This window comes from Patella vulgata, chromosome 8 (genome assembly GCF_932274485.2).
Source record: "Patella vulgata chromosome 8, xgPatVulg1.2, whole genome shotgun sequence".
NCBI classification, from domain to species: Eukaryota; Metazoa; Mollusca; class Gastropoda; family Patellidae; genus Patella; species Patella vulgata.
Window position 1 is genome coordinate 17,912,874 of NC_065886.2, and position 64,914 is coordinate 17,977,787.

A 64,914-nucleotide genomic window follows, 5' to 3' on the forward strand; every position below is an offset into this window, starting at 1 on the left:
ATTACCTACTCCGCTCCGAACTCATAGAATAATACAGGGGTAGCATGATTGGGGCTTAGCCGCTACTGCGCTAAGATAGGCTAAGACAGGTCACCCTTCCAAAACCCAATCCCTAACCTACTTAAAGCATAATATTTTGATTGTACGTCCACTGAACCCCTTGAATACCTCTATGATATTATTAACGACTCGAAAATAATCTTAACACATATAGGCAGATCTGTTTAAAATGTTTAACACCCCCGATGTTACTTTTTAGTCAAATCGAATATTTAATTTTTTTCCCGACCGGCGATAAACTCCAAATGGCATTTTCTTTATCATCCTACCCGATTTAAGCCTATCTAAATCTATTTAATTGTGCACATATAACAGGATGCGCAACTATAGCCTTCTTCACATACAAATAGGAGCCTTTCTTAAACCCCCCCCTCCCTTTTTTTTGCTATGTAGACAATCTTGGTATGCTATTTTCTTTTCTTTGTGTACTTACAAAATATCTTAGTCATGATTTTGACGATACTATTACAACTCGCTCAGTTCTTGTCATGATAGCTTGTCATTCTATTAATACTGCTTCATTAAAATTGTATAGACACATACGACATGCAGATTAAAGAACCAAATACAGCTCTATTCAGACGCCATTTAAACGTTGAGTAGGTTCAACTTGATTTGTATGATTCGCGCAATCCTTCTCTTGCAAAGCTGTCCATTGTTTGATAAGTACATTCATTATTGGTAAACAAAAACATTTTTGAAATTTTGAAAAGGTGGAATAGTATCAATTACAATGTGAAGACAATTTAATCATTCTAGACATCAATCCATCATTTTATGAAGGTGTTAATCTGTACCACGGGCCATTCTGATCTGGACCATTGTCCAACCAATATGGTCATCACTGCGATTGTCCCTGTCATGGTGGCTGTGACAGGTTTATGTTTTACAGGCCATTTGTGGCCCTCGGGGACAGCTCGTCTAGGTAATAAAGTTCAACCGGTTTTTGTTCTAACCCGTGGCAGTAAACTTGAAATAAAGTTTGAATAAAGCTTCATGTGTTTACATTTCATTTTCATAGTAGCCATTTAGAATCATCAAAGACTAAAGCGTCCAATTGCGAAACTAATAATCGCTTTTCATGATATTTCCATGGAAACGATCACAAATGTAGGCCTATGACAGACCTATCGCTAAATGGCACGGAGTGTCACAGAAATCAAATGTTTTTTTTGTCCCATTTCTCTGCACCGATTGGGCATATACTGTGCTATGTGGGAATTTTTGCCCAGACAGCGGACCTTAGGTCTACTCTTATTTCGAATTCCAATTGTCACGAGTTCTTTTACGTGCACGCCAACATCTACACGGGACCTCGATTTTTTGTCCAACGACTAGACGCTGGAAAATGACGGGGAACTTTCTCGGCCCTGACCTCCTGGTTAGTCAGCCACTGAGCCACCGTACGAGAGCTTCTTGGGGAGGGGGGGGGGTAGATGCACGTTGTATCATAAGGTCTGTCATTGAGTCAACTGGCGTCTTTCGATTCGCGCAGGCGAATTATTGAAATGAAATTGAAACGTATGTTAGTCCCGAAATGACCTAGTTTGTGTCGAGTGGTCATTAAACCTCATTTCTCTCTCTCTCTCGTTTCTTTTTTTTTTTATTACGGCTCTATATTTTTGATGATGTTTTGCAAACTTGTTAGAGAAGGGACAAGAACCATCCTTTATAAACATTAAAATGGTTGCCCCACGCGACACAATCATACAAACTAATGTTAATGTCAAACAATTACAGTCATTCAATTCGATTTTAATTTTATTTCAACAAGTGGCATACATTCGTTATTTAAACCCAGAAACAATTCGCACGTCATCAAATTTTCTAGCAATAAAAATGGCGACAGGCTTTAATACGTGAAACGATAAACACCGCGAAGTCGATAGCGCAACAAATAGTTTTAAATAGATTAAAATGAGTTTAACTGCTGTTATTTGATATTTTAACACCGATTTGGCAACACCTTGTCGAATGTCAATGATATTCCCCCATGGATTTTGTTAGGATTTAAATTTCCGGCACATAACGGCAAATAACTCCGCGGTTGGTCTTCACGTATCAAGATTTGCAAAACATAAATAAATCTCTGGGCAGCCATTAGGGACCTGTAATAAAATACAATACCCTCCCCACCGATTTATGACATCGTCTATACCCCTGGTCATAATGGGCCAGGCTAGCTTTAATAGTCAATCACATTCTCCCTTAAAAGACCAGCGTGGCTGGCCCTCTTTTGTTCATTAGAAGTTAATCTTTTTTCTGGGAGTGGGATGGGTCGTAATTCGGCTATGAATTCAGACATATTGCATTTTGTGGATTTGTCGGTAAAATATCTATTACAAAGAACCTTGCGCCCCCTGCCAAGATTTTAAAATGGATGTTCAGATCAATCACTCCTTTTACTGTCTAGTTATAAAAGATTTTTTTCCAAGGTTGCTTGATCCAACAAAACATTCCGCCGAAAGAAATATTCCATTTTTCTTTCCATGGCAAACTTTGTAGGTTGTAGATAAAATGAAAAAACTTAAATCATGAACAATTTAAAACCGGGGGAATTGCAAAGTGTAAAAAATGTGCGTTTAAAAAAAAAAAAAAAATCTCGTAACACTGCAACTTAAAGTAACATTTCTAGTAATCGTTTTTAAAGTTTCGAACAACGTCTGTCTGCAAACTCAGTTCATTCCCATGAACAGGTTATTCCACATACAGAACTGACTTCCAAAACAAAAGAAAAGAAAGGACTAAAGATACAAGGGGGTTTATCAGTTTATTTACCAAAACCATCACGAGTAAAAAAATATTTTGAAAAAGAAAATTCCACTAAAACAAGTGCTTTTTTTATTATTTGATCACCTGTGAAAAAATCACTCGAGTCAATTCAATCAATTAGCAATCAAGTCGTAAAATTTATTTATCTCGACATCGCGAATAAAAAAACACACGATATAGAACTAGACTACACCCTTCACACTTTTCTTAACGGATATAAACAATACTATCAAAGAAAATACTCGAAATTTCGGTTTTGTTTCCTTAATTAAATCAATAAAAGGTATAATGGCCCAAAAACAAAAGGTCAGGTACTGGTCACCTTTAGGTAAATATCAACAAACAATCAAGTGGTCACGTGCAAGGCTACCGCCCTTTCACATGGACGACATCTTTTGAAAGTGAGTAAATGTAGATGTACTATTTTATTTCAAACGAATAACAGTTGTCAACATTTTAGGTGAACCATTCTTAATATAAAAACAGAGTAAAGGGCTAATTAAAATACAAAAACCCTATGGTCAAAGAATCGTTTTGTTTCTTTCCTTCTCGTGGCGAATATGAAACGTGTTATCACAAGACCGGTATGGTTATTCTTTCTAGAAATCAGATATTCATTTTAACAATTTGCTTTCTTAATTCTCAATCGTTGCATTTACAAAGAAATTGGCAACTTTTACATACCCTCTTACCCACCCCACTCACCCTTGATAATTAAATCATACCACCACCAGGGATGATGTGGACTCCAGAGAAATGGGCATAGAAAATAATTTAATCTGACAAAGTGTGATTCAGTGGCAGAGTGGTCTAACGCGTGTACTGCACAGATCATAAACCCCGTTATCTATGCAAGTCACGATAACAAATACTTAAATAATATTTTCTCGATGCATGTAATAAATCTATTCCTAAATGATAAATGTAATACTTAAGTGTAACAATAGTTGACAAGTGTTGATTAACTACTAAATGTAAGGTCGTTAATTTTAACAGGCATTTACTATGGAAGTTGTAATATATCTACCTTTATCTACCTGTAACATTGTAGTGATACATTTAACACGTATACTGTTAGATAATACAGCTCAGGTAAACTGTATTAGTATTATTAGTACATCACAGGCACCGCCTATTTTCTACATACATAACATAGCCAAACCCTTCATTTGTCTGACTTAGGGTGCTGAACTTTGATTTATATGAGTAAAATTGTTGTTTCGTATACTGTTAGCGCTTTATGTGAAATAACGGGGAGAAATGTGTCTTCCCTGTATCACACAGCGACTAAATTCTTTTACACGGCATATCCAAGGCATATATATTGCAAATATTTGGGTGTTCATTCCGTTGTAATGCTTTTAAGATTTATCTTGATTCAACACATAGAGCAATATTTACCATAAAAAGAGAAAATAAAGAAGATAACTGATTTTATTCGATAAACAAAGCACTTTATTCAATGTTAGTGTTTGTTATTACATTTGTCCACCAAAACACGGAGCTCACGTTGCCTTTCAGTTTTGTTTCCAGCGAAATGGATAACAATTTCTATATAAAAAATTGTTTCTATATTTTCCCCGCCAACTGGAATATTTTATCTGATAAGAAACCAAACATTTCAATTTTGTTTACGCCGAAATGGGTCTTAATTTGTACATAAAACATTGCAGTTATTTTTTTTCTTTTCGCCAACTAGAATATTTTATCTGATAAAAATGAATCATTTTAATAAGATGTAACGATTTATATTTCCGGTATACATCTTTCTGTCACATCTCATCCAAGAATTGCCAAATTTCCAGGTTTATTCAAATTTACGTGTACAATAGGTCAATTAATTGTAACTTCTAGGTACTGGAGAGGTATCATAATCCAAATCATTGAATGAAATTTCAATTGCATTTGATCTAGAGGAGTTTAAATCAGATTCGTCGTTGACAACAGGCGGGCAAATTTTTTGATTTCATTTACGTATACCATGTGTTTTATTGGGTTAATGGCCAGATGACAACACCGAGACCACCATAGACATAAGGTGAATACGAAGTATATTGACCATTTCTTTGAACATCTTACACCCATTGTAGCAGTGCATTAACAATTTGTTGGCTTGATTAAATCAGAAAAGTAAAATAAACATATAAGAAAACTCCCCCATTGTGAAGGTTCACAAGTTCAGGTGAAAAATAAAAGGGAGATTTTTTAAGCGATATAAACGCCATTAAATAGAGTGAGTTACTTTACAGTACTGACCAAAAAGCACTTGTTATGTTTTACGGAAGGGGTAAATGGGTTTGTCTATTTTCATCTAAAAACAAGCTCTTTTACTACTTTTAGTATATCTATATATACTTATAGTCTATCGTGTTTTGTCTACGTTTACTATGTTGCTTATCGTGTATTAGTTGCAGGATGCCGAGCTCCCAACCGTGAATTATCCTGCCCTTGAAAAGTGTATTTCTTATTAATTGAAGATATGTGGACCAAAAACGTAACTGCTTTAAGAAATGAAATGGGCCTTTAACGTCCTACTTTTCTGCACCAACTTGGATAATAAATACGGGCATACGCCATTTAGTGTACTGGGGGAATTTGCCCGGACAGCGGCGCGTAGGCCTAACATTATTTCGAATTCCATCCTTCCAAAGTTTAAGTGGGACTTCAGTACCATTCAAACGACTAGACGCTGTTTCTTGCCAGGCCCTCGGTCCTGTGTCACTCACACGGGTAAACCACGCCGGAAAATCCCGAGGAACTTTCTTTGGTGTCTAACCCGGGATCTCCTACATTAGGTTAGTGACTCACCGATTTTTTTCTCTAAAGATGATAATGTTCCCTCGGTGAGAAATGAGAACTCTACTTACGCTGTTCTCTTTGTATACACATCATTCGTTGATACCTAGGCTAATTTACCTGAGCTGTTTTCTCTAAATCTGAAAATCTCAATATGTCAGTATAATAAGACGGTGATTAAATCAAACTTATAAATTACTGTAATTTACTATACCCAATACATTCAGTTATAGAAAACAAGCGTCGATAATACCATTCTTAATACCGCGATATCAGACCCCTCGGGTGCTTCTCCCGATACCTTGACAGTTGGTCGAGATTTTAATTGAATTTACCTGCCTCTTAGATTATCATTAGATCTGGATTAAAAATAATTATTTTCGATCAACAGGTGATCAAAATGTTGTCTTGATACAGAGGAACGGAGGTCTGGGTCATCACAGCTACACTAATGGCCAGGTTACTTTGTAAATTATATGGAATTTACTTCAACTTTCTGCAATTAGCTTTGAATGCGTTTGAAAGGTTTTCAAGAATCGTCTAGTTAAATACGTCTCACTGACTTCACACGTGACTGCCTCCATTTGCAGATATTAATGGCGAGCGTGGACACACGCTGAATGGGGGAACGACTGGGTTTCCATAGCCTCGAGACAATCAGATAAAATAGTGAAAATTATAATGCTCAACTTCTCGGCAAACAAGCACTGAAACCTAATTGGCGGCCATTGTCCGGGTTCTGATGGCTATATTACACTGACCAGTCAGTCGGCCGGTTGATATTACATAGCTAGTTGGATATTAATCCGAACTGACCAACCATTGTCGATGACCCGGCCATTGAGAAACTGTATAGGTTAGATGAGGCGATTAGTTGCTGAGCAAATAGATCTTATTAAGGCAATACTATTTGTAGACCGGAATTAATCGCAGTTAGTGATGTTTTGTTCAAGATGCACTTTGACTCTGTACAAGATCCGTCTCTGTTATCATTAGACTGTCTTTTGCGAATGAAAGCTTGTCACGGATTATGTAATCAATACCGTTTCCATGCCTTTCAACAAGATCTAAGTCGCAGTCGGCTACCTTTTCTTGTAAAAATAAAATTGAGATTTAGTAGGAGAGTATTGTATACCGGAATCAGAATTTATCACACTTTCCCAACGAAATACGCGATTTGGTGTATGTCCTGGATAAACAACCCAATCAACAAAAATAATTGCATCTTAACATCGAAATTGACTGAGCTTGGATTGCTAAGTCCGTCAGATACGGGATGGTGGTGGTGTGTGTGGGGGTGTGGGTGTAGGGGGGTCATAGCGTGCCTTGCTTTTTGGTTTACCCTTTGGCGTTTGAAAAATTGATTATCGTGTACCAGGTTTTTTGTGCGGTCCCTCCCACTCCCAAGGAACTTTATTCTAGAAAGTTTGGGTAATTTTACTACGTAGATTAACAAAACAGATTTGAGATTATAGGGATAATGAGGAGAAAAGTAGAACGAATGGGTCTTTTCGACATCTTCGACAATTATAAAGGCGCTAATCGCAAGTAGTGGTAAATACAATTTAATTACGTCAATTATTGTGTCAAAATCGCCGTGTTTTCAATGGACAACTGCATTGATGTGTGTTGGTGTTGTTTTCAACCAAGATCTGTCTGCGGTACGGTTTGGTGTGACCTAATCTGAAACACGTTCAAACATGATAGACTGAAAAAAGAAAGCTGCGAAAACGAAACACAGATGATAAGTTTCGAAACCAAAGCCTGTTAGAGGTCGAGGTTAGACTGGTGGCTGTCTGTAGTGTGACAAATTTCCGGGTAACCTGCGAAAACGAAATACGATGGATTAAATAGCCTTTCTGGTGCCCTGTTTAAGTCTGTGACTGGATGTGGCGTGACAAATTTCCGACCAATCAGCCGAAACACCCCTTGTCCAAAAACAGCTAAATCCAATTGTATCTTTGGAATAGCCGTTGGAGACGTTGTTATCGTGTGCAAACTGAGAAAAGCTTAGCTTAGATTATGTCTCGTGATCGAAAACCCCTTCTGACTAGCAGGAAATTGTTTCTGCCACTCACTGCGACTTATATTTTACCTGTAAGACAGATTGCAATAATATAGGTGATTCTATAAATGTCTTAGAGATAAATGAGAAAACATATTGCCATGGCAACATATATAAATAGTGTCAATGTGTCATAAACTAGTATAATTCATATTACCGGTTGCTATACAAACATTATAAATACAGATGGCACATTGCTATGGTTACCATAATTGTTTACGGTTTTAGATAAAATAGAACAGATACAAACAAAAACCAGCATGCGATTTCCTTACTCTAACTCCCCTTAATTCAATTCTTCATTATTGTTCAACTCCGGCAACACCTTTTCAAACTTAATGTGTTTGAAAGCTGAAACGGCACAGTCCGGGAAACATTTCCCTTTAAAACACACTCAATGACCTATGTCAGTTTTTATTATCCGGGTTGGTGCAGACATGTAGGACGTTCGATCCTGGTTCATTTCAATTTGTGTGTAATGGGTTTCAGGAAGGTGGGGTGGGTCTTTCAAATGCAAGCCAATGCTTACATGGGAACTCGGATTTTCGCGTCGACGTTCCTTCCTTTCCAGGCCGCGTGTCCTGCACCACTGATATGGGAAATGAACTTTCTCAGTCAACACGGACGACAAACCCTAGATCTGGTTATCGAATCAGTGCATAACTCACTAAGTAACCCCCCCCCCCCCCCCCACACACACACACACACACCCATACACACACACAAACACCTCATTCCCATTGCAGAAGCTACCACTTATGAATGACCAGCCTAGCTAAGACGTTGAAGCAATAACAATAAATCCCAGAATTGGTATAATTCAATAGTATATTGATGTCTTTCTGTCATGAGTAAAATATAGAAAGTTGAGATATACACGATCTGCTGCAACTTGATCTGTCTTGAATAAGACAATATTTTATTGAAGGAACCAAGAAACATCATTGTCTTTATCTCAATCGAATCAAATTACGTATTCCAGTTGCTTTGATCTTGTTTTACGGTATTTAATTTCCCAGAGATCTCAGGATGACGAATCTTGATACATCACGATACTGATTACACGTCCACACTTCCCGGTACCTCGAAAACAGATAATATACTTAATCTTTCTTATGAGCCTCCGTCTTCATTAGCCCAGTCGGGCCAGAACAGTAAGACTTAAACCCCATTTCATTTCATATCTTATGAAAGTAATACTACTTGGTTATTAATTATTTCTATATATTCCATTTTTTCATTTTAACTTTTCTCTGCTGGACCTGGTCTCATATGATCTTTTATGTGCGGTTTTAATATTTGGAAATATTAGATTCGCAGTATTCCCTTATTTTTCTCTGTTGGTGATAATGTTCCATTAGTGTTAAATGAGAATTTTGCTCACGCTGCTTTCTTTGTAGAGTTACTATATTGAAGAGTTTGGAGACATTCGGAGTGGAAGAATTACTGAAGTAAGAAAAGGGACAGATAAATAGTCCATCGTTAATGAAGCGACCAACAGGCAACCATTAGCAGAGTCTGGACCAGGGGTCCTATTGCTGTTCAGGTGGCGAAACATGGGCGTTCTAAGAAATCGTGTTATTCGAATAAAGAGTATAAGAACCTTATATTTGTATTTTGTTTAAAAAAGAGAGGAAAACATTGGGGATGGGCGTACGCACAGATGGAACATAAAAAAGTAGTACATCTAAATTATTGGAGAGCTTGGAAAATAAATGTGATTCAGTTGAATTGTAAAAGTAGCTGGAGCCTACATTGAAGTATCCAGGAACAAGAAACGTCATACAGCTAAGCTATTAAGGGGGTGGTAAGGAAATCCAAATAAAGTCGCATAAACGAGATACCAGTGATAATACCTGCAAGGTAGGAAAGACAAGAAGTCGTAAAACCAAACGATTACTTGCAACCAAGATAACTGTGATGGTTAGGGATTTTAATTTTAATCCAGCGTCTTGAAAACCAGAATTAGCTAAGTCACTTTATGATAACGAATAATTATCGTAGCTGCGTATTTTAGAAATTATTCTATGTAGCATGTACGTGAAATGCTTAAAGTATCATACAGACCACGTCACTGTAAGTTCGTAGTATTCTACTAAATCTGATAAACCTCCGATGATATACGAGTAATGAATGACATGAAAACCTTGGTTACAAGAAACCTGACAATTATAAAGATCTTACGTAAAAAAATAACAAGAAAAAAGCACCAAACGTCACCCGATACCATTTTCACTTCTGCAAACAATTGACGTAATCTCACGAGGAAATCCACATCCTACTTCTGACACCCGAGATAAAGATAAAACTAATGACGACCATATTTTCACCTTGTAAACAAGTTTTGAATAGATTTTTCATTAAGTCAAAGGGCATAAGACATATTGCATTGAATCTTTTCCCATCGAGCGCCCTGAAATAATGTCAGATGTTCAGGAAGATAAATGTACTTTGCTAAGCAAATTGCAGAAATGTGCAGATTTATGAAACCTTTGGTTTGACTAAGTTCGTGCAGACTATCAAAGTAGTTTCTGCAATATGTGCAGACAACTTTCGTTCATACCTTTTTTCACTGTCACATTCACGGTGAAAGTGGCCCTAATATGTTGTATATATACATCTAATCTCAAATTCCTATTACCTTCAATTTAAATCACTTCAAATTCTAAAAATCAAAGTATTAACATACCTAAAACTTAAAGCAGCAGATTTGTTTCCTTTGGGTGGGGGTGGGGGTAGATTGGGTGTTCGGGGACTATCCTAATGTCAAAATGACGACAGCATTTGAAAAATATGCCATCTTTATCAATTAACAGGATTGACAAAATTGTTGCAAATTTGGCAACGACTTAGTTGAACTTGAAAATCACAGATTTATAGTCAAATCAAGTCCAAATACAAAATACATTTACCACCGGTCTCCCTTTAAATTGATATTATATTGTTGCAAATTTGGCAACGCCTTAGTTGAACTTGAAAATCACAGATTTATAGTCAAATCAAGTCCAAACACAAAATACATTTACCACCGGTCTCCCTTTAAATTGATATTATATGAGATTTTGTTGAAAATTGTTAATAAACGTTGAATATTTCAGACAAGCACCATTCTAATTTATTATATTGTGATTTTCGGCTGTGGAAAATTAGAACCATTCGAAATTCGGTTACTTGCAAAGTCGACATCCTCGCTTCACAATCTTAAGGATGCAGTCGTTCGTTCGTCTTATGTATATCAAGCAAGGTTCTCAGCTTAAGAGACATATTTTTTCACCTTTCCTCAGGTATATATTTATGTAAAGACTGATTGTTTATCATATCGTATTTCGACTTTCCAAGCTATATTTTAGTATTGTGTTGAAGGATAGACTGTGTATTGAAGGAGATGTAATATAATATTATAATGATATAATAGCTGAGAGTCGACAGATATGTAGCCTGATAGCAACGCCATCATTAAAGTTGTTAGTGTTCAAATTTATATCTTTCTTCTTCTCATACATCACATTATAACGAGCTTCCGTTCAATTGTCACCATCACTCGACTTCCAACTCAGGAGTCTCACCTCCATCTTTAATTTCATGAATTATGAATTTACCTGTGCATCTCACGTGACCATAAAACACAGCATTGGAGATTATGTTTCTGAGGAACAGATGGCAGCATCCAGACATAAAGTTGATTAGCTTTTATTCCAAGAAAATTAGAAATCTCAAATTATACACCTCGAACTTTTATAACCTGGCATTAATATGCAAGTCCATTAATGAGGTAGTCCTTTTCCTTTTCCAATGCTATATTTTCCTTTTGATTCATTTGAATAATCGATCCAAATCAGCAAATGAGTTCAGAAGTTGTAGAAGAACGTTATTTCATTATTATATACAACATATTGTAATATATTCTCGGTGATAGATAAATGCAAAAAATCCATTAAAAAGTCTATGGATTGACTAAAAGAGGTTAGGTATAAAAATATAGACAATCTTCTAATAGCACCCAATCGCAGATTCTGGAGTAACAAAATAACTATCAATATTTATGAGGTAATGCTTCATTTTATATTATAATATAATTTGCATTTATTTCATAGAAAATTGTGAATATCTTTAGTATATTCTTTTAAAATTTCTTTTCACAGAAATATTGTTCACCAAACACTTAGTCATAATATTCGTTACTTTTCTATACGTGCCGGAGATTGGTTGGTGTACTTTATCTAAGACAAATGAGACTTACCAGTGGACCTACGAATCTTTACTAAAAATGTCTCCATTAATCAAGATTTTCAATAAACGGTAGAGTCGCCAGGGCCGGTGCTATCATGATTGCTGCTACATACGGCGGTTACCTCAAAGGGGCGCAGTACTGACCTTATAAAATAGTATAAAATAGACCCATCCTTGTAAATCCAGTTATGACCCTTTTTTATAATTTTATTTTGTACATTCGTTTTTTAATCAAAAAGCTGGCTAAATCTAAATGAAGGATTCGTGTGGTCAATTTGAAAAGGGTAGGGTTTTCTCGCATAGATTTCAATCAAACTCTTGATATAGGTAGAAGATCAATTATTATAAATAAATCTAATAATAATACAATAATATATGTACAGCCCACACGTGTTACTATTATTGTATCGGATATGTATTGTTATATTTCCATAATATATACATTATACGCTCATCTCCTTATTTCTACATTTAGTCATACACGATACGACATATCCCCCACTTATGCATATCAATCCGCGTGAATTTTTGTCTTTTGATTATACACAAGAACAGTAGAATTGGTATTAATATTCTATTTCGTTTTTAAACAAAATACAATCCTTGAATTATTTTTATTCTTTAGAAAATCTGCATAATCTCCCTTGTCTGAGCCCCACCATTCACTAAAGCGGATCAACAGTATTATTACTGTTTGAATGCTACAACGAAATAGACACCGGAACCCTGTCAATCAATGGTCTGTGAACTATTGTACATCGTAAGGAACACGACAGTCAGTATTAAAGGTGCATAGAACAGAATATGTATTACAGAAATTGTTTCTATTGACCACGAATACTAGGGTGGATCTAAGCGTTAAGCCTTAATACAGAAGTATAATCCAAACTGGGGTAATTCAAGCTGGATGGTGACGGTGACTGTTTTCACATCCAAAATCTATTTGTTTCTGATGTCATGTGAAAAAGTCACTGTCCTCGGTCCTTATCTACGAAGAATGGGAAGAGAATGTGACTTTTCCGCTCGAACCTTGAAAATCATGCATGAGTTTACGGTACATCTGCTGCAAATTGATTAAAGGTTACCCAATAATAAAGTCGTCTTTGGACACTTTAAATGTTAATATAACAAAATTATCTGTCGGAATTTTATTTTGTTGGGTTTATATGAAATATTTAAAAATTGTATCTGGACTGACCCAGGGGTCGTTTCTATGTCCTGCCCTTTTTAACATAAATATCAATGACCTGTTAAATTCCTAATACAACTTCTACGCGTAGCATGAATCGGATATGAGATCAGCATAAAGGTATCTTCCAAAATTAGGAACAAATATTGGCAATATCAAGTTTCGCTGACACGAAACATATAAAATACGTTGCCAATATTTCAATTAAAGTACACATATTGCTCGTTGTCTTTGTACATCATCTTTGAACTGATATGTGAATCAAATTAAGAAACGAAACCATCTGGATAAAGTCTTGTAGGTTTCCCTCTAGTGATATTTTAGAACTGTAGGGTGTAAAGATAACAGTGTGATATGAGATCATCGTGCTTGTTATTGTCTCAGTTCCACCAATAATAACCCCCTACCGTAACTTTATATTTCCCTGTGGTGCAGTCACAAATACTTCTGGTCGCCATATTAGTTAATATGCTGGCGTCGTTGCTGGGAGATTTTTGTATCCCTCTCAATATTTCACTATCAACCTTGAAGCAGGTGGTCTTTTAGAGAAAATTACATAATTTGTTGGGTCAAATATTTTAAATGGCGAGTTTCTTAAATCGTATTGCGTAATTAATTCTTTGTTGATGTGAAATCTATTTTCGTTCCATGGAATCCGTAAAAGCTTAAAAAAACATTTAAAAATTCATGATGAATAATAATATTAAATTCTTAAAATCCATTATGAATAACAATATTAAATTTATGAAATTCAGTATGAAAACATATTTAATTTATACAATTCATTATGAATTTATAAAATTACTTATATATAACAAACAGTAGGACGTTAAACGCCATTTCATTTTATGAATAAGAATTTTTTTACTAGCACGGTTAGAGCTTAACCTGTATATAATTTATATTTATAGTTAAATGTATAGCAAATATTTACACATACAATATTTAATTTGTCTTTTAGAATGCATCTGTATAAAGTTATGCAATATTCTCTTGGAATGCTATCATTTGTTGTATATATGTTTGTCTTTTGAAATAATTTCAAGATACATGTAAATATAATCGTTCGATCTAAATTCTTTTGACGTTTGTTATGGGTACAACATATTTATGTTTTCGTTGGTCGTAAGTTCCTACATATTGTAGCGCGAAGACTTGATCTTTGCCCTGTTCAACAACTAGAAGTGATGCGTCAGTTTGTCCACGATTATGCAAATGGAAGGTAGCTATGACTGTCGCCTGCTTGTTAAACGTTGTATGTTAATTCACTCAATCAACTTGAGAAATCATTCCCTGAAATAATTGATCATCAAAGCGCAGACCTAGCGTAAAGTAAAAAGGCGGTATGGACACTAATGACGCGTGTTGAATGAAGAAACCTGCACAATCGCGACTTCGATGGTGTAGGCGGGGCTTAATGGGGAAGAAGGGCCAATCAAATACGTGTATAGGATTGAAGGACAGTGGCCGTACCTGTGGTAATTCGTTTCACTATGGTAGACATACCGAGCTACAGAGGCTTTTACTATTGTTGTCATCTTCTTAACTGCATCTCGCACTAAAGGAAGAAAGAGTTCAACTATCTGAAGGATATTTTTGTTGTATTTGAAGGACAGAGACAGTGTTTTAGAGTAAAGTCTACTGTTGTCAAGAAGAGACTATATACTACTATTGGGGATATTTTTACTACAATTGATAATATCGTGTTTAGTGGATATAATTCTGTTTTATATAAGGTTCGTACTCTTACGCATTTATTTCTTTCATATTTATTAGCATTTATTTACATCGTCCATCGTGCAGAAGTCGTATATATATTTTGGAGAAATTTCGGTTCGAATTTCAAACGACACGTAAATTTCCACATGTTTGATGTTTTGTTTTAAAATCCTAATATCTTTATAATACACAATGTTGTATTAATATGCATAATGGAGCATGGGAACAAACAGACATGCTAGTTAATTATGTTAATACATTACAATGATTATTCATTACAATTCTATTACAACGATGACAGTTTAAATAATGTATATTGAGAGATCAATTTGCATATTATTCATATTTATTTTGTGTATATTGTCAATAACCATTCGCCAGATCTAGAAATCATTTTCCAATGTATTAGGTGATAGTAATTTGAGATTATGAATACCTAAGTCGACACAAATACTACAAGTTATTCGTCTAAAATCAAGCCACATGTGGTCATATGTTGTATATTAATATGCATGTATATTATCTATTATTACCCAAAATTATAACTGTAGAAACAATTTATGTAGAAATGTTGACATGCCACAAGTTAACCATTTCTCCAAAGACGAATACGTACACAAATACTACAAGTTATTCGTCTAAAATCAAGCCACATGTGGTCATATGTTGTATATTAATATGCATGTATATTATCTATTATTACCCAAAATTATAACTGTAGAAACAATTTATGTAGAAATGTTGACATGCCACAAGTTAACCATTTCTCCAAAGACGAATACGTACACTCATTTTAAAGTAAGATACCCCTCTCTATTGTTTGTAATCGTTGACTTCGAAGCATTAAAATCACATACCATGCCATTTAATAATAAATATATGTACTTTTTGTAAAAGCGCAACGAAATGACAAAGAAATTTCATCTCACTAGGGATTAATATAACATAATCACATAATATATTAATAACAATATTACATGTATGTTATTTCATAAACACAATATAATATGCAAATATCAGATCTCAATATTGTTACTCATCAGTTAATAACAATGAAAATCAATAAACCTTGTATTCATATTTCATACTCATTGTCAACATACACAATACTTAAATCTACCTGGGAATTTTTATGGCTCCCTATTCCCAGTTTAAAAAGCCGAATACGATGAGATCAGTTATTGGGGGAGACTCGTCATATTAGCATAAAATCGATCTTGTAATGCCAATAACTATAAGTTTGGTCACGTGTATTCTTATGGTAATGTCCGCCCCTTAAACATGGAGCAATAGATAAATTGATTAATCGGCAATTAATTCCCTTATCATAATCTCTTTAACCTTTGACTTAATCTTTCGTTATCATTGATATCCCTGGCTGCTAATTGCCTTTGGGGAGCCATCATAGGTATCTAGAACTTTCAGATCATCACAATTTGAATGGCTAGATAGCTTTTTTTACGTTGGAGAAGTTGACATTTTGTTTAGTTTTCTGAAATAATTTGATGGTCAAACTTCAGACTGATGAAATTTTCGTTTCGTTTTGAGAAATGATTTGATGTTCAACAAATTCATTCAAAATCCAAACTGAGGAAATTTGCCAGTTTGGTTTTGTGAAATGATTTAATGGTCAACCGAGGAAGGTTGTCGTTTAGTTTCTGAAATGATTTGATGGCCACCAAAATTCATTTGGGAGTCACCTGTACTGGTACCGATGTGAAACCACAATCTGCAGGGATGGTACTACTGTTCCAAGATAGAATTAATATACTTATGTTGGAAATTATCACGGAAATAGACATTTTAATGAGTTCTTCCTTCACTCTAATTTCGAAAAGTATAGACGTGTTTGGAAAGTTCAGACGTGATGCTTTACTTTGTACTTTTATACTGGTGGGTCTCCTAATTATTATGCCACAAACACGATACGTCATCAGTAAATTGTGACATGTGACAAATAAGATGTAATTGATTTGTAACAATATAATCCATCTTCGACAAAACAAAAACTTGTCTCTTTAACCGTCAATTTGGGTATATATTTAGCTGATTGATGAAGTCTGCAGCCAAATTTTGGTAAAGTGAATGTTAGGAATTTGGTTAGTGTAAATGCATTTGATAAAACGTGAATCTATTCAACTTGATAAAGTCTTTAACTGTTTTAAGAACAGTTCAGGGACAGTGGGTTTCTGATATGCGTGCTTGAATGGCAAATCAAATGTTGTTTAACGTCCTACTCTTTGCACCAACCGCGCAAATGAAGATGTGCTATGATTGAATTTTTTGTTCGGACAGTGGCGCTACGACCTACCAACGGCTTCTTGGGACCTCGGTTTTTCATCCAGTCTGAACGACTAGACGCTTTTTTTAAACCACAAGGTGACGTCACACCGGAAAAGCCCAAGGGACTTTCTCTGTCAACCCCGAGATCGAGCTCTGTACCCTCTGAGCCACCTTTTAAATAACAAAAAATGAATTATAAAGTTTTTATTTTAGTAATAATGTTGCTATAAAATGGTCATGTACCATAATAAATAAGGGTAAAACACAAAATTATTCTTACTCAGACCTCGTGGTGGTGCTGTAGACCAAATTGAAAATTGACCATAGTAAACGATCTATGGAAGTTGTGGGAGAACTATCTGAAGAGTTCTATGATATTTAATTGTGTAGTGTAGACTTTTAGCGTGATTGTCTAAAGATAATCAGATAAGATTAAGGCCTAATGAAAAACACAGACGAGTACACGATGAGCTGTTTAACAAACATACGAATGGTATTAATTATTGAGGTATTTCCGAAATATGAATTTGGAAATTCTTTCTTCATTCTGTATAGATCTGGCACTATAGACACCATTAGTTGTAGAAATGTTTACTTGGCCCAAATTGAAATCAGCATTTTCTAAAATGTCTTTCAACACAAATGTCTGATGATGTATGGCATTTTAAGTCAAAGAGATTCTTTTCCCAATACATGTAATAGGAAAACTAAAACGGTAATAGATCGGAAATAAAATTTATCAAAATTGGAAGCGTCACACCAGTACAGTCCAAGATGGCAACCAGTATGTGCGAGACTATATTTTGTCATTGTTTGATTGTTTAATGTCGACTTTGACAGCATCGTGTTAAATTGTGTAATCACCGCTTCAAGGTGCACTGAAGATAAACACTGTAGCTAAAGGCCATGTCCTGCCAGTTTCTTAAAAGTTTGTCTAAAGTTTCTTCATTATTCACGACTTGTTGACACAATCAAGTAGAATTATATAAACAAAACAAAAAAACAGTTTTAAAAAAATATCTGAAGAAAGTGAAATTAACAATGATTTAGCAACATGATCGGTTGAAAAAGCTATCTGAAACATGTTGATTGGCAGTATGCGCAAACTCGAGAAAAAATGAAAACGTGTTTCGATGCATGTTCGTGACGTAAACTTCTCCGTCACAAGTTCACTTCACTGTCACGAGAAATAGACAACCGCAAATATTAACAAGAGAACATCGTTATTGAATTTTTGTGTCCCCCTCAAAATGTCAAGAAGACATTTGGGAATTGTCCGGTTATTTTCCTTCTTGCTGCTGGTAATCCTTGAGGTTGTCCTTGGGGTTGTAGACTGGGTGTGCTTAGAAGAATGAGTAGGGACGAGCCATACAAGTTCGCCATTTTTAGTCCCAAGCTATCGTATCTTCTTGTTTTTGTATATAAACTTTCTGTAAATTATTTTCATCATCATTTGCTCTAAAACGTTGAGAGAACCCTCAACGAAACGTCGCTTTAATTAAAGTAGCAATTGTGTTCCATATCATGTTTTCTGTTTATTACAAGCTATCGTAGTGGTGACAGATGTCGTGCAGAGTATGTTTACCTTTTGTAACACCTTACACCACCTCTACTTGGCATGGACTCTTTCAAAATTTTGTATCAGCGGATCTCAGATGCTTCTGAAATCCAAATTCAATCTTGACTTCAAATAGCGATAAGTAGAGACTGATCTCGTTCATGAAGAAGAGGAAGAAATACGATAAATACAACATTATATTGATGACAAACTACTTCCTTAATAAATTAGCCATTATTAAAGAAATAGATACCATTTCCTTCTTAACAAGCTACATATATATAACCACTGTTGTCTACATAGATCTATACCTGCGTATATAGATATACCTACATTTAGACAAAGACATAAGACAGGAGATTGATTACAGGTGAATGTTTATATATCTTTACCTGAAACTATTTTTACTATGTATCTAAACATGTAGGTAATAGTATCCTAGTTTATTATGCAGGTGTCCTTAACTCCAGGCTAGTTTCAGTTTTCACTATAAATACAGTAGATGGTGGAGACATGGTCTATCATTTGTGGTCGTTGACAGAAAATCACTCAGAACAGAAAATCCCTATAATCGTCCGCGTCTTGTTTTTAGAATTTACCTTGACAAGTTTATCCACGTATTTTTCTATAGTGATTCATAACCATTAAAGACTTGTTAGGCGTGTGAACTTCTTAAATATATAAAAAAGTGGTATCAGGTGTTCTCGAAAGGTTAAGTGTACCCTACACCGTCATATGAGCCATGCTATTATTTCATACTACTTCATGACTGTACAAGCGGAATCTATAAACTTCGTCAAGTTCTTCGGATGGTCCCAAAAGGTAGTGTGTGCAGTTTGCCTACATTTTCTAATGATAGCAAGTGAGCAACTTACTAAGATAAAACTCATACGGTTTGAAGCGATCCAGGGAAATGATTCTACACTGTTTTAGAATTCTGTCGTCAGATTTTTTAACGAAAAAAACAAGTACAAACAAAAAAAACCTAACACTGGTTCATCTTGAGATTGTTTAATATGAAACCTGTTTATATGAATTATGACTCCATTGAATAAAACTAAATCAAGTTACACAAAACACTTATCTTTTTATCTATATAACGCGTGTCATGCACTGATTATTAATAATTACTATATTAATATAGAAGCATCATTCATATTCATAAGCGTGAAAAATATTACATTCACGAATATAATACCATTTTACACTGACGAAAATCAGTTATTGTCACATCTTTACAATTTTTTAAGGTAATATCACTGCGTGTCAATTTTTTTTAGCATAATTTAGCATATTTTTATGAATTATCCTTGACGCTATATGTTAACACTATACAGTAGCTATCAGAAACGATGATAAAAAAGATAATAAGTGTCGCTAACACTTCAAATAACAAGGCTTGACACACGTGATATTATGAAGCTAAGTCAATGTCCATCGCACACCCGTTCATAATATTACAATAAAATATATTAATCCACGACATACATCTAATCAGATAAAATACAAAATATTCTATAAATATTTAGTTGTAACATTTTTACAGGTGACTGGATAAAGATTGAATACTATTGTTCTTGATACCAAGTCCCTTATCCTGGGTCGCTCCATCTTTTTGAGGCTATTGAATAAAAGAGGTGTCCATAAAGACATTATTTGCAAAATGGCGGATGCTTATGGAAAGGTCGCTAACTAATAAACAGTAATTGCATTTCTGTGTGTCTCCAAAGCAACTGGAGCCGCGGTGGCTCAGTAACTAGGGTGTCCAGTGTTCAATTCTGGGTTTGGTCGTAAAAAACCCCGGAATTTTCCAGCGTGGTTACCCCTTGTCAGAGGGCGCTGGACGGACGACCCAGTAGGTACAACGTCTAGCCGTTCGGAAGGGACGAAACCCCAATGTCCCGTGTACACGTTGGCGTGCTCGTAAAAGAGCCTTTCACGATTGTAATTTGAAATAAGAGTAAACCGTAGCCCCGCTGCCTGGGCAAAATTTTCCTTACAGCATATCGTATGGCGTATGCCGGTCTTCATTAGCCCAGGCGGTGCAGAAACGTAGGGCGTTACCCAATTCATTTCCAATCCAATTACTGAATTCTATTGAAATCCTTTATGCCAATAAGGGTATTCAAAGACATGGAAATAAACTATACCCCCAGAACTGAAAGTGTTAGGTAAGTATATTTATAAGCAAAAAGTTGAAGAAAAAGACCATAACACGTCTTAGAATGTTTTTGTAAAAAATTGAATTTAACTGAATTTTGGCGGATACCCTTTTATCATAAAAATTGTCGAGAAAAATTTATGATCTAAGTTTATTTGTTTGTTTTGTTTTTTTTTTTTGTCTGAAGATTTTGTGTTAATGAAAAGGTAGCCGTAGGTGTATGTATATATAGGTAAAAAGGTGTACTATTGTATATATATTTACTTTAAATCATCCTGTACGTGTGTAGCACACTCCTAACTTCTCTTTTATCTCCTTCACTAGGTTAACAAGTTTCAATCAATGATAACGACAAAAAAAAATTCAACAGTTTCAAAACGATGAATGCAATAAGCACGAAAGAAAAATACTCGTGGGCTTTAGAAAAATGAAAAAAAGCGTAATAGTGAATGGAATTTTATGAGATATCTTCAGCTTAATTGTGTTCATATTTCATGGTATAAAATTGTATAGAAGATTTGAAAGAATGTTTGAACTTTATGAGACGAGGATCTCCTTTTAAAGGTATCAAATCAAACGATTTACTAAATGATGTACAGAACGTTTCTTTTCTAACGGATATTCTTTAAAGGAGGTCGTTCATTTGTGTAGGGGGGTGGGGGGGGTGGCATAAAGGGTCCCAAAATGATATTAATTGCAATATACATTTAAGGTTTTTTTAAGATACCACCCGATATCACTTCTCAATTGTGAAGTTCCCTTGTTTAGGAAATTTTGATTTTTTTTTATTGTATTCGACATATTCCGTCTTCATTAGACCAGTCGGAGCAAAACAGTAGACCGTTAAACCCCTTTTCATTTCATTTCATCTGAATTCATCATGATAATATACAGTAAATTTTAATTGTTAAAACGTTTAGAGTTATAATGTTAAACACATTTTATTTAGAACACCTCGTGCCACTTCTCATTAAATTATTCAAATGTTTTTATATAACACCTGGTACCACTTATTATATTAGTTCACATTTGTTGAATTTTACATGGATTTGATCGAGGTATGTAGGACGTTTGATCTAGAACGTCCTTTTCCCACACTCCTCATCACGTGCCAGTGATATTTCTTCTGAATCAAATCTTCGGAGAAGGATGAGGTAAATCAAATGACGTCATCATAATGTCATCGTATATATGTACCTATAATAAGGAGGGTATCTATGAAGGTGTTAGAATTATTTATGTGTGTAGGTTACAGGTTAAACAGGAAATAAAAATACTAGAAATTGACAGTGCCTGGTTATAACCTTCCCGATTTACCTTTTATCTAGAACGTCAAACGGCCTACCCAGTATTAAAACCCTTTAATAAATCAAAAAACAGAACCAAGTTATTCAAATTTACATATAAAATTCGGATTGATATATAGTCTAAAGTTGATAGAAATGAGTTTAACAAATGACTAAACACCACGGTTACGTGGACTATAACACTATGGTAGCTTTCTATGATTTTCACTTAATTTCATATAATGATAAATCGTGATATTTTGTAACATAATGAATATTTGAATGATATTGAATAGATTTATTCACTAAGTGATGTTTAAGGAAGCATGTATAGTTTGAAATATCAAAAGCAAACATCCTCCCTTGTATGATAAATGTTTCATTGGTTAATTCAAACATTTTCATTTATAATGGGATTAAACTCAAACATCTCTAACGCTTCCCTAAAATATACTGTTACATTTGTAGTATTACATCCAGAATTTTTACTAGTTCTGGATAAAACAGCCTTACTCCATTCACCCTTTCATAGCGAACATTATCTTGATGTTCAGAGGGTTTTGTTTTGAAAAAATTATCCGCAGGACACAAATGTCCACTGGGAATGAGAACGAGGTGTGCCTATAAAGAATATGGGGGGGGGGGAATTATATTTTTTGTACGCAATAACATTAAATCTTCAATAATATTTGCATAATTTCGTTGACGATGAAATAAATATTCATTTTGATTTATGAATTTCTGATTCATGACTATAGAAATAGTGTAAACTTATTAACTTGTAAATTCCATAATATTTCCAATAAATATATAATTTATTCCATATATGTATTGTGCTACTTCAGTACACCGTAAAGTCATAGAAAATATCGTATTAACAAAAAACCCAACAAAAAAAGCCTGTCTGAAAATCGAAAAAATTTAATCAAAATATTTTGGCAACATCTGTAAAAGAGTTTGTCACAAAAGTTTGAATCAGAATAAACGTGTAATATGTAGTCAGTGAACCATATAGAACAACTAACAGAAAATAGACAAATATAGGATTACATTATACACAGCTTGTAAATGTATTTCTCAGGGTAATCGGCATACAATAAGTCGAGATATGTTCTGGGTAATTTTAGCTATGTTTGAAAAAATAGAGGGTTTCTCAGATTTGTAGCTTGGGGAAATTTCTTTGAAAAAATAGATAGGGTTTCTGAGATTTTCTTGCTTGGGAGGTATTTCGCTGAGACAAAATGGAAAATGGAATATCTCTTAGATTATCTTTCAGTCGTTTGGCTCTGTATACCCATGCTTGAGGAAAACAAAACAACATTTTCAAATTCATCCGTAAATGAATTTTAATGAAAGGTTAACTAAGTTTTCAACCAATTTTATTTGTAAATCATAACTTTGCCCCCCAACAAAATATAATAGAGGATTTAGTGTTGTTGTGGTCTGAATTTCTGATTTTGATGTGTACGTCATCATTTTATGTGAAAAGTTTATACATTATAAATCATTATGGTCCAATCACAGCCACGTGCAGAATTAATAGAAAATAGATGCTAGAAATCGATAATTAATAGAGATCTAATTCAAGATAAATTTGATGCGCTGATCATGTTCATCCTTCGGCAGTTGAGACAGAGTAAATTAACTGGCGACCATTTATACATAACACTGTGATTAGACTTTACTTAATGACAGGGCGCATTTGATAGGCCGGATGGAGAAAACAGGACTGCCAGTGACAGTTATTTCAGCCTTTCAGAAAGAAAATGATCAAGTAGCCATACTCGATGTATTATTACTAAACATTATTATTGTTATTCCTAGCTGGATACCCGAACAGGAACGCAGTTAATGGCTCTATTATAGTTCCGCAGATAAAGAACTTCAAGCAATGAATAGATAGCCCCACAAATAGCCGTTAGCGATTGCTGTTTTTACTATACTTGAATATAAACTCTCCTGTTACTCTCAAATCCCTGTTTTTAGTTAATTCTGATAAATATACCTTGTCTCGATTAATTAACATCAGTTCTTTCTAATAAGTTTACCACCGCGTAAGATTCACAAAGGATATCTTTACAAATTGTTATCCCATAATACGTCATCAGTTTTGCTCTCCATGACAATGTAAAGATAAAGCTTATCTTATGACATTAACATTATTACTTTATAAACCTCGAATCTTTTCTTAGACAAATATTCATTTCAATTTGGCACAAATTTAGATCACAATAGATGGAAAGTTTGATGTTTGTAGGATTCATATTCACGTTTCAAAGCCAATTAACGTTTTACAAGATGATGCCAGGGTTTTCACTTCTGAGTTGGCGGGTCATCAATTTATGTGAAGAATACTAATATGAATGTTGAACCACCCAAATGCACAAACATAAAAAAAACACGTCTAAAAATGGTATAAATACCACAAAAAATGCCCATGTCATTATTTTTTGTTACAAACAGGTGCGAGATAGAAAATTTGATATATTGAGCAATCTGACATCATTCCTCACATTAATTTGTACTGAAAAAAATAGGAAACGGTACTTGAAATCTGATGGAACGAACGGAAGGAATTTTTATGGCAAAGAAATGTGTCATTCTTTAGAGAAAAGACATTTATCTAAAAATACTTTTTTTTTCAAAGTTTCAAAGCCAAAGAAATATGTGGTCTTATTGGAGTGTAACTGTTGATTTCCTTTCAGTATATCGATGATACTAATTTTATTTGGTAAGCCACAAGTAAGACACTGACTCATTGATCAGGAGATCCAGTGTTCGAACTCGGTGTTGGTCGAGAAAGTCATCAGGTATTTTCCGGCATGTTTTCCCCTTGTCAGTGGTGTAGGCTAGGGGGACTGACGAGTATCAGTGGCTAGTAGTTGCTGGAATTTAGTTGCTGTACGTTTTCATTAGCCCATTCGGAGCAGAACAGTAGGGCGTTAAACCTCATTTCATTCATTCATTATATTTTATTTGTTCATAATGAAAAATGAAGATACGTGTTTATCAATAGCACAGCCGCGATAAAGCCAATGAGTCATTGTTCCACGCTTATTGGAGAAATTCTTAATGAAACTGAAACCATTTTGTATAACACATTTATACAACAAAAACACAATATTTGCATAATATCATCTGGTTTACATTTTTTATTTTCTTCTCATGCCAATTCGACATTCGGCTATCTCCGGTAACCATCTGTATAGTTAAACGTGCGTCTCATTTCAAACATGTGTGATCTTATGATGTAATACTTCTAAAATAAATAAATTCGATATTAAATGACTTATCCGTTTCGCTTACATTAATATTCGCAGATGAAATGAATCCAGTGGTGTAGCCTGTTGATGTTTTGATAGGTAATAATGTAAATTATTTTAAGAGATAGAAATGGAATTAAATATTGGTATATCATCATACCGAAACGTTACACCTGCCATTACCAAATCGCGTGTCGATATTTGGATGTATTCCTCCGCATTCAATATGAAACGAGAGACGCGATAAGCTAGTTCCGAACTTCTGTTATTCATTACACCACAAATTGAACATATTCACGCCTAAACTGTAACAGATGCCTTAGCAGACGTCTTTGAAAGCCCGCGCAAATTGCAGTCATCTTTACCAGTGACCCGTGCCTAAATCATCACTCGAAATGTCACTGAATCCCAGATACAACAAATGAATCGAAACCAAATATTTATTTGCTATGGCAGAGATATTAAAGGATGGCATAAAGGCTCGGTTCTGGTGTCTGCATTCAGTCTGGGAATTATCACTAGCGGTAATAAGTATACGCTAATGGATAGCTTCTGTCCATTTGTTTATTTTCCCTTCAATGGAAAATAAATTAAAGTAACCATATTTCGTATTTGCAATTTGCAATGATATACAGACGATTCTCAACGTATGTTAATAGAATGGGGATGGGAATGCGGCGAGCCGTGTGAAATTAATGTTCTTATCATCAGTAACGCGTTTCTGGTGTCTGCCGAATGCTTCCACATAACCTTTTCATATTTTGACATGGATGACCGGATGGTATTGATATTGGGTGTGTTTGATATATTGCTAAAAGAAATCTCTGCACAACATATAGTCAATACACAAAATAGAACCAATACACAAAATGGAGACATCTCCATTCAAATTTCTTGCGACCCCTTTACTTTTTTACGACCACTTGACACCAACATATAGTACTATTTTTTCAATTATTGGCTTGTTCGTAGGGGTCTCTAGCAGTGACAGGAAATCGGGGGCCCCGAAGATAACCCACGCATTGGACCACCCTACCCCGACCCCTTTAGTATGACGCCTAATTTAGACTACTGTCAAAGATACTCTTTACAATCTTTCACGACTTCTAAATTAGGACTAAGCGTTGTTTTGGTTTCTATAAATTAGTTTCGTATCAATCGACAGGTTAGAGGTTAGTGGTTGATTTTCTATGCCACGGAGCTCCTAATTAGTACCGTAACATAAACAATAAGAATACCTCTCCAGTTGACTTAAGAAATATCAGTTATGAAAAGGAGCATTAACCGTCAATAAACGCCAACAGAAGGGGGTTATGAATTCCCTAGTGGGTTTTCAAGTGTCAATGAGCACTCCCCGGGGCTCAAGCGACTTCATTTGATTGCTGTATAGTTGTCGTCTGCTGCAGGTAACTACAACACGCCCAGCTTGAAACGTCATCTCGAAGAAAGACCTGTTAATTGTCCTTTGTAGAAAGATTGTACCGGTGGCCTGTCATAGAGTGCGACATGTCTTAAGATTTAGAAAGGTGAGAACGAGACCTTTCACGACTTTTTTTGACTGGAAACCTGTCAGAATAACCCACAAAACCCCTAGTCACCGTGAACATTTTATGACATGAAGCCCGATACAAGCTGTAGTTGTAATCCGAACTTACCACCAGTGAGTTTATCATTCAGTAAAATGTAGCCACATGTAAACTTAAACACATATAAACACGGGAGTATCGTGTTCCCAAACTTTTTATGAGAACAGACGGTCGTGAATTTTCTTTTAATGCGTATGGACCATATGCATAAACACCCAGTCGACACAAACTAGGTCATTTCAACATATAACATGCGGTGCAATTTTATTTCAAAAATGCGCTTGCTTGCACATAGGGTCTTTAGCAGTGGGGGGGGGGGGTGTAGGATCCGGACAAAACCCATGCGATGAGCTTGGGCATGCGACCCTATTATACTCCTTGCCACGTACAAGCTGGGATCGAAACCACGCTACTTGACTCAATGACAAACCTTCTGATCTAAAACATTCGCCGACAGCCACCCCCTATGTAAATATAATGACTGTAGTACACAAGTTTTAATAAAACATGTGGATGCTGCTATCATATCTAGGGTGCCTTTAAGAAAGGGTTTGGTCTTTAATTTTGAGTAAGCTAGCAAACTGTTAGTTATCTAGATAATCGTTATATTTAGTTCATGTTTATGGGAGGAACTGATGTACACAATGAGTTCTGATTACAAACTGTCAAATGATGTGTTACTAACTTTCCTATCGTGTACTTTATCCGTTGACACGATCGATTTTTGGGGGCCGAGTTCATGACATAAACCTCATCTAGTTGTATCGAGACATGTAGTACGTATTGATTACTACTTGGTACCTTTTGTCACCGGACTCTTAAATTCCTCAGTGAAACATTAATCTTTATAGACATTTTATCGATATTTAGTCTAAAAATGTCACTCTTATATTCATATATATTATACAAACTCCATATGAGAATAGAGACAGGACGAAGCAGCTGGTCAGTTTCCTCCATTTCTTACTCAAAATTAACATCTTCAAGTTCAGTTTTTGGCTTTTAGGTTTTATTTTTGCGAGTGTCATCTTCAGACAATAAATGTAAGAAACATGTAAAACATTTGGCTTCGATTAACTTTTAGAAAAATAAAAAAAACCCATTATATTAAAATTTTAAAAAATTGTTACAAAAATGAACAAATCGATTTCTTTTAATTTGTTTCAAATGAAATATTTTTGTGAGTCTTACTCACCATATGCGACTAGCTTTTAGAGTATAATATGACTCCATACTAATATGAAATGTATTAGAGTCTGTACGATTACGAAATTCCGTCTACTTCAGCAAAAGAACATTTGGCAATTGATTAATGAAATTGTTCTAAGAGACATCAATTAATAAGTACTGATGAGGTTTTGAAGACGATACTTTGTTTCGATATTAGACATTTTTGTTGGTGATTACGAAACAGACAAAAAATATATGGTTTCATACTAGAGCTGATGAGGTCTTTATGGTGGTAATTTGTCTTAATAATAGAATATTTATATTGATGATTACAAAACAGACAAAATTAGCTCCTACTATAAAGTATAATGAAATGAAATGGGGTTTAACGTCCTACTGTTCTGATTCGACTGGGCTAATGAAGACTGGAAAATCCCGATGAACTTTCTCAGCCAACACCGGAATCGAACCAGCGAACCCCGGGGTAGTGAGCCGGCGTCTTACTTGCTTAGCCACCGTGACTCCCCTACTTCTAAGTATAATCCTTAAGTGGCATTTAGCGACTGGGTACAATAAAAAAAAAACACAATACAATTTATATGGAAAACAATCACTGGTTTATTATACCCATATAGTACGGCGTTTCGACTAGTGTTCTCTTATCGTTATTAAGCACGAAATATATATATATAAGTATAAACCAGTGATTGCTTTCCATATAAATTGGCTTGTGTTTTTTATTACTTCTAAGTAATTCTCATAGCTTCCAACTCAACGCTCTATTTAAAATTTGTCGACTGTACTTATTTCTTATTTTTTGGTACGGCAACCTTGATAACTCGTATGATTATAACCAACAGTGCAATAATTTTTAAAATTTATGGGTTCATTCAGAAATTCCTTTTTTTTTCAAAATTCTTTTAGAGTATCATTGCTGAAATTTTTGAGTGACTTCTGTTAAGTGTCAAGTTGGTTCCCCGAGCTTTGTTTTACTATGTTTTTCAGTCAAGCGTTTCACAGCCAACACCAAAAACATATGTTTCTTACACATGGTCTTAATTTCACTTCCCTTCCGATCTCTCGATTATCATTACTTTTACGAGCAAATTACACTTGATGCGTTCACAGAGATATGTGGCAGGAATTTTGTATTTATTAACAAAACAAGTTACTTGGTCGTACAAAGTTGCCTTAATTAAACATGATTACGCGAAGTGCATTCTTACAAATTTCTCCCTCCAACCACCAAAGATTCAATTTCGTTTTTAATATAAGGAGTAATCCCAACCATCCGAGCTATGCAGTACGTTAGGTACGACGCACCAGCCCCATTGCGTTTCCCATGTAAGATATCAAATTGACACCATCTGCGACCGTGTAACGTTTTCGTTGCATTATGCCCTTACGACCTGCTCGTTTGTTATTTTAAATGATACGTTGTCCGTATGTGAAAACATGCAGTTATAGCCATTCCAGATTTTTCTGTTAAGAGAAAGCCGCGCAACTTGTATCAATAAGAAGTTAGCGTTAGAAAACAGCCATGTTTGAACTTCATAATCCTTAAACAAACAACAGATTTATATTTATCCCATTTTAAGAAAATATTTATCTAAGATACGCTACCGTGCTGAAAGTTTCGTACTTAGGCGTAAATCAAGTCCGTAATGAAATTGCTATAATATACATGATTATGCAGGAATATATCATCTCGAACGTCAGTTTTGAGCATAACTAAATCTGGTAAAGTCATCTTGCTTGTTAAAGCTACTCGACAAGGCACCCAGATCGTGTTCTCTGATTGTGTATCCTTATTGTTACATCCATCCTCGCAATACTTAAAAACCGTACTGACAACATTCTTACATTTCTGAATAAACACAGGGATAACCTCATATCCCGTTGTGTTCGATGTAGATCGCTCGGGTACGGCATAAAGATAAATGAATTGAATCCGTGTTATATTTGTTTTCTTAATTACAGTAGGCATCTAGAGAAACAAAAAAAAACCTCGTTTCTAGATCGACTTCCTTACCCAATCATAGCTATCACTGATTTTAATTTCAGAGGTTTGTTGGGTTGGGGAGGGGTGGGGGTCGTTTAGAATGAATGGGTTTGTCTTCGGGCGCTTGTTTACTTATGTCTTATCGTAAATGAAGTAACTTACTTCGATTTGTAGTAGAAAACTTTCATATTGGGTGTGGGGCGGTTTGGGTGTGGAAATGTCGTTGAGAGTGTGTGTGTGTTGGGGGGGGGGGGGTCTTTTCTTCGGAGGCTTGTTTACTTTTTTCTTACCGGAACTGAAGTGACTTATTTAGATGGTCGAAGGTTTCTGATGCACAACTGTCTGGGTGATAATACTTTATTTATATACTAAGAAGCATTTTCAGGGAGGGAAAGGTGATTTGCATTTTTTTTTTTAGTTGTTTAAAAAATATTCATTCCAAATTCTATTACCTTTGAGAGATGGCTCGAACGACAATACCGATAACTTCAACACTATCGTGTTTGATTTCAGAACCTTTGAAGAATCACTTCAACTAATCTGATTTTGTTTGACTTACAAGTTTACTTGTTCGACTGAATAATTGATATCGCCATTGATTTCGTAATACCTGCGGTGCACCGCCTGTTAAATTATTCAAATTTATTCCGAAAGGCAAATTTATGTTAATTTAAACTTTATAGGCATTGTTAACAGGTTACTCCATCAATATTAATGAGATTGTCTACAAGTAAAGTTCTTCACACTAAGAATATACAATTTCCTTTAAAGGAAATAAATTAACTATCAAATTGTTCCTTTGTGTGTTGGTCTTAATCCAATTTAGATAAAAGCCAGAATTATTGTAATGTAAATGAAGAACACACACTGGTAACAGTATTCTCTAAATATAGCTATGACCTTGTAAAAATACTTTACTCAGTTTTTCTTTTGAAATCCGTTAAAGCCATGTAATATTAATTTGCTACCCGTTATCTTTCCATTAAATGTCAATTCGAATTTCTGATTTCTGTGTATAGGATTTGTTGAAAAAGTTGATGAAATTTGTAATATTTTCAATATGGGTGACCACAAGGTCATTATTTGGATTACCTCGACAAAGCAATATGTAGTGTCGTTACAAAGTCATAAATAAAAAGTATAATTTGTCAGGGTACCGGCTGTTCTCACGAGTCGCTAGATTTTCGGGCGACTAAAGTGAATAATTACTAACCGATAATTATTAAGTCTGTAAACTTCTTTAATTTAATTATGATAACTCGGGTCTATACCTTAGCACGTGTAATCAACTCTTATCTGTTCTAACGAATCACCTATTAGCGCCTTATAACAAAACCACTTTGATCTCTTAATCTCATTTGATCCCAATCGACGCTGACAAATTTTTTCTCAAACTGAAAACTGTTCCTAATTACATTCAAAGACGAGCTTTGAGCTTTTGGATGGATGAAAACGTGCGTTTTAGATTTCTCGCGTGGCTCGTGTTACTAAAAGAATTGCTTGAAATAAATAAGATAAAAAGTACAAATAGAAAAAGAGTCGAAACCCTAAGCTTTTAGGGGTATTAGAACTTTCTAACAAAATATCAATTTCGTATAATATTGTTTTAAAATTATTCCTAATTACATGCTGCTCGTGCGTCCGCCGGACACTTTAAAAACCACTCTAGTCTGAAATGTACATGACTCGTAAAAACTCTTAAAACGTCTATATTTCAGCAATTGGTTTTTCAGATATGTCTCAAATTTTGCATGCAATCTAGTCTGAACATCCCAACCACATAAAGCTGTATAGTCAGATTCCTCTTTAATATTATAAAAAAAAACTATAGTTGTAAAATACATGTATAAGTAAATTATATTAAAATTCTATATGCCTGAGGAAAGCATTTCTACTTTCGATTTATCGTTATTAAAACACTGGCTGCTCAGTTCATCTGTGTGAAAATCAATGAAAGTGAATATAATATACCCAGTTTATAATTGGAACATAAGATATAATCAATAACATAATATAAATTATACAAATAAAAACAAACAATTATTAATGATTTAAAGGGAACCTACCGGGTATTCTTACATTGCATTATGCTTAGAGCTTGACGATTAAATTTTTATAAAACCAAGAATGATTTTTTACATCGTGTAGGATGTACGTGTAGGATGTACATGTATATATCATTTTGAAAATGATAAGCCATCCTCTACCCCTCCACCAGTCCCCAGCCTATAACAGATCAGTCATTTGTAACTTTGTTAATTATCAAATGTTAAATTAAAGGATTAAAATACCATAAACATACATTGAACAAATGATTTTATTTTAGTAGGTCATAAAATGATTATACGTTTAGGAAGAATGGTCCATTTTATTGGTTTCCCAAGAAGAATATGTATATCATATAATATTGACGTATATTATAAAACTAAGACAATCATCCTATATAAATAAACCTTTATAAAAAAAACCCCAGATTACCCACGGCTATGCTTATTGGCAATCAATTCATCTAACTCAAAGCCACATGTCTGTCAATTTTAGAAGACAAAATAGTTAGTGACAAGGTCGGAACCCGGGGGAAATGTTCACTTGGTAATTTCTTGTGAACAATGAACGATTACGTTAACAGTGCTAATGACCTGGTCGTTTGATTGGCCAATTATCACTCTTGATACAATTAGAATTTGATCCTCTCATTACGACGTTAAACATTGGTTGTCCTTATTATAAATACGACCAATTAAAGCGATTGTAGTATACACCGTTTATCATAATATTACATGACAGTCAAACTCGCACCAACTCTCACAGGGATCACTTAAACTCTTAACTTCACTCACCATCATTTCTCCGGATCTATATATTCAATTTCAAAATAGTGTTAAAGGAATTTTAGAGGAATTTTTTTTAACAAAAAGTGGAATTTATACCGTTACAAGTAAGTTTTAAAAGTCTTTTAATGCACATGTTTATTTAAAAAATGTTTGAATCAACGGAATAGTGCAATGGATTTGGTCTTTGAAACCATTTACCACTTTTCAATTGAGATCTATCTTTCCCATTTGAAAGATCAGCTTTATATTGACCAAATTTGTTCAGTTATTTCGTGTGGTTTTATTTTCATTTACGAACAAAATACGTGTACTAGTAGAGTAATAATTTGGTTCGACTGATCTATATACCGGTCCGATTGGTCTTGGCCCGAATGGGTTTTTTTCCGATTTGTCTGGGTACCAATGCAATTACAAGATAACATTCTCGTAGTAATATGTGATTTTGTATTGTGATTACCGGTTAGGACAAATTGAAGTTGCTATTTACTAGTATACGACCTGTACAAGCATATATGTATATATATTTACAAGAAACCATATAGTAGTAGTAGTAACATAAATATATTACAATCTATAGTATACACGGAAAAAATGTAACCTAATAATGTAGATATGAATATAAAGACTAATTATGTAAATAGATTCTAAGTGATAGTATTTATTAGTGTACTAAAACTACTAAAAACGTGTAGTGATGGATTACCTTGATGGCAATAACAACAACGTACATCCTACTATTAATGACTGTTAAATATTCTGTACAAAGCCATATAGCTACTTAAACTACTATAAAACAATATTTAAATGACCTTGTTTTCTGTTCAGTAAATCTTAAAGACAGTTTCGTTCCTTAACTGTCAGAAGATGTACCGAGTGCTTTCGTTTTAACATAAAAGATTTGCATATATGATATTTATATAAATCTTAAAATGACATTATGCAGGATTTACACGAAAAAAAACCCCAAAACAAGTCATTTTTCATTTGTTTTGTTTTAATAGCATCTACTCCTCCATATATTATTTTAAAATAAAATCTTACTTAATCTTAATTTGATATTTTGACAAGACATTTCTTAAGATTTATGCACCACCCTAAAACGACTTGTACACTAGAAAGGCGGCGTAACAACATATACAATTATTTCGATTTTTGTATATTCCAGTCTCAATATTTCTTCTGAAATACGAATTTTTTTTGTCTTGTTCAGAAATGGGAATTTATTCTTAAAGTGGCGTTTTTGAAGGTCATTATTGATAAACCGGAGATATTTTTAAGCACCCAGACCTGTGCTCTTGTATCTGGTTTTCTTGCATGGTGGTCGACAATGGTTTGCAGAAGGGAAATTCCACTCACCGACTGTTTTGAAGAATTGTTATCGGTTATCAGCATTGTTTCTGTTTTTGGTCAAGATATCATATATTAATCTTTTTGTTTGTCTTTGTCCCTCGTTCCCTGTTCTCCTGCAATAGATAAGACTTTGACAGAACTCTTAAAGTACAAGATATATTTCTAAGCACTTGTACACATGTTTGCAGATGGTGGAATGTAATTCCTTTCTCTCTTTCTGATCCCCGACCTTTGATATGTAATCACATTTATGTTACATTTAACGGTACATAATATCGAAGATGGTAGGGTTAGAAAAATGAATACATACTTGAAAATTGCAGATGTCATATTTGGGGAGAATACATGTATACGTCAGGAACAGCGGGACACCTTTATCCAAATATTTTTATTTCGTATGCACATATACGCGTGTTTATATTAAAATATTGAATTCGAAATTGGATTTTAATACAAGTTGTCCACAATAGCCCCATATTTAAATAAACCTGTATATAATGCAGATAGACTTCTAATCAATGAAAGACAAGGACAAACTAAACACGCGTGCTTATTATTTTTTCTGTGCTAATTGACGTAAAGTAGATTTTAGCACAATCGACATCTTTAAACACAATTGAATTGTTAAAAATACATTTTAAAAGTATATGTTTTCCTTATCAATGCACCTGACGTGTGTACAATTAACCGTAGTAAAATTACATGTTTAGATTCTTGACACGATAGAACCTGACAAATCTTTGTCTGTATCATTTAAATAACATTTCTTCTAGATTATAGGTTTCTCCTCAGTTTTTCTCTCTTCAAAATTTGCACCTATATTGACTGTGTAAGGTAGGGGGTTTTCTTTGCTCCATACTTCAAATATTCAATTTCGATTTTTTTTCCTCGTCGTGTACACCTGCGCTCTTATTTTAAACAATGTTTTAATGTCCTTCTTTGATTATGTTGTTTAAGTTTGTCGAGCTTTTGGGACAACGCCAGATATATTATATAATGTGCAATGTGTGTGCTCACACCGGGAATAAAGCCCACGTCGCATTTAAGTGTTTGCTTCTCCCTTTTCAATAAGTTTGGTTTCTTTCGTTACACCCAACTTTTCGCAAGTCGACGTTGAATTGTGTGTTTGTCAGGATATTGTATTGTTGGGGTAATATTGTGGTTTTGGTCAGAGAGGACGTTTCAATGTTTATTATTGTTTGAAATAAAGAGGGCGAAATTCGACGGATCCCTTACTTAGAAAACCCTCTATGTCTTAACCAACTCTCCTTTTACTGTTAGGATTCGTCGTCTATTGCCGTAAGTAAACACAGCCATGTGTCATTTCTATCATGCTATAATAAAATAGGCTCAAATATTTATCCCTGCCTCACACCCCAACACGATGCTTTTCAATGCGATGTAATATGACGATGTGTCGATGTGGACACGAAATAGCAATCGACGGTTGGCTGCTGAGATTTGCCACGGGATGATAACTCGAGCACTAGTTATCTGTTTTCTGATGACAGCCATTTCTTTAATTAGCTAACAAACGACGGACGCTTTTTTTCTATTGGAGTTTCGTCATTAAAATGACTTAACAAGACAAACTATTTCTTGATGACTTCGAGTTTTTTTGTGAATGTGAAGTTGAAGTCTGATTGTCACATTGGAGGAATGTGTATAGGATTAACTTGTTGGGATTAACACCGAGGTTCTATCAAAGACATATTGGTTTACAGATCAATAAAGGTAATCATTAGGCTTTAAAGGATTTATAAGCATAGCGTTAGAATATAATTATAAACTCTTAACATTTTTAATGAAACATTTATGATATCTCACCAGTATTCAAACCTGCTGATCAAAATACACACATGTGGATTATAAAGCGAAAATAAACAAATCATATGCCATTTGAATTGATTTTAGCTAGAATGCATAAAATAAGCACTGCTCTATATTACAATGGCAAACTAGGTAACTTTGTATTTTTAAAAAAATTGATTGTGACTTTGTTGGTGGTCAGCCTTGGGGTTACCAAGTGACCTCGACTTCTGAAATCCAACCCCAACTATCTCCCCCATTGGCTATTATTAGTGACAGGTGTCGTACACGGGGAAAGGTATGTTTACTCTTTCTAGAGACGTTGATTCCACTTCTCACCTATCTGCTCTACTCATGTATTGTATACAAACATATACAGGGAAGGAGCATATTTACGCTTTAAAGAACACCCGATTCCACTTATCATCTGTGCTTTGTATTGTATAGAAAAATGTACAGATGTACAGGGAATTAGCATGTTTACTCTTTCTAGAACACCAGATTTCACTTCTCAACACCTGTTCTTTGTATTGTATACAAACATGTACATACGCGGTTATAGTCTTTACGTTTACTGTTATATCATAGTCTATTTTATTTGTTATTAATATTTATAATAAATCATTCTTAATTGTACCACCAACTTCCTTTTATCTACAAAACAAAGTCGCTAAATGACAAACATGACTGATTATTTTGTAACGCAAATTTATTTTGAATGAATAAGAATACAAGCAGGATGTGTAAGTTTCTGTACGGGCGAATATTGTCCAATGATGTATTGTCGGGGGTGGGGGTAAACGTTTTTTGTGAAATGAAATAGAGTGGTATATTTAACGTAAATAAGCGTCAAGGTGTTCTAATTACCTTACTATAATGTATAAAGTTCCCATACGTAAGATCAATCATAAGGGCATTGGTGTGTCCGAAAATCGAGAAGGGGGGTGGGGTACAAATCAACGAAATAAGGATAAAAACAGATCTGAAGACTTCCAATATGAAATTGTTATACTTTTGTTTTCAAGACAACTGACACCCCAAGTGAAAAGAGAATGTATGTTTAAATTATCCATGACACAACACGCGCCTCTTGTAAAACCACCTTAAAACATTTCTTTTTTGGTTTTAAAAAGCTGCGATTGAAATTGTTACTGTCCAAAAGGACTCGGTTTCTGAAATTTAAGCAAAATAGTTTAACTCTCCCAAAATATATGTTCTGTAGTTTGTGATATGAATAATTATTCACATATTTAAATTGTTTTTGTTTAAATATAAAACAGGACAGTAGAAAATTGTGATATGTTTTATGAGACAGAATTGTTTGATTATTCATACAGGAGTTACCAAGGATGTGTAGTAATATTGTTTATGGGACAGTAAATGATAAATTGGCTTTTGTTTTGAGGCTTGTCTCTCTCTCCAACCTGATTCATTGCCATGTCTTACAATACAAACTTACAAAAATGACTGACTATGACGGAGTGTGACGTTCAACTACCATTTAATATAACTTTATTATGACAGTTTTCTACAGGACATCTTGCTGGGAGGACGTGCCATGAGTTATCCTCTTGGATGTGTTAATTTTATGTATGCGCAAACTGAGAGGCTTGTCTTTTAATATTCTAAAATTGTTTCGCAGTGTGGATACATGGGCACATTCTGGTAAATTTTGTATTTCTTTTACTGTGAAGGAATCCAATTAGGTTTGTGTTTTATATTCGAACGAACGTATTATCAGTATGTTGTTGGCGTGCATTCATATCCAACGGTATTGTTAATTGGTTCTTTCGTCATAGTCAACAATACTACTGTTGAATTTAACATTTATAAAAAAAAAATATTGCTCCTGAATATCACTTATTTCACGACTTATATACTAATTTAAAAAAAGTTAAATAAATTCTAAAAAGAATCAAATTTTCCAGTAATGACATTTTCTTATCCAGAAATCTAAGACATGTTTATGTAAGCAATACGAATTTAAGATATCGGGTTAAGAAAAAAGTCCTTACAAGTTTTATAAATGTGAACATGTTTAGAATTTTATGTGACAGTGAAATATGATGTTTTCTTTTCAGTACGTGTTATAAATGTATATTGTCATTTCTAGTAATGTTTTTGGCAGATATTTGGTCTGCATGTAGACGTAGCACCGGATGAAATGTAGATTTATCACGATCGAGTGTGTAACAAAATCCATTTTTTCTAATTCTATGTTACCTTACGCAATTTTGACACTGTCAAATTCTGTACGAAGAAAATAAACATGGCTATACCATTTCATCAACAAACTTTAGCGAGGGTAATTAAATGTAACACATGCTTCAATGTGGGATGTGAAACAAGTTTAATTGTTTTTTTCTAACAAGAAATTTCGGAAGAGTTACATGTTAGCGGGAACATATGTTTTAAAAGACTGAACATTTTCTCAAAGGATAAAAATAAACAATTTTTTTGTAGCTTATTAACTTGATACGAGGTTTCACATATTAAAAGGGAATATGACCCCATTTTACAGCATATTTACTAATTCCGTTCATATGTTTCCAATTCGAGAATGTATTCTGAATAATGAGGCATCAAAAATAAAGCTAGGTATGTATGCCTGGGCCAAAAAAACCAAATAACTTAATCTTGTTTTACAATAATGTTAATCGGCGACTATGATTTATGGATTTTGCCGTATCGTAAAAACACGCAAGTCTTGACAAAGAAAGAAAAAATAACACATTCGACACGTGATAAATGTTTGGTGAATTATCTTAGATAAGAAACGAACGATGTTATTTTATGTACATATTACAGGGCAGGACAATGACGTAAAGAAAATAAATGACGGTGAATACCCCACCTTTATTTACAAGATGCTAGCGGTGTTCAGCAAGGGGCGCACTTAACCCCAATTTCTTTATTGTTAAGGGCTAAATTATTTATCAACCGTAGGACTGGGACTACAACTGGACAAACATTCCTTTCACACTTTCTACACAGCTATTTACCTACATCGTTAGCTGTGCGATTCCTAAGTAGCCCCGAAGCTGCTCGCGCTGAATCTTGTGCCCTTTCAAATTGTTGACATAAAACTTAATAAATACAACCAAGTGATATCTTTGTAAGTGAGTGTATAGTTAAGGTGAAGATGAACAACAAGTTGTCCTGTCTTGTAAGCCGGTCCGTTGTGTATTTATAAATGTTTACTTTATTGTTGGGTAGATAAATGTTTGTTATACATCTACCTTGTGTATATACACATATATCATCAGCACCTATTAAGAGGGTCATAATGGACATAGCATCCTCGGAATGACCATAACTCACTCATTCTTGTAGATAACTACTCTCTATTAGGTACACTTGCATAAATACAAATGGAAGTCAGTACAACAACTTAACAACGTGCCTGTTTGACTTTTTCATAAAAAAAATAAGAGAGTAAAATACATGAAATACAATTAAATACTTACTAATTTCGTTTTAATTATTTCATAAAATTCATGAAGGTTTTCTTTATCATTTCAGGATCCACTGATGGAGAGTCGCCTCTAATCAAAGCATGGTGATAAAAAGTATTGAACATCATTAATTTTCTGGAGTAACGACAATACATTGTCATAATGAAAGAATTTGGATTCAAAATCGTTATTTTCGCCTGTTTGTGCTTTCTTGGACAATGCGTGCCTGATTTTAAATTTAGTATGGCTGAGGAGGAAATTATTGGCACCGAGGTTGGAGATATTTCAAACAGTGCTGTCTTCTATAGCGGCATGACCGCCACGGAAATCTCAAATCTACGTTTTGGGATCTTGGATAAAAGTCGGGAACCAGCATCTTTCTTTTCGATCGACGAATCCTCGGGAGTTTTGACAGTTAAACAGAAAATTGATCGTGAAAATGTATGCGACTACACTAGTACCTGCACCTTGGAATTTTCAGTGGCTGTCCATTCAGTGAAAACTTCATTTTCCAACATTGCTATTGTACTTGTAACTGTCCTCGACATCAACGACAACTGGCCTACGTTCCCTGCTAACGAAGTGCACCTCGATGTCCCGGAAGGTACCAAAATCGGAAAAGTTTTCAAAATCACCGGTGCCGTGGATATTGATTCTCCCCCTGATAACACATTACAGACTTACGAACTCACTCTTGCAGAGAACATATTCTCCTTGACCTCTACCGAAAACTTGGATGGTAGTTCGGTAATTAACCTCAAACTAGAAACCTCTCTCGATCGCGAAAAGAAGAGTGGTTATACCTTTAATATTATCGCCAAAGATGGTGGTTCACCACCTAAAACCGGAACCCTCCGAGTCAAGGTCACTGTTACGGATGAAAATGATAACCCTCCTGTCTTTATGAATAATACCTACAGCATCAATATTAAGGAGGATACCCCTGTCAATTTTACTGTGTTACAAGTTAAAGCTATAGATCTGGATACTGATCTAAATGGACAAGTACGGTATCATTTCAGCACCATGCAGTCCGCTAAATTGAAATCACTTTTTACCATTAATCCGATGACCGGTGGTATTCGTGTAGCAGGGGCCTTAAGCTACGAAGCCGGGGCCACGCACCAACTGATTGTAGTGGCACTGGATGGGGGTAGCCCACCTCTGAAAACTCAAACCGTTGTTAATGTTGCAATATTGGATAACGGAAATAATGCACCACGGGTCCGAATGAATACTCTATCTAGCGATGAAACTGATGTTACGGAAGTTCCTGAATCGGCGACCCCGGGTGCCTTTTTAGCTTTTGTTGAAGTCGAAGATTCCGATCCGGGACAGAGTGGACGTGTAGAATGCTCCACAACAGATACCGACTTCAAACTCGAGGTCCTTCAGGGAAAAGGATATAAAGTGTTATTAAATAGAGCGTTAGATCGAGAAATGCAGGATACATACGAACTTAAAGTCACATGTACAGATATGGGAGAACCCCCTATGAGTTCTACGGCTAATTTGAAACTTATAGTTGCAGATGAAAATGATCTTCACCCTGTTTTCACTCATCAACTGTATAACGCTACTATATCGGAGAATAATGAAATCGGCGAGTACCTTGTTACGGTAAAAGCAACCGATAACGACTTTGGCATGAACGCCAAGATTAGATACTCGTTTGGCGAAGGTGCTAATGGACAATTCAGAATGCAATCTAGTAGTGGAATAATTTCTGCTGGAAGATCTTTTGATCGTGAAGAGAACTCAAAGATAACTTTCACCGTCATTGCAACTGATCTTGGCACACCAGCTCTAAGTAGCTCCGCCCAAGTGACCGTGACTATCCTTGACAAGAACGATAACCGACCCACTTTTGTCCGCCCTTTTTATCAATTGGAAATACGTGAAAACGAAGTACCCCATACTGTGATCGGGCAGATAGAAGCTGTTGATGAGGATGAAAGTACCAACGGCGTGGTGGAATATTTTATGGCTGGTTCGGAAGGAGGTGTCGTACCTTTTGAAGTCCTTCCCAATGGAACCGTTCGTACGACGAAAATGCTAAACCGGGAACATGATAATAAATACTCTTTTACCGCGTTGGCCAGAGACAAAGGTTCAAAACCCTTGACCAATTCAGTGGACATATTAATTACGGTACTAGACATTAACGATAATAAGCCAGTTGTCTTATTCCCGACCTCAGGCAATCATACTGTGCTCATCTCCGTTTTCCCAGAACCCAACTCAATAATTGGCAAGATAATAGCCTACGATGAAGACAGTGGTGACAATGCTAAATTACGGTTTAGTATTGTTGCGGGTAATGGCGAGAACGTTTTTGACATTGACAATGAAACTGGAGAAGCCATGGTTATTAATAATTGGAAACTGGAAACTGATCATGTGTACGATTTGACAGTGAGAGTCGAAGATTCGGGAAACCCCATTTTGTTTGATACCACCAAATTACGCGTGGAGGCCATTTTTGACAATAAGACTATGAGTGAGTTGGTAGATGGCGCTAAAAGCGATAAATATATAGTTATCGCCGCTACCGTGGCTGGAGCAACCTGTGTATTATCCCTGATCATAATTACGGCAATTTGTCTTGTTTTGCGAGGAGAGAGAAGAAAAGCATCGGCCCAACCCAAACCAGATACAGTTTTTGATAATGTTCCGGCTATTACCTCTGACAAATCTCCTGATCCCAATATTCTTTTCGGTGACCGGCGGTCGAACTCAAAGAGCCTGGTTTATGGAGGTGATACGAGGGGAGATGGCGTCGGTGGCAAGAAGAAAGAGGTGAGCTTTAGTTTGGATGATTCAACTGAAGCTAGAGAAACAGAGTTTCATCCCCGACCAATAAATATAGCTCTAAATAGAATGGGATTAGTGCCGACTACTAACATACACATACATGTAAGAAATATAAGCTCTAAATTTTAATTTAAAAAAAGTCAATTATTACAAATTTGTTCTGATAGATATAAGGAAATCATGTCATGGCCTACTTATGTTATATTAGAGACGCACATACCTTGTCCCCCCCCCCCCCCGGCCCCCGCCCTCCTGAAATTACCCACCGCACAACTTTAAAACCATCCTTGTCAGAAAAAGTACCCCGATTGTGAACATGTCACAACGATACTATAGGTGCTCTTTACTATGCAATTTTGGACGAGACTAACAAGTAATCTGATTTTTTCAAACAGCAAGTTATGTGTTGTTGTTTTTTCCAAATAACAAATAATGTGCTTTTTTAATAACAAGTAATATGCTTTGTTTATAGAGTAACAAGTAATATATTAATGATGTTTTTATGTTTTATAGAATGATGATATACATAGTGATACATCAGGTGAAACTATAACTAGTGATAGTGGTAGAGGTGGTAGTGAAGAAGAAGTTAATATGCAACCTCTTACTGATAAAAGTAAGTATTACATTATATAATAATGCAAATAGACCTATAAAAGCTACTCTAATACGCTTGTCACAGCACGCATGGACCTATGATAGCTACTTTATTATCACAGCACGCAATATTCGAAATATCAAGCGAATTTCACTCTGTTTTCCATTTGGGGGTTTCTTAATTGTATTCCATACCATATCGCAAAATATCATAAAGACTTAGTGGACCCACTGAATTAAAAAATGCGAACTCCCTAAACGAGAAGTGGTACAAGGTAAGCATATCCTGCTCCATTCGCGACCCCGTCACTATTTCGTTCTATACAGAACTAAACTGCATTGATCTCTGCCATTGTCTCTCAATAAAGCGTCAAATTATTTTCAAAGAAAATAGGAATTATCAGGAAGGAAGGGCATTTGTAGTCAATCATTAATGATTCAGGACGAATCGGCGCCTTTCTTTATCCTGAGAAGACCTTTGTTGCTTTCATTAACTTTATTGTTCTATATTTCTTTGATTTCAGAACATCAATGGCAGGCTCCATTAACATCAAACAGAAACACGTCTTTTGACCAGTATTATACGGACAAGCCAAGCCATGAGTACAGAAATAACAAGCCTGGACAACCGCGATTTTTACACGCTAATACAAATAGACAGGACAGTTATAGACAGGATCAATCTTTTAATAGATCCAAAAACAATGACTTTTCTTCCAATCATCGGGATAGTTTTAGGGATTTCTCCAACCCAAGAACAATGTTATTACCCTACAATACTCAGAGTTCTGTCATTTCACATGATGATGACGCCAGTACGACCACTTCCGGTAGCTACACAATCAGTCCGGAAGAGAATTTTCATGACATTGTGATGGGAAAGGACGTTATTGTGTAATACGTGTACTATGACGTCACCGATTGTGTTGTACACGTTTTAAAGTACGTGTCAAATTCTTGCCATAATAACTCACTGTATAGGACATACCAAAGAAAAATTAAAATGTGCTATTAAGAGTATTACTGTGGTTAAAGGAAGTGCCATTTTGTGTTAATCTGTTGGAACAATCTTATTTTCAAAAAAACATTTTCATATTTCATAAATCATTTCCTCACCAAAGACATTTTGAAATGACCTATGGGTCAAATTTATGTGCTCTGTTTCATAGTATGTGTGTTGTGCGCGTGTCTGGTCATAGTTGCATGGAATCATTCGTGTGTTTGTGTCTCTTGTTTAAACGGAAGTGTGTATGTATGTCGATTTCATTTGCATGTGTGTTAATCATTCTTATCGTAATGTTCATATTTGGTATTGCCAATTGTTTTTGTTTAAAACAGATTCGCAGAACAATTGAATTTATTAATATTGCTGTATATTTTTTCATTATTAAGAGTGCTCATGTAGATTGCATAGTTATGACAAAACTATAATATAGAACAATGTACATTATTTATGAATTATATTTGACTTCAAAAGTTCATTATAGTGCATGAACATTCATCCAATTTTTTAGCATTCTTTGTAATTTTGACTTTTTCTAATATTTTTCTAAGAATTAAATATACTGAATCAAGAATAGACCTACATATAATTAAACTTGATTTGAATTTATTTATTGCAAATATAACATTTATTCGTTGAGCCAAAATTGAGTTCTATGTAATGATAGAGTTCTATGTAATGATAAATTTAAAATTGACTTCGAATAACATTACCCTTCTTCGTTTGTCCAATTTGAAGTCAATTGTACGCATTTATTAGTGTTTTTTTTATTAATAATTTTATTAATATTTGTAGATACTGTTTTGTTACTGAATATAAAGAAGATATACTATTATATGATTTAAGAAATATGTTTTTGTTCTTTAACAGTTAGTATGACTCAGCAGCTTAGCTATTGGTTGGAGCGATGGGGGCGCTCCGCCTGGGACCACACTTTTTTCTTTCTGGTCAGTAGAACGATACAGAATGAAATGTAATTTAACGCCCTACTGTTCTGGAAAAAACAAGGCTCGTGAAGACATACGCCCTGCAGTGTCTTTTTAGAGAAATATTGCCTCGCTTTTTCATCCCATCCGACACCTGCTGGCTGAGCCACCATGGCTTCAGTAGAATAATAAAAGGCACAAGCTCAATGTTATTGTTCCAAAATAACACTGCTTATTACCGGGAATGTTTTATGTGTATTGTCGGGGTGTGGGCGAGGAGAGGGTGGGGGGGGAAACTCTAGCTACCCACTGGTATGTTTGTAAACTGACATGTGGAATACTAAATAGCACTCCAGGCAACACTGAATATAAACCGAATATAAATAATGTCATTGGCCTTCATTACATAACAATGGAATGAATTTGACATTCATCTATCATCCTTTTAGGCTTCAGCTATTTCCACAGGGGTGGGATGGGATGTGGTGGCATGTATCGCTTTCCCGGGATACAATCGAATTGATTAGACGTAAGTAAGATTCAGGGTAAACCCCAGACATCAATGTACATGTAAGTCTTGTGTCTGCTTTGACCGAATTAACCTCTTGGAAGCCATGCAGTTGACCCAATTTATTTCTCCTCGGTAACAGATCTCTACACTTAAACACACCGTGATGTTTACACTTTAGTCCTAATTAGTAAATTTGGTGATTAGTCAAAGATAAAACATGTCAGACTGGAATCTGGAAGTCATGTGTTTTGGCACCAATTCTCACGGAGATAATGAACTCGTTATTTTCTACAGGAAGAAACAATTTTCTGCCTGATGGAATGATGAAAAATATCTCTAAATATTGCGGATATTTGGACAAAAATAATTACATTTAGCATCGTTTTTTGTGGTGGTCTGCAACCTAACCTTCATATGCGTTGTCGAGGGTCAAGGTCGCTCAGTGAGTATGGCGCTGGTTAATGGATGCTGCTGTTGGCCAAGAAAGTCCCTTGGTATTTGCCTTTGTTACTGGTGCAGGATTGGGGGATTGGCATGTGAATGTGACTAGTCGTGGGGATTGATCGGAAACTGAGGTCAACCCGTGTACACCTTGGCGGGCACGTAAAAGAACCCATCACAGTTGGACTTCGACGAAAAATAGGCGTGTCCGTCTTGCTTAGTCTGATTCATTTCATTCCGTCATTCGAGTTACTAAATGCTTCAATACCTTGCATTGTACGGATCATAGGTCTGTCATCTATGTAAGTCGCATGTTCGAATCCCATGATTTACGTGACAAGGCGTACACTTACCATTATCCACATTACACAAACGATAACTTCATTGTGGGGATGCGAATTATGACATATTTCATATAAGATGTGTTAACGTATATTTAAAACAAATCCTGTTATTTCGGGATTAACACAACCTTTCATCAAATCTCTTGCACTAAGAGTTGGTTGGCTTGGGTGTTAATGCCTCCTCATTTTCTTCTTTTTTACATCATACTGTGGATTATTGAGTAATTGGACGCTCTCCCACATTGGAGAACGACTTTCAAGAATTTCTAATGGGGTCTCTAATCTAAATTTTTGACCCCTAATACATTTCAGTTTGCAGTGTACAGGTGTCTACTCGCTTTTGCAAGGTGTTCAGAAAGATATAAAAGTGTTGTTTAAACTTGGTAACGAGGGTCCTATCCGCACAGTACTTCTACACACAGTGCGTGTTTACTTTGACGTAAAGGGTATTACAATTCACTAACCACACTCGTACGACATTAACTAGAGTGTTACGAGTAACACAGGGGCGTGATGTCAAGTTGCACATTACGTCATAATCTTACCGTGTCTGTGTATTCGTGTTTCAGCTAACACATGTCCGCTAGAGGTAAAAAGATGTGCTATCTGTTACACTCCATGTAAATATGTACCTACAACGATTTAGGTACCAACTGGCGGTGTAGTATAAACCAAACTTCATGAACATATTTACGAAACCGAATTTAGAAAAACAATTATTTACTAAATAAATATAGTATCAGAAATGAAATGAAATGCGGTTTAACGTCCTACTGTTCTGCACCGACTGTGCTAATGATGTATGGTATACGCTGTGCAGTGGACTACGGCCTACTCATATCGAATTCCAACTGTCAATGGTTCTTTCGTCCCATCACGATGAACTTTCTCGGCCAACGCAGGGATCGAACACGGGATCTCGGGGTTAGCGAGCCAACGTCTTATATAACTCCCTGAGCTACCATATAATATAAGATCTTGTACCCCATACATGTATATACTAGTATACTAAGATTCATTTTTTAATCTGTACACCCACTGTTCCCGTAATTATTTATCTAGAAAATGAGGATGTTCTTTTGGATACAAAATATTATTGAAGTGAAATGAAATGAAATGGGGTTTAACGTCCTACTGTAAAATATGATTGTATCAGAACTGAACAATTGCCTGGAGTATGATTGGTCGAAAAGTTTACGAATATTTCCATTTAACCGAATTCATTCGAGGACAGGGGATTATGGGTGGTCCATCGTGTGCTCTTTAGATCATGAGGTCAGTCATTGGGTCAAGTGGTGTGGTTTCGATCCCAGGCTTCCACGAGACTCGTAGTATGGTCGTCGCCGAGGTTGGACGGCATGGTGCAAGGCGTACGGTCTGGCAGCGAACAGCGTCTAGTCGTTCGGATGTTACGAAAAGCAGAGGTCCCATGTATCCATTGGCGTGCGCCTTAAATAACATTTGACATTAGACCGGGCGAAATTTCTCTCATTGCAAACTGCTTGCCATGGTCATCTTCATTATCCTGGTTGAAGCAGAAAAATTGAACGTTAAACCCCATTTCATTTCAGAATATAGAAAGAGACGGACCACCACCTTTAAATGTGTAATACGAATAGAATGAATCAATATAAAAACATTTTGTCTTCGCTGTATCCAGATTCAATATTCCCACCTCGCTTGTTAATCAGAGGAAAAACTCATATAAAAATGTGATAAAATTGATTTATAAAGAAATTATCATGTTCTCCTTGCTTTTAAAAAAATTGAAAAGCAGAGAAATCCATAAAATCTGGCGCATGTTTGACAAATGTTGTACACTAGGGGGAGCTTCTAATGATTTATCACATTTAAATATTACTCAGATTAAAGGGGTAGTCACTTTGGTGTGGAAATCTGAGGTGGGGTGTTACAATCCTTCCGTTAAACATGATCATATTTCTTGACATAATAATAAGTGCAGGAGGACCACACTAAAGATAAGACAAACATGTGGACATGATACAAACTACACAGTGAAAGCAAAAAAAACCCCACAAATAATGGAACCACTGCGCTGTACAGTCCATGGCCTGTAATAATACAGGCTTCGCTCCAGCCTACAATAAGATTTACAACAAAGACGTAATTGAAATAAGGCGGCGGATCTTGACTGTGGTCGTCTGCTGAATAACGTTTCTTAATTGCGATTGTATGCCAGTTGACGTCAAGAGTTAGAAAGTCAAACGATTAAAAAATAATACAAAAAAGAAAAAAGAAAAAAAAAAAGATTGGTATCATGCACAAGGCAGAGCAGGTTCCACTTTATATATATATATTTAACTAAAACTTTGTTGAACAGGATATTGGATTTTTGATTTCTTGAACTTTATATCCCATGGCATTAAAGTCCACGTCAGTTTCGATAACGCCAGTACAAAAATCCAGTTGGCAGTTGAAATTCGAAGGGTAGGCAAAAATAACCCTATCCGTGAAAAGTCGCCCCCAACGCCTTCAACACGGAATCATAAATACAAGGTCGTGTAAGTGGGCCTTTACTTTAAATGAGATAGGGTCAGCATGCCTCTAAAGTTAAAACTTTCTTTTTATATGTGATGATGATGAGAAAAAAATATTTTGATAGCGATATTTTAAAAAAAGAATAATATTGTTTAAGGATATAGTGTTATGCCACCAAGTTTATGAACAATTTTATATAAAAAGTAAGGCCACGAGGATATAAACAAAACAAACGCTCAATGCCCCACAGAAAGAAATACATGTGTTACATTTTTGTGTGGTTAATATTGTTGTTAAGCTCGATAACATTCTGTGACTGTATAGATTGACAGATAAAAATATCAGGAACGAGTAAATTTACGTCAATGCTTTAACTTGGTCTATTTGACAAACTTGGTATCCAGACACGGATAACCTTGATAGGGAACCTCAAATTTGTTTGTCCTGTACTCTTGAGCCTAGCTCACAACCTGCCGTACGGGTTTTGACACGCACGCACGGGTCGTAAGATTTTGTAGTTCGCAGACCAGTCGCAAGAAACCGGGTGAAAATTTTGTATGTGCAGGACCAAAATATCAGTCTGACGCGTTAGTCTCAACGTACGGGTTTACTCAAATTTCACCCGTAGACAGCGGGTTGTGAGCTAGACTTTATATAAAAGATTCAAACAAAATCTTTGTCGTTCGAATGGGGTGAAAACCCAAGGCCCCAAATAGCAAATATCACGTTAAAGATCCTCCGATATTTTGAAATGGAAAAAAGATAAGTCTGTGACGCCGCTGTCTGGACAAAAAGTCCATCATGACACATTGAATGGGGTATGTTCGGTTGACGCAGAACAGTTTGACATTAAAACACATTTCACGTCGTGTCGTAGACGCAGGACCGTCCAACTGAGCTCCCGCCTAAGGCATATCTTAGATCGACAGAGTACTGATGATTCAGGTTCAACGTTTTATTGAGAAAATGACTGAGATTATTGCAATTTAAAAATTCATAGAAGTTTCAGATTCTGTGCTGTTCATTTTCTCTACAAAACACCCGTTTTTTTTAAAAAAAATGAAAGTTGGCAATTATAGTCTGGCACAGACCCTTTCTAGAAATTCAGCTTTGGAATCTTAAATTATGATTGATAGTAAGTAAGTCGATTATAGTTAAAGAGGAATAAATTAACATTATGAAATTCTATATGAATCTGAATGAGCCGTATAAAGTAATATTTATATAATGGTATTACAGTTTTCTCCTTTCAATATTTCTATTATATGAAATATAATCAGTTATTCCCGATCTGTTCATTGCTCATCTCAAATCACTTTGACGCCAACTGGCCAAGAACATATCATTAAATCTAGTCCATCACAAATGAAAGAATTCATACAATTGACACTAGTATCCGATTCAAAATATAGTCGCCATTACAAGTGTATAGGAATTGTAACAAGATTATAGCTTTAATAACTATCTATATAGTAATCCGATTTTACGAAATATGTAATATGGAAATATATAGGCGGATTGCCGAACTGTAGACTTAACATGAGAATGAAATGTACTCAGATTATAAGGTGAAGACACAGAACACCTGTATTGTATTAGCATTAAAGGTAAATACAGAATCGTCTATACGTGTTATAGACACCAAAATATATCGAAAGCACGTTATGTTATTAAGAAAATAGATAGCATACGCCATTAATGATAAAAATGGGCTTGACCTTGTGGAAGTCATGAATTCAATTACTTATTACATACTTTATATTTTTTTCATGCGTTTAATATCGATCTAAATAAAATATACACGGATTAGAATTTATAATTAATATAGTAATATTGTTTTAAAGGAATTACGGTGTCTGTTATGGTAGAGGTGTAGAAATGGGGTTTATCGCCCAGTTCATTATGTTATTTCGGGACTAACATGTGGTACATCTGCATAGTAATATTGGCGGATGAGTAAATTGTATAAAAAGTGTTTTAAAGGAATTCTGGTATCTGTTGTGAGAGAGAGAGAGAGAGATAAATGAGCTTTAGAGTCCACTTGTCATAAATTATGTTATTACGTGATACATCTTTATTTCAGTAATGTGTTTGTGTCTTTAGCAGTACGGGTGGTATGGCAATGAACAATGTCTAGTTGTTCGGATGAGACAAAAAACCGAGGTCCCGTGTACACGTTGGAGTGTTCGTAAAATACAAATGGAATTCGAAATAAAGGCCGTAGCGCCGCTGTCTGTGAAAAGTTCCGTCATAGAAAATGAAATGAAATGGGGTTTAACATCCCACTGTTCTGCTCCGACTGGGCTAATGAAGATGGGTATACGTCATACAGTGTGCTACGGCTTACTGTCATATCGAATTCCAATTGCAAAGGGATCTTTTACGTGCATGCCATTGTGTACAAGGATCCTCGGTTTTCCCCATAGGACACGTTATGACGTATACCCGTATTCACTATCCTCGTTGTTGCAAAACAATGGGACGTTAAACCCCATTTCATTTTCATTTGCACCTGTAACTAGTCCTCATTCATTTAAAGATGTAACTGGTCCGCATTAATTTTATTATCATTAGTTTATTTTTTATTGTTTAACTTATAGCATTTGAAGTTAAACATTTTCACCTGTTTAGCGTTACATTGTAAAGTTGTTTGGTTGTACGCCCAAATGTCATGTTATTTTCTAATCATGGTGAATTATCTCTAACACCGCGTAGTTAAATCATGATGCTTCAGTTTTACACGTTTTTAAATGTGAAAGTATAAGCATTAAGAAATGTTACATTTTAACAAGTTGTCGGTAAATTTCTAAAGTATTTGAAATTCCCTGAGAGAGTAACTGAGAGTAAATATTAAATGTACTTTAAAAAGGAAGTAATATTTTAAAAGCTACAAACTTCGAAAATCACATTGCATCTCAAATTAAAGGAATATTTGTCAAATACAAAATACATTAAAGGGTGGGCCATATCTGCATTAACAAATTAATTTCTGCCTCGTAGAGTCACATTTTTTAAATGTATTGTTTAGATGTGGTTACAAAATACATCAAAGGGTAGGTCATATTGACATTAACAAGTTAATTTCTGCCCCGTAGAGTCACATATTTATTTCCAATATATTATTTAGATGTGGTTAAAGAGACAACAAGCCAAAATACAATGAATTACATATAATATATACAATCAACAGTTCTTTGAAGTACAAAATTTGTCAAATTGACCTATTCTAACGTAAGTTGTGGCCATTTCAAGTTTACACTAGTTTCTAGCGATTTGACACCGCTACATAATCTTCTAAATAACTATCTTAATAACATTTGTTAGTCCTAATTTTTGTATAATTACTGAAACATCTTATTGAATTTTGTATCTTTGCCTCTTAATTGATACTGCGACACCTTTGGGGACGAGTAGACAGAGGCGCCGCTGGTCGGACAAAATGTCAATCACGTCTTCATTAAAAACGGTTGGGGCAGAAAAAAAGGTCCATTCCATTTCACTTCTTCTTTTTGCGATAATATTCGATTAGCTTCATGTATGTGTTGGTATTACGGTTATCTTTGTAATGAAGTACTGACCAGTTGGAGCGTTGATCACCTGGCTCTCACCTCAGTAAATAATAGTACACTCTGTTTATGGTAGTCTCATTATTCACACCCTCTTGTTATAACCCTTGATTAACCCTTACATTAGGGTAGCGGGGTTGGTTTTATTACGTCAACATGTTTATTATTACTAGTACGGTACTTGACTATGTTACATCAGTACCGCAGAGTGCTTTGATCTTTCTTTATATCACCGCTAGAGGTCATAACAGTCGCGCTATACCAGAACATTTCGTTGTTCAGTTATGCAAGAAACAAAAGTTGAAGTTTTTTATAAGGGATATAGACTTCAATGATGTCAATTACAACTTATTTACCTAGGTGGGTAATTTGCATCTCTAGTGGCCCGTCGTGAACTATTCGGGTTGAACCGTTTAACTTTTATAGGATTTTCGGTTTGTTTGTATCGGCACTTGGGTCTAAAGGAAACACTATCGATATAATATATAAACAGTAGTTGATGACTTTTCATTCAGGTTAGGTATCATTTTCATCATGCCGACTTTTAACTCACTTTCTTTGACGACGGTTATGTTTATTTAGTGGTGTAAGACGGTATTTATATGTAAACAAAATAAAAGTTGATCTCCGGTAAGAAAATGGACGCTTTCACTTGCAAAAGGAGGATAAAATCTCGTGAGATCCCCAATTCGTTTAATGTTCGGTTTTCTAACGACATTTTTGCGGTCGAAGATATTCAAAACAAAACAGGGGCTTTATTCATAACAAAACTTCCTTTACATTGGCTTAGAGGTGAAGCGTTTACACTGGAAGGGTAACTCTGTAAAATATTTTAATCAATACTTCGTCTTCAATAATTATTGAACCATATAAGTATAAAACATTTTATACCAAGAAGTATCTTATGTCACAAATCCTGACTTTTAAAAAAAAATATATATAGGCTACAATCCGGTAAAATAACGTATTGAAAATTAGATGTCATTAAGGGTGAAGGGGGAGGGGGCTAGTAGTCTGGAGTGTCTAAGTCTAAACTCTAGTTGGCCTGGTCACCTCTGACTTGTGATTGTGGCTTCGATCCATGGTATGAGCGTATGTGACTTGGGCACCTACAGGAAAGACTCCGTATGCGTTGAATATATTAAAGACGACCAATTGTCTGCGATTTCAACATCGAGGGAAGCTGACGTTAAGCCATACGAACAATAAAAACAATCAAATGTCACGTGTATGTCTCTTGTTGAATATTTCTATGTTACAGACCAACCCTTGAGTATAAATTATTTGTGACTATACTGCTGAAACCATTACTATAAACTACAAGTATTTTCACTTCTGTCCCGGACTGTCAGACAGACACGTGTAGATGAAATAAATGATTAAAGGGTAAAATGGACCAGTAAACCGGAAGTTGATCCACTATTCTGATAGACGGGAATCGACAACCGGAAGTTTTCGTCCATTATATGCTGACATCTTGTTTATATTTCGCGGAGTTTTATGACTTCTGATTTGACAAGAAATGTACAAACCGTACTGATGTATGGAAATGGATAATTTTAAAATATGAAATCAAAGTAATGCGACAATGACATAGAATAGTACATGTACAACGAAAATACGATAAATGAATCAGAAGTGACATCGTGTGTTCTTGAAAGATTAGACACACTCTGTCACGTGAACGATATCCGTCACTATTTTTAACCAAATGAAGTAAATGAAATGTTGTTTTCTACGTGGATTACAGAAGTCGAGTCAACTTTGAGGACGGTTAGTGTGGGTTGCGGGTGACCATCAAAGTACGTTTGGTATAATTTCATGGAAACATCATAATCTGAGTGATTTATTCGAAATGTTTTACCCATCTATCACTCCCAAGTGTATTTAGAGTAAATACTGCAACAAATGAAAAGTTTTAATCTAATAAGAGGGGAAAAGGGTAAACTATCACCATAGCTAATTAAACAACTTTTTTTCGATTTATTGAGTCCGATCAATTAAATTATCATAAAGATACACGTCCTAATTTATCCGCTGAATTCCCACTTTATGGCTGGGCAAGTTCACACACCTATTGATTAATTTTAAGGTTTTTCTCTTGTTTTATTCTATTCATTCAAATACTTAAAAAGGCCCCGCTTATAAATCACGACTGACTGTCATTCATAGAAAAAGAAAAAAAAACAGAACACCTTTTATTGATGAAGAACTTGTCACTATTCTAGCGCATATTCAATAGAAATATGATAATTAAAGAAAAGATTTTCTCACTGTATATAGAAATGAAGTGATTAATGTCTTGATCGATGTTTGCCTAATTTTTCAAAAATCCACTCAGAAATGTGACATGCAATGAATATTTAGCATTGAAACAAGCAGGTGTCTCCTCTTTCCTGGAATAATACCAAATCAATTCCGTCCCAGGTTTACAGTAGAAATGAGTTTGTTTGTTGGTGGTCAAGCTCATTCATTCGTTGATTGATGGTTTGTTTACATTCTTAAAGGGATAGTTTCGAGATGGACAATGGGCATTAAGACCTCAGTCATTGACCAAAGCAATGAGGCGTAAAGTAGCCAAACAACTCTTGTCAAAATACCAAAAGAACTTAGACAACTGGACAAGAGGACTTTAATGTTCCTCCATTTTTTTCTCCTTGCTTCAGCCCTTATTTTCACTCTGCATAAAGGACCCCATGGTTTCCCTATAAGGACCTTGACCCCATTAACACAAATTACAGAAATTTCAATGATTGGACGACAATTTGTCACACATTTAATGATTATTGCTCTTGATAGTCACCGACCCTGGCTGGCACCCCAAGTAGCAAGGGGAAGTTCAAATACATTTATTATAATATTTAATAGAACCTGTATAATATTACTATAAAACGGCTATTTCAAAAAGTAATAAACAATTTGACTTCTCATTATCAGCAGGGTTAAACACTTTTTGTTATTCAATTATTCATGCAATATTCTTTTTAGTTTTTCAGGGATGTTGAAACCTGGTGGTATCTTTTCCCAAATCACCCGACGCTTGCCGATTGTTTATTTACAACAACTTTTGTAAAAAACATAAATTTATTCTTTCCTAGCCAAAAAGGTTCAAGAAAAATTGCAAATATGGCCAAATTTAAATTGTAAATAATGTAAACAGTCATTTTGTTCATTTTATTCTGGCTTTTTCATCTGTTCATGTTTTTGTTATAGATCTTTGTGTATATTTATGTTTTGTAATATTCTTTTAACATAGGAGCCAGACAAACAGAACTAGCATGTCCCTAGATCCTATTCTGTGACTAAAATAATGTTTTATAAATAAAAGAAAAATAAAATATTTGAAACGACCAAATAAACATATTGATATCCTTATTAGTACAGAGCTAATCGTTTTGGTATAATAATAATACTTGCAAAACTAATGCATTTCATAATTAATTACCACATAACATTTTCATAATTCATTTCAAGTTATATATATACACTCATTCACCCAATATTAAAATTGTTTTAAAAAATGTCTGACGACCTATTCTGGAGATGTCACGTATTCGTTATTATTAAAAAGATTGAATTTTCCATGTTAGATATCGTAAAGGGATGTTAGTACATAGTCACGTTTAAGAGTAAATTAACCACAGAAATCGACACCTATATAAAACGAAATAAGTAAATTATAAAATCAGGAGGGACACTTGCAATGAATGAATAAAATACAACCGTTGTAACTCTGAAGAAAAAACTTATTAATTCGACCATTTATAGTTTTTATTAAAAGTTTAGTCAAGGGTTATCATAATAAACAGTGTCACGTATTTACTAAATTTTCAACCCAATGGCTTTTATTAAACTTGTGTTAATATTAGTATATGTGCATGGGTATCCCACTTAAAGCTTTTATACTTATATACGGCGGCTGTCTTTGTAGTATACTTGGCGAGATGTATATTTCAATCAATCACGATCCAATAAGCAAAGACATCAGCTTTGATCGACAGGTGGCTAAAAAGAAATAAACGCGATTGAAATACACCGTTAAAATACAAATAAAACTGTGCTTTTATCTCTTGTCTATTTCAGGCGATGTCATACGGTTCAAAAGTACATGGGTAGCGTACAAGCTATTTGTCTGTGACAGGCGGGGAAGTACCTGTCTACCCATTTGTCAAGGTGCTCAATGTACTTCTTAAGACATGCATTAACCAAAATAATACCCAGGATCTATTTCCCCAACCCTTCTATTGTTATCAGACATGCGCTTAATTGAAAACCCTGAGCTGATATACAAATTTAATTTGTGTTTGATAATAGACCGTGTATTACTCTATAATTAGTGTTGACAAATTCCATATTCCCGGATTCCAATAGAATAAATCTATTTATAATTAAGAGATTTGTGTTTATTAAAGAGTATTAAAATATCAGTACAGTGGTAAATAATATTTTGAACTACTGTATTAAGTTATGATATTAAAGAATTTATGTTTCGTGCATCACTGATGTATAAACTAGATTTAGTCCTAAGCCAATGAAAAGGCAATATTCTTGAACAATTTAAAATAAGGTCGCCTTACGCGAAATGAAATGGAGTTTAAAGTCCTACTGCTCTGCTCAGAATGGGCAAATGAAGACGGGCATACGCCCGGACAATGGCGCTACGGCCTAGTCTTATATCAAATTCCAATGTGTACACGAGACGTCGGTTGTTCGTCCCATCCAAATGACTAGACAGCTGTTCCTGTCAGGCCCTCCGTCCTGCACCACTGCCAAGGAGAAACCGCGCCGGAAAAACAAGATGAACTTTCTCGGCCAACACCGGGATCAAACCCGCGACCTCCAGGCTAGAAAGCCAGCATGGCTCCCCTCGCCGTATGCTCTTCGTGTATTAGATCACGTGCGTATTGCATAATCCTGTCGTGTATAAAGTTATTGTGCAATATATTTTCATCATCAACAGTTACTTAAATCCAAAAGTTGGGAAAATATCACTAACGCGAACTCCTCAAAATGTATCAGATTAGCGCCATTTTGTGCCGATACCTGTTTTTCCCCCAGAACTAGGTCCCAAGATCTATATTTCGATTCGTTTTATTACACTTTCGATGGCCTCTACTAAATGAAGATCTGACCGGTTGTAATGGGAGGTCACGCCAGGGTCATACGAGCGGCTTTTGACCTATGACGTTTATCATTTGAATAACCATTCAGCGTTGATGTTTCTATAGTAGGATACCCACAGTTCATCTCATCTTAATAATCCTAGTGTAGTAAAGTCAAGTAAAACGAAATTTTGAACTATAAAAACGAAACGAAATAGGATCTATGTTTAATCAGATTGAGTGATAATCATCTTGTTGTTTTTTTTTTATTTGGGATCGACGTTCTTCGAAAGAAAGGTTAAGGCCCCCGCTAATTCAAATACGACCGACACGAAACTTGGTATGCTTGTTCCTTGAATCGATTGACAATCTTTGATTTTTGATATGACGTTACAAATTTAAGATGGCGGCTATGTTCGGTTCCTGTCATGTACTTGTTTTAAATAACCAGACCGTGCTATAACCACTGTTTCAATTATGTAGGTGAAACACTATTTCATTCCTGTTTTCAATGACCACTTCAATTAGACAATATCAACTGGTATTTTACTATATCACACTGCTATTATCTAAAATACCAATTAAATAACACCCTATGTTTACTTATGGCGCGTTGAAGAGAAGATAAACTCTACAGAAATCCTTATAGATGAAGAATAGATCGATCCAACACAATTCAAGCGGGACAACCCTTTTCACACGAATTATTGGGTCATGTTTACTAGTTTATTATTCCACTGTCACTTTATCCAAGTTTAAAGTTGATATACAGCCAAGTTGGATTGATACGAAACAACGCCCCCCGCCATCTTGAAATAATTCAAAAATATTAGATAAAGAAATGGCGGACAAGCCGTTTTGGTGGACAGTTGCTACGTAAACATAGTTTTAATATAAGTATGTTTATTTACCACCGTTTAAAGAGCTGGTGAAACTAGAATTTAGTTGAGTGGTATTTTGTTTTCACGGATGACGTCCTTAGGATGAGGTTGAATGATTGTCTATATATCATCTATATTGTTAACCTAAGGATTTAAGGTCATTGAAAGATGTCCAAACAATTCATTGAGTCTTTAACATGAACTTCTTTTTAAATTATAGTTTGAAGATACACTCGAGAACAGAGATTTTTTATTTATTCTGCCGTCAAAAGGTTTTATGGAAAGAAAAGAATTGCGTTTTCACACCTTCAGCAAAATTCCATCAGCATTTTTTTAAAAATTTAAACATACATTATGCATTATGCCTAATGCAGTTTTCTTTAGGCCTGAAATGTTTTCTAAATTATTAATTAGACATTAAGTAACTTATCCAGGTCATAATCAACTCTCGATGGCATCGGATTTCTCCGATATTAAATAGATTAGAACAGCTCAGACAAATTTTGATTTAATCTAAAAATGGAGGAACCAGACTTAGCTACGAACAACCAGTTCAGTGGTTGAAATTATTGCACACGTCTTTTCAAACATTTAAAAGCTAATATCTTCGCTCGCAATAGAGTAATTTGAATGAAATTTTCAAATTATTCATTTTACATTATCTAATTTCGGACTATTATAGCAAGAATGGCTATCTCTTTATCTAAATCTTACATAATGTATCTTTAAGACCTTAGTCCAATATTTCATTGTTTTATTGTTTAGTGAGTAAGGCGCTGGCACACAAAGCAGAAGATCTGAGACTCGATCCCAGTATTGGCTGAAATCTTTTTCCTGGATTTCCTAGTCGTTCGGATGACACGTAAAAAACATGGCAGTTGGAATTCGGGAAAAGAGTAGCCCGGGTAAAATATCCCTCATAGCACACTGTATGGTGTACGCCCGTCTTCATTATCCCAGTGGTGCAAAAAAAATTAGGACGTTAAACACCACCATTTCATTTCCTTTATATCTAACTTTATTATTACATCGATTCAGATTAGGTGGATATAACATTATCCTGTCCAAATATCAACGAGGATTTTAGTCTATGCAAATTTGTTGTTGTAAGCTAAACGGACAGAGCAAACATTTTGTGTAAAATGGCTAGACCATTTTCATTTGTATCTATAGTAACATTGTCGACTTCATTGGATTTTTGTACGTTGATTTGTCTTCGTGGAAAATGAAACGTCTATAGATAAAGTCAGTGTTGAAATATAACTAACATTGTGTTCCACTATGAAAACAATAAGCTAAAAATGAAACTAAATAAGAAAACAAATCTACTTCCGCTTAATCTTTCGAAACAAAGCTTTAAGTTTAATCGAATAGAGCTTCCTTCGCCATATTGAAATGACACTTCAAAGAAACCCAATTCAAAACTTTATTTTTATCTAAATCAGGAAGTTTTAAGCCATTTAAATAGGTACAAGACATCCCTTATTCGAATTAACTAATATACGCGTAACCCCAATATTTGGCTATTTTCAACTGTCTGGGTGAATTTTGTACATAAGAAAGAATGACTGAAGATAAATGAGATGAAAGGATGAATGATTGATCTACAGGGTATAGGTATAGACATTCTAACAGCTGAGTAAGAATAGGGTGTAGAATAAGAGACAAGTATAAACAGATACTAGAATCTAAATATTATTCTCAGAGCGCGAAAGTAAACAATGACTGCATGTTTAAACACTTGCACATTTTCGAGAGAAATTGATCACAAACGTTTTTGACTGACACAAATGGACGCTTACTAACTGACCATGCCAAATGGAAACATCCGGCCGCTTGAAGCGACTACATCTGCCATGGCTGACCTGTGGTGGACACAGAATCCACGTGTAACTAATCTAAAACGACCATAGGGCCTTAAATCGATATCACCTGTTTTTAAAATAAACTCGGTGTCCGTCAGATCAATGATTCGTCGTGTTGTGATAATCAAGTTCGTCCAAATTTCAACTTGGTTACTTTTTCCAATGATTGAATTGGCTCAGTCAAGACAAACTAAATCGTTGTTTGAAGATGGCGCTCAAGTAGAGATATGGGTATTACCCGTGTCTGTTGGTTTCATTTACTGCGGCTGGAGATTAAAGGGGATCTACCCCGAGGGGATCGAGAGATGTGGGAGAAATCAGCGTGCATTTACAATCATTTAGAATTGATTCTGTTTTTCTTCCAAACATGCAAATCAGTAACCTTTCGATTTCTTCGTATTTTACCCGCACCCGTAACCCCAAATGCAGTTAAACTACCCGAGTTTTTCCGTATATGGCCATTCCGATGGAAAGAAAAATTATTTTGTTGTGATTAACTCTTCAATTGAGAAGTGGTCTCGGGTGTTCTAGAGAGAGTAACCATACTCTACCCTGTATGTCATGTAGTTTAAAACTAAATAGTCAGTTCACATCTCTATATATTGGTGTGTATAGTTTCGAGGATCACGACTTTTCAAAAAGCATTGGCAGTTGGCGTGTGGGCTCCCGAAGGACCATGGCCTTCGTGGGGTCCATAAGATAAATGAAGCTCCTACAAAATTTACAAGTGGTATTTAATCGAGTATAAACATATCATTCTTGTTATAAAACACCCACACCCAAGCTGTTTTGCAAGGTGACGATGCTATGATATGTGGTGAACATTGGGCTATATCGCTGAGAATATATATCTTTTGTCACATAGCCGAAAGTTTTGGAAATAGGAGGCTGTTGTTCAAATGGAGGAGCCACAGTGGTTTAGTGAGTAAAACGCCGGCTCACTCACGCATGGTCGTTTCCATTATCCCGGTTGCATCAGAAAAGAGGGACGTTAAACCCCATTTTATTTCATTTCATTTTTTCAAATTGTTCACTAACCCAACTTAGTTATTTTATAAAAAATGTTTCAACCATGCACGTATTATAAAGGTGAAAAACAAGTAGCAGTGTATGTCAGCCACTCAAACAACTAGAAGTCAATTGGCTAGGTGATAAAAGAAAAGCTTCACAGAACGTGAGATGTTATGATAATATTATTATTGGACATTGTGTGTTGATGGTTTACCCGTCTTGTAATCTCATCAGACTTGTCAATCTATTTAACAGACAGCTAATCACTGCGTGTAATCTACAACGCCGAACCGACCTCAAATGAAGTCGGGTGTCAGCATTTTACTACAAAATAAACAGTCGGAAGAGAGATGAGAATCAAAACCCGAGTTCGAATCCCGGCGTGAATCGAGAAAAAAAGAATGGAGTTTTAAGCGAGGTTCTCACTTTTCGGCGGACATAGAAAGTTGGTCTAGTCGGTCGGATGGGACGAAAAAACGTCTTTATACAAATTGATAGTACGCCTAAAAGATTGTGTAGGAGGCAATGCCGCTGTAAGGATAAAATTATTCTCTTATTGCACTACATAAAACATTTTGAAACAGAAACACGTGGAAATAGGCAATATTAAGCACTAGAAGTGTAATATAAAGAGTTGTTCCCCTTTCAAGGGATCAAAGCCTGACTTCGGTACTAAATGAAATGAAGTTTAACGTCTTTTTTGCACCGACTGGGCTGCCAGACAGTATGTTGTGAGGCACTACGGCCTAATTCCAACTTTCAATGGTTCTTTTACGTGCACGCCAATGTGAACACATGACCCCGTTTTTTCATGCTATACGAAGGACTAGACACTGCTTCTTGTCAGACCTTCCGTACTGCACCACTACAAGGGGGAGACCACGCCTGAAAATCTGGAGGAACCTTCTAAGCCAACACCGGGAGCGAACCCGAGACCGCCTGGTTAGCGAGCTAGCACCCACTCAGCAAACGCGACTCCCTCTGAAGTGTGTTTAGCATTAAATTGTGGCAATGACCCTATATCATCTGTCATCCATCCATCTGCTAAAACATAAAAGTAAAAAAGAACAATGCAGTTGTGAAGAGTGATGACAATTATTGTACCTCAACCCATGCAAATACATGATTTATAGTAAGCTATTAAATAATATGACAACCTGACTTGCTGGTTTCTAAAAGACAGATTTTAAAATTTATTACGTGAAAAGGGAATAAGAAAATAATACAACAGTAAGATTATTGTTGAAAATATATGGATCCATGTACAAGATAGTAGAATATTGTCCTTAAACAGGACACAATTGTAGGGATCACAATTCCTGCTTATTACTGGCGACGTTTTTACTACAAGACCCCTAGTCTTTATCAATAACTAGTAATTCTATTCCATATTCCAAATGCGAGAGTGGGAGAGAGAGAGAGAGAGAGAGAAGAGAGAGAGAGAGAGTTTAACGTCCACTCGACACAAACCAGGTCATTTCGGGACCAACATATGGTTTAATTTCATTTCAATAATTCGCTTGCGCGTAGGGGTCTTTAGCAGTGGGAGGAAACGGGAGGACCCGAAGAAAACCCACGATGTTGGACAGGCGACCCTACTCCTTGTCACGTACAACCGGGGATTCGAAACCACGCCAGTTAACTCAATGACAGACTTTATGGTACAGCGCGCACGTGCTAACCATTCAGCCATTCAGCCATCCAACCCCCCTCCAAATGCCATTTTAACAATTTAAAGTATTTTCCGTTTTAATTTGTTTATGTTTAGTAATTTTAGTAATATATATATTCACTGTGCTGTGCTCAAATGAATCTAATCTTATCACTGGTACACCGATGTTTTTTGAGTTATTTAAGAAAATCCCGCTCTTAAGGTGATTTTAGAACTTTGAATAGTAATGGCCATCTACAGCCTGTTGATTGCCAGCATTATTTGGATTAAATTCAATTAAAACTATTTGAAATCTGGGTAGGGTGTTGGTGTCACATATAAATATTATTACAATTAGAATTGGCTCGACCATAGAAATTTTAATCAATATGAATTTTCTAAGAAAATAGCCTGCAGTAATCATGGCGACCGTTTAATCTCAGGTTTGTGCTAAAAGAATGGCTGTCCATCAAGCAATGTCTACAAAAGGACAAAAGGTGTAATGACGTGAAAATGTAAACTGGACATCAGATATTTCTACTGCGGTCCTGACACCTGCTGGGGAATATGATCAAATTGACCTCTATTGCGTCATTAAAGGGTTCAAACTCTGTCGCCATTTGCAAGAAAATGCATAATTTTTAATCACGGATTAAATTACGACTATTACCACCATATATACAGATTTTATATTAATTTCAAGTGTCAAGGGTTCTTTTACGTGCACGAGGAAGTGGACCTTGGTGTTTTGTACCACATGAACGACTAAGCATCCCTTGTCTTGTCATCACCATTAACCTTGACAAGTGGGAATTGGGCTTGAAAATGGGAATTGATAGCTAGGCCTTTAAATAGGCCTATACGTTTCTGTTCATATGTAATTTCATCTGACTGTTTGCGTAAACAAGCGTGAACTAATACTAAACTGGTAGTATGTAATTAAGCCGTTCATTACACTATATTAGCCATGGATTGTCGTTGACAAATGTTGCATTAAATCTGAAATCGCTGCTTTACCAGTCGAGAGAATGTTTTAAATAAACGCTGTCTAAAACTTGTGTTAATAACCATATTCGATTTCATGCCACATTACTGCGTTAAGGGTCATCAGATATAACCCCCAAATCTGAAATTAACACCCATATTTTTTTTTACAATAACATTGTCATTTTCACAATACTAGCCTAGATATTGTTAAGGCCAAATATTAAAATACATGTGTTTACGGAAAATATTTTTCTTTTATATTCGGTAATTTATTGTGGATTAAGTTTGGATAGAACTAAGTGATTCATAGATTGCTCTTTTAAAATTGTATTATGTAAGATTTAGATAAAGAGCTGACAGATCTCGCTATAATAGTTTTAAAAAATAGATAATGAAAATGGAATATCTTAACAATTTCAGTCAAATTACTTCATACCGTTCTTAGCTTCATAAATCGTCTCGATGATCCAGTTTGAATTAAATTATTAACTGGCAATCGTGTTTAAATCCGTTGGAAATCAAAACTACCCGATGGTCTATGTGTTGATTATGGACTTGGAATGTGAATACATGTCTAATTAATGTTTTATATATCATTCAGGCCAAACAAAAAATCTGCATTAGACAAATTTAGCTCTTACATAATGCTTCTTTAATACACTACACCGATACTTGCAGTCTATAGTTTTTGTGATGTCATTTTAAATACTGTAAAGTGTTTATTATTTAGTCGCCAACATTTCTAGCTTAATTACTGAGTAGGGCTCTGTAAAATAACGGGAGATGCTAATTGTAGGCCGGTTGTGGAGGTTCGGAAATTCCGGAGTTTAAATTGGCCGCTTTATATAAATGAGTATTTTGGGGAATGCTAACCCTTTTTAGACTACTGAACTTGGATCCAGTTTACTTTTTACCCCGCTTAAAAGAATTAGTGTTAGGTTTAGTATTCCCAAAATACTCATTTATACATATCAAGCGGGGTCGTATCTAGCAGGGGTGCAAGGGGTATATTGCACCCCCAGAAAAATAAGGCGCCCCGAGAAATGGCGCCCCCTCGTAAAATTGACAACCTTTCAATTATAAAATAATACACTTGATTATGATCAGACAGTGATGCTCTTAAGGCAC

General features: G+C 35.3%; 1 protein-coding gene across 4 annotated transcripts; it reads left to right on the top strand.

Annotated features, from left to right (window-relative positions):
* The first annotated feature begins 14,619 nt into the window (after nt 1-14,619).
* On the top strand, nt 14,620-44,834 carry LOC126830831 (putative protocadherin beta-18). Of its 4 annotated transcripts, none has more exons than XM_050561259.1 (4): nt 14,620-14,848; nt 39,656-42,504; nt 42,916-43,018; nt 43,524-44,834. In XM_050561259.1, exons 2-4 carry the CDS (start codon nt 39,751-39,753, stop codon nt 43,895-43,897), a joined length of 3,231 nt encoding a protein of 1,076 aa, XP_050417216.1. In that variant the 5' UTR covers nt 14,620-14,848; nt 39,656-39,750; the 3' UTR covers nt 43,898-44,834. The 4 variants fall into 4 exon arrangements, with proteins under 4 accessions (XP_050417216.1, XP_050417218.1, XP_050417217.1 ...); XM_050561261.1 differs by having other exon boundaries at nt 39,656-42,387; XM_050561260.2 differs by lacking the exon at nt 14,620-14,848 and adding an exon at nt 35,636-36,058.
* Nucleotides 44,835-64,914: the final 20,080 nt, after the last annotated feature.

Bases quoted from the DNA above. Each gene is read 5' to 3' on its own strand.
- LOC126830831 (XM_050561259.1), top strand. From the start codon at position 39,751: ATGAAAGAATTTGGATTCAAAATCGTTATTTTCGCCTGTTTGTGCTTT. The intron at 42,505-42,915 runs GTAAGAAATATA...TATGTTTTATAG, and splicing joins CTACTAACATACACATACAT to AATGATGATATACATAGTGA. The intron at 43,019-43,523 runs GTAAGTATTACA...CTTTGATTTCAG, and splicing joins GCAACCTCTTACTGATAAAA to AACATCAATGGCAGGCTCCA.